The 72,089-nt window shown below is 46.2% G+C and overlaps 1 protein-coding gene, 1 long non-coding RNA gene and 1 pseudogene across 2 annotated transcripts; 2 read left to right on the forward strand and 1 right to left on the reverse strand.

The window, feature by feature from the left end:
• The first annotated feature begins 8,936 nt into the window (after positions 1–8,936).
• LOC123057004 (ethylene-responsive transcription factor WRI1-like) lies at positions 8,937–10,695 on the forward strand. The gene is made up of 4 exons (XM_044480189.1): positions 8,937–9,186; positions 9,463–9,554; positions 9,664–9,788; positions 10,107–10,695. Exons 1-4 carry the CDS (start codon positions 8,937–8,939, stop codon positions 10,693–10,695), a joined length of 1,056 nt encoding a protein of 351 aa, XP_044336124.1.
• Positions 10,696–26,810: 16,115 nt separating this feature from the next.
• LOC123057005 (uncharacterized) lies at positions 26,811–31,152 on the reverse strand (annotated as a pseudogene).
• Positions 31,153–31,257: 105 nt separating this feature from the next.
• Positions 31,258–34,202, forward strand: LOC123062385 (uncharacterized). Its single transcript, XR_006429650.1, has 2 exons — positions 31,258–31,673; positions 33,921–34,202. It is a non-coding gene; the product is annotated as an uncharacterized lncRNA (long non-coding RNA).
• Positions 34,203–72,089: the final 37,887 nt, after the last annotated feature.

Raw genomic sequence — 72,089 nt, forward strand, 5'->3', positions numbered from 1 at the left:
ACATGACTGAGACACGTCTCCGGTCAATAACCAATAGCGGAACCTGGATGCTCATATTGGCTCCCACATATTCTACGAAGATCTTTATCGGTTAGACCGCATAACAACATACGTTGTTCCCTTTGTCATCGGTATGTTACTTGCCCGAGATTCGATCGTCGGTATCTCAATACCTAGTTCAATCTCGTTACCGGCGAATCTCTTTACTCATTTCGTAATACATCATCCCATAACTAACTCATTAGTTGCAATGCTTGCAAGGCTTAAGTGATGTGCATTACCGAGTGGGCCTAGAGATACCTCTCCGACAATCGGAGTGACAAATCCTAATCTCGAAATACGCCAACTCAACAAGTACCTTCGGAGACACCTGTAGAGCACCTTTATAATCACCCAGTTACGTTGTGACGTTTGGTAGCACACAAAGTGTTCCTCTGGTAAACGGGAGTTGCATAATCTCATAGTCATAGGAACATGTATAAGTCATGAAGAAAGCAATGCAACATACTAAACGATCGAGTGCTAAGCTAACGGAATGGGTCAAGTCAATCACATCATTCTCCTAATGATGTGATCTCATTAATCAAATGACAACTCATGTGTATGGCTAGGAAACATAACCATCTTTGATCAACGAGCTAGTCAAGTAGAGGCATACTAGTGACACTCTGTTTGTCTATGTATTCACACAAGTATTATGTTTCCGGTTAATACAATTCTAGCATGAATAATAAACATTTATCATGATATTAGGAAATAAACAATAACTTTATTATTGCCTCTACGACATATTTCCTTCACCCCTATGCTTCACCGATGAAGTAATGGAACAACAGTTCCTAGAAGGGTTCAAACCCGTCAACATTGAATCATACGATGGTACGACAGATCTCGCAGTATGGATCGAAGACTTTCTTCTCCATATCCACATGGCATGTGGTGATGATCTCCATGCCATCAAATACCTCCCACTCAAATTAAAGGGACCAGCTCGACACTGGCTAAACAGCCTCCCAGAGAACTCTATCGGCAGTTGGGAAGACTTGGAGGATGCCTTTAGAGACAACTTACAAGGGACCTATGCCCGGCCTCCAGACATCGATGACCTTAGTCACATAGTCCAGCAACCCGGAGAGTCAGCCCGGAAACTCTGGACTAGGTTCTTAATTAAAAAGAACCAAATTGTGGATTGTCCAGACGCCGAAGCCCTCGCGGCCTTTAAACACATCATCCGAGATGAGTGGCTCGCCCGACACCTCGGCCAAGAAAAGCCAAAGTCCATGGCAACCCTCACCGCACTCATGACCCACTTTTGTGCGGGAGAAGATAGCTAGTTGGCTCGTATAGAAGCAATAGCACCAGCGACCCCGGCACGTCCGAAGCCAGAGACGGCAATGACAAGCCACGACGCAACAAGCACAAGCGTCAAAGCAACAACCAAGATACCGAGGACACGACGGTCAAGGACGGATTCAGTGGCTCTAAACCCGGTCAGCGTAAGAGGCCATTTAAAGGAAATAGAGATGGTCCATCTAGTCTGGACAGAATACTTGATCGGCCTTGCCAGATTCATGGCACCCCCGATAAGCCTGCCAATCATACCAACAGAAATTGTTGGGTCTTTAAACAGGCCGACAAGCTCAACGCCGAACACAAGGGGAAAGGGCCGCCCAACAAGGACGACGATGAAGAGCCTCGCCTATAGAACACAGGGGGACAGGAGATATTTCCCCCCGAGGTCAAAACAGTGAACATGATCTATGTCACCCATATCCCCAAGTGGGAGCGCAAGCGCGCGTTAAGGGACGTCTATGCTTTAGAGCCAGTCGCCCCGAAATTTAATCCATTGTCAGCCTGCCCAATCACTTTCGATCGTAGAGACCATCCAACCAGTATCCGTCATGGGGGTTCGGCTGCATTGGTCCTTGATCCAATTATTGATGGATTCCACCTCACACGAGTCCTTATGGATGGCGGTAGCAGTCTCAATCTGCTTTATCAGGACACCGTCCGTAAAATGGGCATTGATCTATCAAGAATCAAGCCCACTAAAACCACCTTTAAAGGGGTAATACCCGGCGTAGAGGCCTGTTGCACAGGATCCATAACGCTGAAAGTCGTATTTGGCTCACCGGATAACTTCCGAAGCGAAGACCTGATCTTCAACATCGTCTCGTTCCATAGTGTCTATCACGCACTACTCGGACAGACCGCTTTCGCCCGTTTCAATGCAGTCCCGCACTATGCTTATCTCAAGCTTAAGATGCCTGGAACACGTGGCGTTATAACAATCAATGGAAACATGGAACGCTCCCTCCGTACAGAGGAGCATACCGCGGCCCTCGCGAACGAGGTGCAGGGTTGCCTCGCTAAGCCAAAAACTACACCGGCAGTCAAGCCCCCGAATACTATTAAATGAGTCCGGTCTACCATGCAGAATGACAGTCCGGCTCATCTAGAGCTGGATTAGCAATTCGGCCTCCGCCAAAACCCCAGCCTAACAGCGGCATACGTACCGCGCGTACATAACTACGCGTTAAAAATACCATGGGCAAGGACGGGGGCATGCTAAACATAGGGTCCACGATACGGCTTGACCCTATCCGGACCTACATATTGCTCCACCTTCTTCTTCTTGTTTTTATTTTTTCAGGTTCTTTACAACTCACATCGATTTCTGGAGCTAACATGGGCCTCCTTCTAGGCCCCTTATGCATAATTAATTGTCGATCCTCTCAAAGGATCCTAAACCAAGGTGAAAAGCGGCGCAGACGTGCGGTAGAATGTCCAAAGGATCTTCTAGATCATCTTTTCAAATTTTGGACCTGTATACAGCTTTCCTTTGTCTCGGCATGTAAAATAGCCGTGATGCTTATTGCATCTTCTGTAAAAATATGTTTTGATGTACCAATCATATTGTAATGGAAACAGTTTCGCCCAGCCTTGTTTGGTATTGGCCTACTTTTTTTGTTTTCCCACATTACGTTCAAATCGGCATATACACGTTGGTACGACTTAAATCGCTAAGGGCTCTATTCAAGGCATATACATATCTTCAACAATAGAAAGTCCAAACACTCTCAAAGTACAGTTCGACGTCCTGAATACTGCATTATATGCATCGGCTCTGAATCACGTCTTTGGTCAATAGTTGGGTTGCCCGACTCCTTTGCTTGCTACCTTGCGTTCCATTTTTGGCTAAGGTAGTAAAGGGAGAACTACTGCGATTGTGTTTCCAGCTGGCCCGGTCAAGCACCTCAGTAGAGAAAGCCGAAAACTGACTGTCGTGATGTGGCGAGAGCTAGTCATCAACTCGGTGACTTATTAAAATCTTTAGCAATTTCTTCTGTATTACACGAAGGGCTGACCTTTTATTAGTCACGCGTTTTAAGGCACCTAAGTTTGATAGCCGCATACGCACCAGGGGCTATCTTACAACCCCATCTATTAAACTCCTATGGCTAAGTGAGAGTGGTAAAGCCACATAGTCCGATTGACTCGTTCACATCACTGACACCTCCTTTACGGACCAAGATGTTGGATCAAGTGTGGCTACATGCTACCCCGAACACCCCTGCAGTATCTATGTGGGGGCTGAAGCTGATGACTGGCAAACTCTCAAAGATAAAAACAGCTACACAGGAGAAACAACAATTTAAATATATTATAAAGCTCTGGTTTATACAAACATCTAGGCATTCAGACACATTCATTCAAACAAGATGTCCTTTGAACACTGGCCCTCTATTAAATGGGCGCCTTCCAGGACGTCTTCGAAATAGCGCTCGGGCGTACGATGGATCTTGTCTCCGGGCGGCCCTTCGATGGCCACGCTGGCGGCCTTCATCTTAGCCCAGTGCATCTTGACATGGGCAAAGGCCAGCCGCACACCTTTTATGCATGACGACCGCTTAACTGCATCAATTTAGGGCAGGGCGTCAATAAGTCACCGTACCAGGCCAAAATAGCTGCCTGGAACGGGTTCGGTTGGCCACAGCCGGACTATGATGTCCATCATAGCTGAGCCGGACATCCTATGCAGCTCGGCCCACTTCACCATTTGGGCATCCAACAGTGCGGGGTGCTCCTGTGTTACGAATTGGCTCCAGAATTGCTTCTCTGTCACATGCCCCTCTTGGCCTTGGAAGAGCCGCGCGGCGTCAGTAGCGCTCTCCGGAAGATCCCCAAAGATATCTAGGGCACCCCGCAGTTATGTAAGTAAAACATACGACTCATTGCAGAATCTACTCTGTAGAAGAAAGGGCTTACCGGCCGCTATTTGTCCGGCTTGCTTAATCTCCTCACGCGCCGCTTGGGATTCGGCCCGTGCCTCCTCGGCATCTTTAAGGGCCTCGGCAAGGTCGGTCTCCTGAGCTTTGCTCTTCTCTTCCAGAGACTTGTACTTGTCAGCGGCGTCTTTGAGCGCTTTCTCTACTTCGGCCACCCGCTCCTCGTACTGGGAGCGGATAGCCTGTTCGGCCTTCAAGTCCTCGGCCGCTTTGTCAGCGGCCGCGTTGTTCACCCTTGCCTGCTCCTAGGCCTGGGTAAGTTCACCCCTAAGGGCCTCAACTGTAGCTGCACTACCTGCAATTACGCACATAGCAACGCATGAGCTTTAACTCCAAAGGTACGGGCCCGAACGAAACATTTTAATAACATACTCTGCGCCTCATCAAAACCCTTATTGATGAGGACGAGATCCTCATCAGGCAGTCCCAGCTGACGTTTGAGTTCGGATACCTCAGCGGCCTGGGCGGTTACCGCTAATAGTGAAGCCTACATTTCAACATATGAAAGTACATTAGCTCCTGCAAAAGTGATTGATCCTATGTCTGCCTCCTTTTGATTAACAAAAGGGACGAACAAAGTCTCAGGGGCTACTATCTATATACAGGCATCTTTTCATAAGAAAAGCAGTCAGGAATATTACATTGCATACCTCGAAGCCTGTTAGCAGGCTAGCAAAGGCTTCTTTCAGTCCGTTCTTGGCTGACTGAACCTTTTCAACCACCACACCCATCAGGGTGCGGTGCTTCTCCATGATGGAAGCTAGGTGTAATGCCTCCATCAGTGTATATTCGGCGCCTCCGGACTAGCGGAGGTCGCCGCGGGAGTTAACACTCCCTCCTCCCCCAAGGAGGGTTGCTTATTCGGCTCCGGAGCCATTTGGGTTTCCGGAGTAATATCCGGCTGACGATCGGACTGGTCTAGACCCCCGCCGTCAGCCCTCAAGGGGATTGTTACCCCCATGTTTTCGGCGACTGAAGTGTCACCTTCTGGCGCCGTTTTTGTGGCTCCCGTACCGCCCCGTGCCCCGAAAAGGCCCTTCGGGACAACACCTCGGTGTAGTCCTTGGCAAGAGGTAGAGAGGCTCGCGAAAGTGACTCTCTCTCCATCATTCTTGGATCCAAGGAGTTCCCCTCCGATGATTGTTGGGGAAGATCACGGGTCGGCCTACGCCATTCAAAACGTCAATACCATACTCATCAAAACCGGACTTATGTGCGGCATCTTCTGATACTCACGATTCGGCAAGGGGCTTCGGCCTTGGGCGCCACTTGGGACGGCTTCGGCGTCTGAATCTGAGCCATCTGGGAGGTATAATTTCCCCCTTTTAGACACCCCTGCCTCAGGGTCTTCGGAGGCCGCCCTCTTCATCTTCCTCCTCTTCGGGGAAGGATTGCTTTCCTCCTCCTCCTCATCATCTCCATCTTCATCGGAGTAGTGAGTGTTGGTCTCTCCGGACACCACGTCCGGAGTACCTTTGCGGTAGGGGCCATCTTTGGCTCCCTTGTTCTTCTTCTGGACCTTTTTCTCCGGCGCTTGATAGGGCGCCGGGACCAGCATCTTCATTAAAAGAGGATTTGTTGGGTTTTCGGGCAATGGAGCTGGACACCTGATTCGCTCCACCTTCTTCGTCCAGCCCTGTGTTATAAGATGGAAATTCTCAGTCCGTCCCTCTTTTGGTTAATTGTCTGTGTTATGAAAAATAGCACTTACTAGGGAGGCTAGATGATTGTAGTCGAGGCCGATGTCTTCGAACGCCTCCGACCATGACTTTTGAGTCTTGAAAAGTAGTTTCCAGATCGCTTTATGCGTTGTGCCAAAGAATCGTGTCAGGATCCGTGGCCCTTTTGGATTGAACTCCCACATGCGGAGAGGCCGGCGTTGACAGGGAAGAGACTGGCGGATGAGCATCACCTGAATCACATCTGTGAGGCTAGTGTTTTTCTCTATGATATTCTTGATGCGCTTCTTCAGCGTCAACACCTCGTCAGATGATCCCCAATCCAGACCCTTGTTGGTCCAGGATGCGAGCCGTAGCGGGGGTCCGGATCTGAACGCAGGGGCGGCTGCCCATTTGGTGCCGCGGGGTTCGGTAATGTAAAACCACTCATGCTGCCATATATAGATAGTATCCACAAAGGCCCCTTTTGGCCAGATAACTTTGGGAAGTTTGCTTATCATGGCGCTGCCGCAGTCTGCGTGTCGCCCGTCGACCACCTTCGGCTTCACATTGAAAATTTTGAGCCATAAGCCGAAATATGGAGGGACGCGGAGGAATGCCTCGCACATGACGATAAACGCCGAGATGTGGAGAAAAGAATTCGGGGCCAGATCATGAAAGTCTAGCCCATAACAAAACATGAGACCCCAGACAAAGGGGTATAGGGGAAACCCTAGTCTGCAGAGAAAGTGAGGGAGGAATACGACCCTCTCATCAGGTTTAGGAGTGGAGATAACTTGCTCTTTGGCGGGAAGTCTATGCCTAGTCTCCGCTGTCAGATACCTCGCTTCCCGAAGCTCTTTGATGTCCTTCTCTGTCATGGAGGAGGCCATCCACTTTCCTTGCGAGCCGGATCCGGACATGATCGAAGTACTTGGCGGCGAGGGGAGAGCTTGGAAGTTGGGCGCTGGAGCTTGAGGATGGATGGGCTGAGGAGGTGGAAGGCATGGGGTAAAAAGGTGGATTCTTATCTTCTTATAAAGGGAGTGAATGTCGAGCGTCCCCCCACGAGCCTTAAAGCTCGCCTATCCCCAAGGCTTCGTGTAAACGACATGGTTGGGTTACCCAAAACTGTATTGATGAGAATTCTGCAATAAGGGGACACGATCTCTGCTTCGACAGGACGTGTCAATAAAAATTGCGTCTTGAAACGCGAAGTGGGAGGCTAAAAAATGGTTCGAAATAATAATAAGGACGAAACACAATGCCTCGCCGGAAAAGCTGTCAGAAAACACGACCTATTTTTTCAAGTATTTTGCCCTTGTGGTTCAGGGTTGTAACTATTATACAGAGCCGAATATAGTTCTTTTGGTCTACTACTCTTAAGTGTTCGGAGGAGTAACCTGCCTTGCAATGCCGAAGACAATCTGCGCGCCGGACACATCATCATTGAAGCCTGGTTCAGGGGCTACTGAGGGAGTCCTGGATTAGGGGGTCCCCGGGCGTCCGGGCTATGTGACATGGGCCGGACTGGTGGGTCGTGAAGATACAAGATAGAAGACTTCTCCCCGTGTCCGGATGGGACTCTCCTTGGTGTGGAAGGCAAGCTTAGTGTTCGGATATGAAGATTCCTTTCTCTGTAAACCGACTATGTACAACCCTAGGTCCCTCCGGTGTCTATATAAACCGGAGGGTTTAGTCCGTAGAGGCAACCATAATCATACATGCTAGACATCTAGGGTTTAGCCATTACGATCTCCAGGTAGATCAACTCTTGTAACCCCTATACTCATCAAAGTCAATCAAGCAGAACGTAAGGTTTTACCTCCATCAAGAGGGCCCAAATCTGGGTAAACATCATGTCCCATGCCTCCTGTTACCTTCGATCCTCAGACGCATAGTTCAATACCCCCTACCCAAGATCGGCCGGTTTTGACACCGACAGTGGACTCCAGCCCTTTCCGGCGAGAGGGCTTCATTTGAGATGTATATTTGATTTTCGTTAGGGTTTGTGTCCTCCCCAGGAAGACGAGACGGGGCGGCTCCCAGAACATGAAATATGATTCTCCCCACCTAGGCCTCGCCCCATTGGCGTGTCTAGCATCATCGAAGGGCATGTGGAGGCTGACGTATGTGGTCGGTGGTTGTCTTTGGTGGATACGTTCAAAACCGGGCTTCGTTCGTCTACCTTCATGTATTTCTATGGTTGAATTCTTCTGATGTACATTTCTCTTCATCGGGGACGGTTTCTGTTCTGCTTTCTCTGATTTATCCTTGATCACTCTCTAGTCTTCTCTTATCTTTCATGTGCTGACATTCTTCTTCTCTAACTACTCTGTTTGCAATCGATCTTCTGTTCGTCTGCCTCGACATTGGCGAACGGCGATACGCATCCATGCCTCGCCTCCATTAGGGCATGTTTGGTTTCAATAAGTCACCCGACTTATAAGTCAGGTGACTTAGAACTAGTGACTTATAAGTCACGCCTGTTTGGTTGTCACCTGACTTATAAGTCACCTGACACACCTTTTCACATCAATCAACATCATGCAGGTGGTGGGACCCACGCAAAAGGGGGTGACTTATAAGTTTTAAGTTGGGGTGGAGCAACTTATGACTTATAAGTTAGGGTGACTTATAAGTCGGGTCTGTTTGGCAAAATAAGTCATTTTTTTCACTTTTCGACTTATAAGTTGGTGACTTATTTGAAACCAAACAGGCTCTTAGTTTATCTGGGTGAGCTCAAGATCCCCTCGCTTCTTGGAAAAGCCCGCGTACTTTCCAACGCCCATGATTCACAAATTATTCTGCATGCTTCCAAAGGCCGGATTGCATTGCCCACGGTGGCCTTCCTCTGACTAATTTTCGAATTTCGAATTCCGCAACCACCTTCTTCCTTCTTCGAGGGGAAAGTGGGATAGTAGTAAAAGGAAAGGAAAAGCAGCAGCGCTTTGGTAAAGTGGAAAGCTCGTTTTATATCTTTGTCCCCATGAACGCGTCCAAAACAAATGCTCAAAAGCATCAGGCACTGTGGCACCACTTCCAAACTCTCCGCCAATGCTTTGCCAAAGCTGGAGTTGATCCCAACCTGAGCCCCTTGCACCACGATTTGCTACAACAATGGTGGATGCATGCGCGCAAGCAGGCTAGCTCTGAGGATAAGAAGGGCTTCGACGCGTTTGTCATGCTGATCTGCCAGACGCTATGGAAGCAAAGGAATGCTAGGGTGTTTCAGTCAGGTGCTATCTGTGATGAGCGCGCGACAGTGAACCTAATCTTTCAGGAACTACACCTCTGGAAGTTAGCGGGAGTGATAGGAGTCCAATGTTTTTGCGAGTAGTCCGCCTAGGATAGGGGAGTGGTCGGGTGGGATCGTCGGTTTGTGATGATCTACCATACAATCTCTTGTAAATATTTGTTCTCTCTTCTATAAAGCTAAGGTACGCCGTTGGCGTACTTTTTGAAAAAAAGTATACATGGGTTAAGATCATCCTTAATCCCGTGTTTCCTGGCAGGATGTTACAAGACAGAGGAGGAAGCAGCTCGCACCCATGATCTCGCGGCGCTCAAGTGCTGGGGTTCAGATTGCGGGCTCCTCAACTTCCCAGTAAGTTCAGAGATACTATCTGTCTCAGTGCTACTGCTACTGCTACTACTTCTCGGATTGCTGATTTTATTTAGAGTGGAACTTGATAATAAGGCTGTGATAAATGCAGGTGGACACGTACAGGCAGGAGCGCGAGAGGATGCAGCGGATGACACGGGAGGAGTACCTGGCGAGGCTGAGGCGCAACAGCAGTGGCTTCACAAGAGGCGTCTCCAAGTACAGGGGAGTTACAAGGTGTGTGTCTGCATCCTCTGACAGTCAGATTAGCAGCTGCATTTGCGGTGAAGTTTCAGGACAGAGCGTGCATTTTGACTGCATTGTTAGTAGTAAGCACTTCCAGTGATCTTACTCACTTATGACAACAAGTCAACAACTTATTGGCACCGCACGCATCACGCGAACGGCCGGTGGGAGGCGAGGATCGGTCACTCTGCCGACACGCAGTACTCCTACTTGGGAATTTTCGGTGTGTCCCTGAACTGGCAGTATACCTACATTACTGTACTACTAGCACTACATTTCTCTGATTTGTGCCTGTATCCTCTAACACAGCTTTCTGAAAGGTGTCTTGTGCTTTGGCATTTTCCCTCCAGATACCCAGGAGGAGGCGGCCAGGGCCTACGACCTCGCCGCGATACGAATCCGCGGCCCCGGCGCCGTCACCAACTTCGACGCCGACTGCTACGTGGACATCCCGCAGCCGCTCCCCTGCAAGCCCGAGCCGGACCCGGAGCCGGCCGCGGCCCGTCCATGCCCGCCGGCGCCACTGCCGCCGCCCAAGATCGAGCCCAAGGACGAGCCGGAGAACCACTTCGAGTTCGAGCGCGAGCCGCCGCCCGCCCCGGCGCTCCGCGACGACGCCGACCACGTGGACCGCGCCATCGCCGAGGTCCTGCAGGCGCTCTGCGTGGACCGCGCCGCCTTCGAGGCCAGGTACCCGCCCCGCCGCGCGCGCGTCGCCGCCCCCGCCGGCGCAGGGTGGCCAACGCCGTCGGGCTCGGACGACCTGCCGGTGCCGGGCGACGCGGGCTTCTTCGAGGACGACATCGAGAGCGTGCTCTTCGACGCGCCCGGCGACGCCGAAGTCCCGCGCGCCGCCACCGCCACGATCAGCTCGCTGGCGTCTGGCCGCTGGTGGTGACGGACGTCGGCGTGCCCCATGTTGGTGGTGCCGGTGCGTTGCACGTTCCGGCTGTGTAAGTACATGCCCATGGCTCGGGCTTGTAGTAGGCACTGGTGGTAACTCGTAAGGTCTGGTAAGCTTCTTTTGGGGTTGTACATATCTCTGGCCAAGGAGCATGCAAAGCGGTTGATTTTGGCCAAGGAGTATTAAGTGGAAGTGACGTCGTACGTGACGGTTTGTGCGTGCATCACCATAAGTTCACAACACTGCGAAAATTGCTTTTGGAGGCCTCCACTCACATTTTTCAAAATTCATATTTCTATGTTTCAAAAAAATATGAAAAAATACACATATACATAGAGGTATATATGCCCAGTTCTTTTGAGCAGATTATGGAGAATCTTGGTCTCGAAAATCCCGAGCGAAAAGAACTCGATTGAACTTCCAAAATCTCAACCGGATTCTCCAGAATCCTAGTGTAATCCCAAAATCTCAAAATACCTGGTTTCTCCACAATCTCAGGATTCTGGCAAGTCCCACCAAAGAAAACGTTTGGGTTTAATAGAGTAACCCTATTGCAGCTGGTTATTACGGCCAAACTGCCACCGAGCCAGCCACGGTCGATAACAGAGAACGAGCCCCTGTCGATGCCTGTTCGCATCGCTTACCTCCTCGCTTACCTCAAGTAGGGCCACTTGCTAGGGTTCCAGCACCGCCGCCGGCCCCGCCTCGCCGCCCCTGACCTCGCTGCCACCGTCCCGGTACTCGCCGCCGCTGGATTGGTCCTCGCCGCCGCCGGTACCTACTCCCGCCGCAACCCAGCCGTCCTCCGCGACCCTCTGCCCTCTGCCGCAGTGGGGACAACAGGAAGGCGCCGCCGCGCCCCTCTGCACCGGCTGCCCACGGCGCCTCCGTCCCGCAGCCGCAGCCGAAGTGCCCATCTGCAGCTGGACGGCGACCACTCCTTCGCTTCGAGGCAAAAACTGCCGGCTGTCTCCCATGCAGCCACCATATGCCATCCTATCTCTCTGAACTCTCTGTTCTTCTTCTTCTTTTAGCTAAATTGGATAGATTGACAAATTTGTTGCAAAGATGGATGAATGGATGTATCAATTTGATAAATGGATGTTGCTAGATAGATTTTTGAAAGTGCGTTATATCGACTAGAGGGGGGGTGAATAGGCGATTTTTATGAAAGTCTTCAAAACATGGAAGTTTCGAAGACAAACGATAGAAATAAACCTATTACCATGCAGCGGAAGTTAGACCACACTAGGTAAACCATAGTCATGTATTCAATGAAGTGAAAGCACAATGACTAATAGCAGCTAGGTAGTAAGGATCAGGCAGGAAGATATTAAGAAGCCAAACAGATCACACAGTCACTCAATGAAGACAAAAGATAGTGCAAACATACAATGACTTCACACAGAGTAACAGTAAGTAAAGAAAAGGGAAGGATGAAACCAGTGACTCGTTGAAGACAATGATTTGTTGGACCAGTTCCAGTTGCTGTGACAACTGTACGTCTGGTTAGGGCGGCTAGGTATTTAAACCAAAGGACACACAGTCCCGGACACCCAGTCCTGAACACGCAGCTCAGGACACCCAGTCCTCACCATATTCCCCTTGAGCTAAGGTCACACAGGCCTCTCCCAATCATTCTAGTAAGTCTTCAAGGTAGACTCCCAAACCTTCACAGACTTCGTTCACCGGCAATCCACAATGTCTCCTGGATGCTCAGAACGCGACGCCTAACCGGCTGGAGGATGCACAGTCCTCAAGTGTAATAAGTCTTCAGATCACTCAGACAAGAAGACTTAAGTGATGCCTAATTCTCTTTGGCTCTGGGTGGTTAGGGCTTTATCCTCGCAAGGAATTCTCTCTCAAAGGCTTCGAGGTGGGTTGCTCTCAAACGACAAAAGCCGTACTCTGAATCTGAGCAGCCAACCGTTTATGGTTGTAGGGGGTGGGCTATTTATAGCCACTAGGCAACCCGACCTGATTTGTCCGAAATGACCCTGGGTCACTAAGGAACTGACACGTGTTCCAACGGTCAGATTTCAAACTCACATGGCAACTTTACTTGGGCTACAAGCAAAGCTGACTTGTCCGACTCTGGACAAGATTTGCTCTCATAGTCTTCACTTGAAGACATAGGTTTTTGTTTAAGCATCACTTCAGTCATTCTGACTGGTTCTATTGGACCCCACTTAACAGTACGGTGGTTCCTATGACTCCCAACTCATAACAGGCTCCCTGACCCACGGAATAAAGATAGATTTCCTTGCTTGCGAGAGGCTTGGTAATTACAGTTACCAATGGTAAGGATTGGCACGTGAACTTTCCTTTTTATCGAGCTCGAAAAAGCAATGGGTGGGTTGGCTGAAGAAAAAGAACTACGAAGGATCTAAGTCTTCGAGCTCCATAGGCTTCATGCGGTGTCTTCTCTTGTCATAGTCTTCAATGTGAATATCTTCATATACCACCTTTGACATCAATGTCTTCATACATTTTTAGGGGTCATCTCTGGTGGGAAAACCGAATCAATGAGGGACTTCTACCTGTGTTATCCTGCAATTCTCACAAGCACATTAGTCCCTCAACTAGGTTTGCCGTCAATACTCCAAAACCAACTAGGGGTGGCACTAGATGCACTTACAATCTCCCCCTTTTTGGTGATTGATGACAAACTAGTTGAAGTTTTCAACGGGGAATATAATATGTGAAATTGTAATGGATAAGGAATTGTCTTCATAAGTTGCAAGGGCTCCCCCTGAAGATGTGTATATAAGTAATTTGCTTTTGGAATGCAAATGCACATGGCAGGTTGTGCTTGTGGAGATCCACTTCAACTTATGATGACGATCCGCTATGCATGTGAAAGTATGTGAAGATAATGACATGCATAATGGAAAAATTGACGTCTGCAAAATGATCTAAGTGCGGAATTTATCATCGCAACACAAGGTAGCAAATGAAGGGGAGCCTTGGCGCAGTGGTAAAGCTGCTGTCTTGTGACCATGAGGTCACGGGTTCAAGTCCTGGAAACAGCCTCTTGCAGAAATGTAGGGAAAGGCTGCGTACAATAGACCCAAAGTGGTCGGACCCTTCCCCAGACCCTGCGCAAGCGGGAGCTACATGCACTGGGGCTGCCCCCTTTAACACAAGGTAGCAAATAGGTAGCAGACGACCATCAAGTTTAAGTGTTACAACTCAAAGAACCAAATGTTTCAAAACGAGAGTTGTAAGCACGAAGCAAAATATAAAACACCCGCCCATATGGACCCGCTTGAAGACTATCAAACTCATATGATTCTTCCCCTTTTGTCAGTAAGGACCAAAAAGGTTTGAAGACATAAAGCCTCTATTCGTTCCCATGAGGAGTAGATGAAGCAGCAGGGTCGTTGGTGGTGTTTGGCGGTGCAGACGAACTTGGAGCAGTGTCGACGTGTGCTGAAGGAGGTGGCGATAAAGTAGCATCGTCTTCATCCTCGATCACTCTGGCATTCACAATTACAGCAGAGGAAGAGAACTCAGAGTTTTCAAGTGATGGAGTTCGTCGCAGCACTACCCTTCGAGGAGGTGTGGAGTGAAACTTGAAGCGCTCAGTGAAGCCATCCTCTTGAAGATCATCTTCAGAACACAGCAGTGTCAGCCCTTTCCATGTGCGTTGAGAGGTTTCATGAGCAATAAAGGCGTTCTTGGTGGCAAGATTGCGAATGCGATTAACATCCACCAAGAGGCTTTGCATTTGACGCTTTAGCCAGTCATGATGCCTATCCTGTTTCTGATGAAGGGCCACCAGAAGCTCTCGGTCATTGAGAACACGAGTGCGCTTCTTGGGTCGTTGAGCAATGGTGCTACCAGTGGCTTCAGTGAGAGCAGGATGCGGTGCACGTGTAGTGCTAGCCAAAGGATACACACGAGTTACTGCTTCAACGCCTTCAACATTCTAAGAAAAACTTTGATGCTCTGCATTCTGAAGACTTAGAGGTTCCTTGGCAGGCTCAGAATATATGTCAATAGACATATCCACATCAGGCAAAAAGATCCGATGATTGCGGGCAGATGGCTGATATGAGATAGCAGAGTGAAGTTTGATCAGCCGCATCACCCAAGGGGCGTAGAACTTCAAACCAAACATATCAGAGCCAGATGCAGCAAGTTGGCGAATGAAGAAATCCTGTGTATTGAAGCATTTTCCATGAAGAATATAGAAGACCAAAGTCTTCATTGCACCTTCCAGCTTGGCATGGGGAGAATGTCCTTTGATTGGCCAGAGAGTTCGCCTTATGATATGATAAATGGTCCTTGGCAGATACTCAAGGTCTTCAACAAAGAACTCCGTGGGATAAGCAGCATCTTGGGGCAATGGCTTCATCATACTGAGCATCTGACTCATATTGGGTTCAGTCTTCTGAAAGATGCTCTCAACAACTTCACTATGAAGCTGACAACCATGCTCATAGAGATTGCCAGGAGTGGGCAAGCCAATGAGCTCAATGATGTCAAAGGCTTTGGCTTCGTGATGAACGTTTCTTGTCATCCACTCCAGGACCCAAGTCTTCGGATCTCTGTTATACCTGCGGATGTGAAGTGTGGAATAGAATTGGAGCAGCAACTCTTCATTCCAATGCTCTTGGTCAGTGGCGAACGGCAGCAGCCCAACTTCTTTGAAGCAATCCAGAGCTTCTTCCAGACAGGGCAGACCAGCTATGGCTTCAATGTCAAGGCGCTTGTGTGGGAAGATGCGACCTTGGTTGTAAAGAATGCATGAGTAATAGCTTCACTGCTGATAGCTCCAGAACCGATCAGATGATATTCTTTCCCTTGAGTAGGGGTTCCTGGAGCTATTGAAGAATGTGTTGTCTGCTCTGAAGCCATTGATATTGAAGGAGCCAAGTGCTGATGCAGGACCTGGGAACTTGGGCAATCTTGGGATTGGCTTCTGGACATGAGGACTGTGCTCAACATGATAGTCGAATTGGGGACCGGCAGCAGACGCAGGAATAGAAGCAGCGGGATCAGTGGCTTCGCTGACTTCTGGTGCTGTTGGGGGTGAGGGCTCCACATTAGCTTCAGCCATGACAACATCAATGGCTTCAGTGGTGTTGGTGGTGGCAGCCTCAAAATTTTCAACCTCCACTTGACGAGCTGGAGGGTCGGTCACGATCACGTTCTCCTCGAGAACTGCTTCTTGGCGGGGCAGGGGAGTAGCAGCTTGTGGGACTTCTTCTTCTTCAGCGGCTGATGCAACCAGATTGTCTTCAGCAGTTTTATCTTCAGATGCAGAGACTTGAGGCCTTGGACCTTTGCGAAGCCTACGCAACGCGGGCGACACCTGTGGAGTTGGTGTTGGCTGGGCCTCAAAGTCTTCTTCCTCTTGTGGGCGATCCACCCATGAAGCATCCTGTGCAATTGGCGTCAGTGACGACCAATGCTGATGAGTTTGCTGTGCGTTAGCACAGGCGATGATACCTATTGGTGCTCTAGCTGAGGAAGGGCTGCATTATCTTCAACATGGTCATGGTGACCAATGTCTTCAGCTTCATGAGCCTTTGTGAAAGCAGGCTCATGGACAGTCAATTGACGTTCTTGTGGATCAGCATCGGGGTGAACCATGGAAATGGGTTCAACAATCAAGGGCTCTGTGGGAGCAGCCCGTTCCTTCTTGGTCTTTCTTTTCTTCTTGGCGGGGGCACTAGCAGAGGCTTCAGAATGTTTTCTCTTCCTTGCTTTAGCCTCAGCAGTCCTGGTCTTCTTCAGTTCTAAAGCGGTTGACCTGGCCTTTGGCTTCGGGCTAGTCATGCTAGTTGGGAAGACAATGGGATCTGCTTCCTGCCTTGGTGCTTCAGGTTCAGCCATAGCGGGCTTCTTCTTCTTCTTAGCAGCCATCCTGGGGTCGATGCCAAGACGCCCAAGGGCCTTGCGCTTCTCAGCCTCATTGTAGGCTTGCACACACCTATCAACCAGGACTTTCATGCGCTCACGTGAACCCTGAGCTTCTGCACGTTTCTTTAGAAAGGCTTCTTTAAACTCGTGCAGCATAATTTTGAAGTTCTTCACGTCTTGCACACTGAGCTTGGCCATATGCTTCTTGAACTGAGATTTCTCATAGTCAATTTTCTGCTTTAGTTCAACAACGCGCTGGGCGATGGCTAACTCTGAAGCAATGGCGCCATGGAAGGCGACACTGAGGCCAATGGGTAGTTGGAGATCTTCGAAGCTGATGTTTGGCGTGTCAAACCACTCATCAATGAAGTTGTGGATGATTGATACATCAAAGAGCGGCAGATCATTGAAGATTTCTGCTTCTTCTTTGCTCTTGATGAGTTGCTCAAGAGCGTCATCTGCAAGATCTTCATCACTTGATAGATCAATGGCATCATTGCGCAGAATGGCAGCAGCAGTTAGCTCTTGGCCGGTGTGTGTCAGAGGCATCTTGACCTTCTGGGGCTTGGAGACGCATGACAAATCTTCAGACTGCACACTGTCTTCAGGAGGTGCAGTTGCCAGTGGCTTTGCCCTTGAGATTTTTGGTGAAGGGGCAGGCTTTGAAGCTTTGGGCTTCTTTAACTTCTTTGTCTTCGGCGCTGTAGGCGCTTCATCTGATTCAGCGTCAGCTGCAGGCTCATTCACGGCTGTCCCTTGAACCAAGATATGGGTGATGAGACCTGCAAGGTTGTAGAAAGGACCGACGACATTGGGTTCTGCATCGCGTGTGCCGTCAGCCCTTGGAGCAGAAGGACCAGGGTTGAAGTCTAATCCCAAAGACTTCTTGTTCTGCTTCGCTGAGTTTTTGGCAAACTGGAAGTTGCGCTTGAACAGATTGTCGTCACGACACCATAGTAGTGACGATGGATGTGCATCTGCAGGTTGTGGCCCACGGACCATGCAGGGATAGAAGCCTTGTTCAGTGGCTTCTTCTCTGGACCTGGGTTGAAGATTCTTGTATAGGATATCTCCCCACGGTCTCTTGATGGCATTTTTCTCAGCATATTCCTGGGTCACAAATCGGTATTTGAACCATTGTTCTACTCATTATCTTTGAATCCATTGGATTCGGGTCTTGCGCTGATCGTAATCCTCTTCAGGATCTGTCTTGTAAAGCTCTGAGAGGTCATCAGCCAAATCTCTTGATGTTCCCCCACGATGCTGTCTGCCACCCTTCCTTACTGATTTCTCTGCAGCCATGAACTTCAAACTGAAAGGCTTCAAAACGTTCAAAGGCTTCAAAGATTTTCGCTTGCTGGACAAATAGGAACTGGCTTCGGGAGAATTTATATGATGTTGTAAGAATTCTGCAAATGAATGCAGACTATGAGAACCAAGGGATTCTCCCACGGACATGTACCTGTGACAGCATTAAGGTGCGAGGGAAGGGGAAGAGGTCATATGCATTCTTAGAAGATTTTGAAGATAAATCAGTTTAGAAGACATTGACCTCATCGTGCGAAGACATTCACTCATAGATAAGGAGTTGGTTCAGATTTGTACGAATCCAGAGATCAATACAAGTGAGGAATCTAACTACTTTGTGAAGCATAAGTGAATATACTAGGCATGTTATGAGATGCAGTATGAAAGAGATACAACTTGTGTGAATAGAAACTTCTTGTGGTAGAAAGTGACAAAGCCATAGGATCAAAGGGGGCTATAAAAAGAAGTTTTATTTACCACACTAGGAACTGCTAGACGGAGTGGAAGAGGAGGCCGAGCAGTTCGATCTTCCATGCCCTAACTTGGCGACGGAGGACACCTACGGCGAAGGCGGAGAGGACGATGTCCGCGGTCGGCGTGAAGACGGCGTCGGAGAGGTTGCGGCAGTGAAGCGCTTCGTCGCCGGCGTCGTCGAGGGCTAGCGGTGGCGCTAGGGTTCGTGCGAGAGTGGAAGAAGAGATAATGACCGCTATGAAGGGTGTATTTATAGGTACAGGGGCGGCACTGCGTTATTACACAGGTGCCCCTGGCGATTCACATCTGAGGAACACATGGCCATCATGCAGTATATTGGGGTTTGTTCCATGTCCCACGCATGCCTGGATTGTCGGGTGGTCGTTCCTACTTCTCCGGGTTTCATGTGGAGGAATGAGCATTGAAAACGGACTTAATGTTTGTCTCTGTATCTTCTGCTGACAAGGACGCAGAGAAGACATTCGACAGTTTCAATAGAATGCATATGATTTGGAGAGATAGAGTTTGAGATAGAAAGCACAGAGAAGTTAGGGTCTGATCACATTCACTTAGATCAAAAGATTCAACAAGAAGACATAGCTATAAGTGAATGCTGTAGAGGACAGAACACTAGTATATATATATAATCAACATAGTGAAGATAATCATGAAAACATGTTGAGATTGAAACCAAACCAAATGTGAAGACATAGCAAGGTAACGCCATGAGTGAAACACTTCAAATAGAACATCTGGTGGTGGCGTTACCCACCGTATAGGAAGTATTAGACCCAGACACGACGCATAATTATCGTAGCGCTCCGAAGTCAAATTCCACATTAATGAATTCACACTTAGAATGTATGTCTTCATTGATTGAAGATATACTTTACTCCGTGTGTTGCACATCTAAGTCATCAATATGCATAAGGGTTAGGATGTGTGCCTGATCACAGGACATTTGAGGATTCCAGGATATTTTAGCTCACACCGTAACTTGCAAAATCTCTTCTCATCCAAGGGCTTGGTGAAGATATCTGCCAATTGCTCTTCAGTGTTGACGTGTATGATATCAATATCTTCCTTCACAACATGATCTCTGAGAAAGTGATGACGAATTTCAATGTGCTTTGTCTTCGAGTGCTGAACAGGGTTGTTGGCAATCTTGATGGCGCTTTCGTTGTCGCAGTAGAGTGGCACTTGCTTCAGATGAATGCCATAGTCCTTGAGGGTTTGCTTCATCCACAGAAGCTGAGCGCAGCAAGATCCAGCAGCAATGTATTCAGATTCAGCAGTGGAGAGAGATACACAATTTTTCTTCTTTGAAGACCAACATACAAGTGATCATCCCAGAAAATGACATGTGCCTGATGTAGACTTGCAATCCACCTTGTCACCAGCATAATCAGTATCCGAGAATCCAACCAGATCAAACTCTGAGCCCTTTGGATACCATAATCCTAGAGTTGGGGTGTGAGCCAAATATCGAAGAATTCGCTTCACAGCTAAGTGATGCGACTCCTTTGGTGCCGCTTGAAATCGAGCACACATGCAAACACTAAGCATAATATCTGGCCTAGATGCACATAGATAAAGCAAAGAACCAATCATGGAGCGGTATACCTTTTGATCGAACTCTTTACCATTGTCGTCAGGACCCAGATGATGCTTGGCTGGCATTGGCGTCGTGAACCCTTTGCAGTCTTGCATACCGAACTTCTTAAGGCAATCTTTGAGATACTTCTCTTGAGATATGAAGATGCCATTGCGTTGCTGTCGTATTTGAAGACCGAGAAAGAACTTCAGCTCTCCCATCATGGACATCTGATATTGCTCTTGCATCATATATCCAAACTCTTCACTGTACTTCTGATTGGTGCAGCCGAAGATAATGTCATCCACATATATTTGGCACACAAACAGTTCACCATCATATGTCTTCGTGAAGAGAGTGGGGTCGAGGGAACCAGGTATGAAGCCTTTGGTCTTCAGGAAGTATTTGAGTGTGTCATACCAGGCCCGAGGGGCTTGTTTGAGGCCATACAGTGCCTTGTTGAGCTTGTATACCATATCAGGATGTTTTGGATCTTCAAAGCCAGGTGGTTGTGCAACATACACTTCTTCTTCAATCTTGCCATTGAGAAAGGCTCTCTTCACATCCATTTGATAAAGAAGTATGTTGTGATGATTTGCATAGGCCAGCAGTATGCGTATGGCTTCAAGTCTAGCCACAGGAGCAAATGTTTCATCGAAGTCAATGCCTTCCACTTGAGTATATCCTTGAGCAACGAGACGAGCTTTGTTTCTGACAACTTGACCATGCTCATCTTGCTTGTTGCGGTATATCCATTTTGTGCCTATTATGTTGTGCTTCCGAGGATCAGGACGCTTAACCAGTTCCCATACATTATTCAGCTCAAACTGTTGAAGCTCTTCTTGCATAGCTTGAATCCATTCAGGTTCCATGAAGGCTTCTTCCACTTTCTTGGGTTCTGTTATTGAGACGAATGCGAAGTGCCCACAGAAATTTGCCAGCTGAGTTGCCCTTGATCGAGTGAGCGGACCAGGTGCATTGATGCTGTTAATTATTCTCTCAATCTGCACTTCATTGGCAACACGAGGATGTACAGGGCGAAGATTTTGCTCTTGCTGATCATTGTCGTTGTTGGAGGGATTGTCTTCAGGTTGAGCATTGTCTTCAGGTTGATCTGGTGCGGAGATGATGAGTTCCTCTTCAGGATGAGCTTCAGAAGGTATGATTTCTCCAGTTCCCATTAGCTTGATTGATTCACTGGATGGAACTTCATCTAGCACATTTGGCAGGTGCTCTCTTTGTGAACCGTTAGTCTCATCAAACCGCACATCCACTGTTTCAACCACTTTATAATGAAAGAGGTTGAAGACTCTGTAGGAGTGCGAATCCTTTCCATATCCAAGCATAAAACCCTCATGTGCTTTTGGGGCAAACTTTGAAGTGTGATGTGGGTCCTTGATCCAGCACCTTGCGCCAAATACTCTGAAGTAACTGACATTTGGCTTCTTGCCAGTCATGTGATTTGTACACCCACTATCAATAATCCATTCTGTAGACGCTGGTGTCGTACCCTATAGTGCAGTTAGGGGGATAGGCTTCATGAAGAGAGTTGTGAAGCAAAAGCATTTGACGAACCAGTGGGTTATGAAAGCTTAGATCCAGATTAGGACTGATAGGGAGAGTAGCAAGCGATTCAGGAACGAAGTACATAGTAAGACCATTCGGGCATTTGATCTTGCGCCCTACAAGATGTTTAAGGTCCCCAGCGATAGCGTCAGAAGATTTTGGTTTTCTGCTGGAGACCTTTCCCTGCAAAAGAGAGTTAAGCCTTCTTAACCACCCACATCTTCAAGGGTGGCTTAGAAGCGATAAGTCTAAATGCAGCGTCTGAAAACTTTGGCTTTGGGGCTCTACCAAAAAGTCTTGCAGGTGGACAATAATACTCATAAGAATAAGCAGAATAGTTTTTGGTCTTATGAACATGGTGGTTCGATGAACCGCGCTCATATTCATAGGCCTGAGTATGGTTTCCCTGCAAAACATTTGCATTAGTGCGACTCAGGTGAGTCCTCTGTCTGTATGAAGCCTTTGGGCCATATGAAGCCTGTGGTCTGGGGTTTGTCTTCTTCATCTGTGGTGTCATGATGACATTCACAGGAAGATTTTCCAAACACCTTTTGGGCACCTAGATCTTCTTCATAGGCGGTCCATTCCTGCAGTTAGTACCAATGTACCTGGCAAACACTTCACCATTCTGATTCTTGAATAGTTTATAGTTTGCATCAAAGGATTCATCAATGACAATGGGGTTAGCACAAGTGAAGCCAGATAGACTGGATGGATCTGCTGAAGGTTCCTTTGCAGCAACCCATGTGGTTTTGGGATACTGCTCGGGTTTCCAGTAAGAGCCATCAGCATTCATTTTCCTTATGAACCCAACACCCTATTTTCTCGGGTTTCGGTTCAGAATCTTCCTTTTGAGGACATCACATAGTGTCTGATGCCCTTTAAGACTTTTGTACATCCCTGTTTCAAGCAATGTCTTCAACCTAGCATTCTCATCAGCAATCGCAGTGGTATCCTCAGTAGAGGGGTTAGTTACCACATCAACAGTTGAAGATATTGCAACAGTAGCAGCAGTAGAACATTCAGCAACAGAAGTAGCATTATCACGCTCAATGCATTTAAGACATGGTGGTTCAAATCCTTCCTGAGCGGAACTGATCTATTCGGCGCAAAGTGACTCGTTTTCCTTTTGAAGATCTTCATGAGCCGCTCTCAATTTCTCAAGATCTTGCTTCCTTTGAAGATAATCATAGGAAAGCTTTTCATGAGTTGTTGAGAGCGTTTCATGACGACTTTCAAGTTCCTCATACTTAACGTGAAGATTTTTTATGTCTTCAATTAAGGACTCAGATCGAGTCATTTTAGCACCCAATAGATCATCGCTTTTGTCTAACAGTTTTTGAATATATTCCATGTCTTTCTGTTATTCAGTTGCAATTTTAGCAAGTGTTTTGTAGCTGGGTCTTGAATCACAATCAGAGTCATCGTCACTGGATGTTTCATAGTGAGTAGTGCGTGTGTTTACCTTGGCACCGTGTGCCATGAAGCAGTAGGTAGGAGCAGAGTCGTCCTTGTCATTTGCATCAGCGTCGGTGGTGAAGTCATTGTCTTCAGTGTTGAAGATGGACTTGGCAACGTATGCTGTAGCCAGACTTGCAATGCCAGAATCGGACTCCTCCTCAGCTTCCACCTCCGCCTCCTCAGAAGCGGACTCCTCCTCTGAATCCATTTCCTTGCCAACAAACGCACGTGCCTTGCCATATGAGCTCTTCTTGTGTGATGAAGACTTTGAGGAAGACTTGGAAGAGGACTTTGAGTATTTCTTCTTCTTCTTGTCGTCAAAGTCATATTCCTTGCTCTTCTTCTTCTTTCTGTTCTCATTGTCCCACTGCGGACACTCAGAGATGAAGTGGCCAGTTTTCTTGCACTTGTGACATGTTTTCTTCTTGTAGTCATGAGCAGAAGCTTCATCATTCTTTGAGCTTGATCGTGAAGACTTTCTAAAGCCTTTCTTCTTGGTGAATCTTTGGAACTTCTTTACAAGCATAGCAAGTTCCTTTCCAATGTCTTCAGGATCGTCAGAACTGCTGTCAGATTCTTCTTCAGATGAGGAGACAGCTTTTGCCTTCAGGGCACGAGTTCGCCCATAGTTTGGACCGTAGATATCTCTTTTCTCAGACAGCTGAAACTCATGTGTGTTGAGCCTCTCAAGTATGTCGGACGGATCGAGTGTCTTGAAATCAGGCCATTCTTGAATCATCAGGTCTAGGGTGTCAAACGAACTGTCAAGTGATCTCAGTAGTGTCTTGACGACTTCATGCTTGGTGATCTCAGTGGTGCCGAGGGCTTGAAGCTCATTTGTGATGTCAGTGAGTCGGTCAAATGTGAGCTGGACATTCTCATTGTCTTTTCGCTTGAAGCGGTTGAAGAGGTTGCGAAGAACGCTGATTCTCTGATCTCTCTGGGTTGAGACGCCTTCGTTGACCTTGGAGAGCCAGTCCCAGACCAGCTTAGATGTTTCCAAAGCGCTCACACGGCCATACTGTCCTTTGGTCAGATGATCACAGATAATGTTCTTGGCAGTAGAGTCCAGTTGAACGAACTTCTTGACATCAGCAGCAGTGACACCTTCTCCAGCCTTGGGAACGCCGTTCTTGACGACATACCATAGGTCGACGTCAATGGCTTCAAGATGCATGCGCATCTTATTCTTCCAGTAGGGATATTCAGTTCCATCGAAGACGGGGCACGCAGCGGAGACCTTAATTATCCCTGCAGTCGACATAGCTAAAACTCCAGGTGGTTAAACCGAATCACACAAAACAAGGGAGCACCTTGCTCTGATACCAATTGAAAGTGCGTTATATCGACTAGAGGGGGGATGAATAGGCGATTTTTATGAAAGTCTTCAAAACATGGAAGTTTCGAAGACAAACGATAGAAATAAACCTATTACCATGCAACGGAAGTTAGACTACACTAGGTAAACCATATTCATGTATTCAATGAAGTGAAAGCACAATGACTAATAGCAGCTAGGTAGTAAGGATCAGGCAGGAAGATATTAAGAAGCCAAACAGATCACACAGTCACTCAGTGAAGACAAAAGATAGTGCAAACATACAATGACTTCACACAGAGTAACAGTAAGTAAAGAAAAGGGAAGGATGAAACCAGTGACTTGTTGAAGACAATGATTTGTTGGACCAGTTCCAGTTGCTGTGACAACTGTACGTCTGGTTAGGGCGGCTAGGTATTTAAACCAAAGGACACACAGTTCCGGACACCCAGTCCTGAACACGCAGCTCAGGACACCCAGTCCTCACCGTATTCCCCTTGAGCTAAGGTCACACAGACCTCGCCCAATCACTCTGGTAAGTCTTCAAGGTAGACTCCCAAACCTTCACAGACTTCGTTCACCGGCAATCCACAATGTCTCTTGGATACTCAGAACGCGACGCCTAACCGGCTGGAGGATGCACAGTCCTCAAGTGTAATAAGTCTTCAGATCACTCAGACAAGAAGACTTAAGTGATGCCTAATTCTCTTTGGCTCTGGGTGGTTAGGGCTTTATCCTCGCAAGGAATTCTCTCTCAAAGGCTTCGAGGTGGGTTGCTCTCAAACGACAAAAGCCGTACTCTGAATCTGAGCAGCCAACCGTTTATGGTTGTAGGAGGTGGGCTATTTATAGCCACTAGGCAACCCGACCTGATTTGTCCGAAATGACCCTGGGTCACTAAGGAACTGACACATGTTCCAACGGTCAGATTTCAAACTCACATGGCAACTTTACTTGGGCTACAAGCAAAGCTGACTTGTCCGACTCTGGACAAGATTTGCTCTCATAGTCTTCACTCGAAGACATAGGTTTTTGTTTAAGCATCACTTCAGTCATTCTGACTGGTTCTCTTGGACCCCACTTAACAGTATGGTGGTTCCTATGACTCAACACAAAAGAAAAAGAACTACGAAGGATCTAAGTCTTCGAGCTCCATAGGCTTCATGCGGTGTCTTCTCTTGTCATAGTCTTCAATGTGAATATCTTCATATACCACCTTTGACATCAATGTCTTCATACATTTTTAGGGGTCATCTCTGGTGGGAAAACTGAATCAATGAGGGACTTCTACCTGTGTTATCCTGCAATTCTCACAAGCACATTAGTCCCTCAACTAGGTTTGTCGTCAATACTCCAAAACCAACTAGGGGTGGCACTAGATGCACTTACAATTTTTTTCTGTCAATGCTACTGTCTACTGGTGCTATAGGTACTGTAAATATTTGCTACTGCATGAATGATGTTGTTAAATGCTAACATGAGAACCTTAAATGGTAATGGTAGATCCTGTTTGAAACAACGAAGTGTTAACAATTCATCAAATGATTTCTCTCGAAGGGTGATACAGACATTTCAGCACACAACTCTTTTAGAATCTCAAACTACAATCTCAGAAAAGAACTCGGTGTTAGATTCTGGGGGAAGTAGATTCTAGGAGAATTTTCCAGAATCTCGATTCTGCAAAATCCTGTGCGAAAAGAACTGGGCCATAATGTACATGTGTTTAATTTTCAGAGTGAACTACACCGAAATGAGGGCTTTGAAAAAAAAGAAATTTAAGGCTTTTCAATGCATGATACCATTCATCTTCAAAGTCCATAAATTTGTCTGTTTTTGCATAGGTCGCATTTTTAGCCATGCTTAGAGCACATAAAGAAAATATTATCTGCTTCTCACCGAAACAAAACAGGGAAGACACATAACAATACTCAGTTTCAGCACAATTTTCTTTTGAAAGATCCAGCAAGACACTGGCTTTGATATTGATAGATGGATAGCAATATATACATGCTCGGATGCACAAGGCATTGAGTAAGGAGAGAAAGAATAGATAAAGAAAAACAAGAACCCACCTAGGTGGATACTCTCAGGGTGGATCCCCAAGGGGGTGCTGCAAGCATTTAGCTCCGGCTAAACACCAAGACTCTAATGATCTTCTGATGGAGGCGATGACATCGTTTACGCTGTTGATCTTCCCCTAAAACAGTCTTCAATTACTCTCCAACCAAATCTCCCATACAGTCAGGATGGGCGGCAACCAACGTCGATGTGATGATCCCATCCCACAGACTTGTTGCACTGCACACAGTGGCCCAAGATCGTGGATTCAGAGTTTCACAACCTGCCCAGCGTCCTACCCAACGCCAAATTGCCTTAGTAATCGGACATTGCCAAAACAGCTACATCGATGATGCATATGCAAGTAGAGATAGTAAGTAGACATCCATCCAGTGCCAAGTAGATATGTACTCAAGATCAAATAATGAAACAAAATTTCGAATTTGAAACAAGACAACTTCATGGCATAGCCGACCAAGTCACCTTTAGCGAGATAGAGGCATGCTCAAGCGGTATTTGTCGATGCGCAAATCCATGGAGGTTTGCTTTGAAGCGACAATGACGTTCATCGTATTTAGAACCTTCCTGGCCTACCTTGAGCTTCAAATGCATCCAACTATCCATCTCTACGGCAATCACATATCTTCTTGTTATGACACATGACTCACCAATAATATCACACAGGAGCTCGATTCCCTGATATGACCCACATACGAACCGAGAGATAAATTGAATCCACTCTGCACTTCTGATACGATAAGATCTATTGTGGCCTCCACTGCATTGACAACGAGTGCTAAAGTGATGTCAACTGCACCACAATCGCCATTAATCCGACTCATGAATTGATAAAGACCGAACCTCGAGGCGAGATCCGATCCGTTGTTGCGGCCCGACCTTTCACGGCACTCCACCTTCAGCAGCAGTAGCCTCTCACCCGCGCACGCGATATGCACGAAATAGAGGTTTTGAACCTTACGGCCCAACACGAGAAAATCAATCTCGACGATGATACTCACGCACAAAAATAATTTCTACAAAGAAATCGCAACACAGAGGTTTTTTAAAGATCCCTCTAAAACTTGATACGGGTGTCTACCCTTGAAAACACATCGTGTCTATTTTATCAAATAACCTGCCCTTTACAATGACCGGACTGTGGCTATTTATACAAGCATAGCCGACTCGTACATTGTTTGTCCAACACGCTAACCAGACTCCTAATCCAAAGGGAAAACAATGACCTACCAAAACATAACGATGAACCTGATTAAATCTTAGGAAACAAAAACAAAAACAACTAGTACGACTTCTTCGGGTCTGCTTCCAGGTGGCCCCCAGCCGATGGTCTTCAAGGAAAGGTAGCTCCACGTACTGTTAGATCCAGATGCTGCATGGCCGTACTTCTCCTTGCATGGCAGGAATATAAATAAGAATCCTAGCTGCACCTTTTTCCTTTCAAACCAATGAACTGAAACTCTATCTCTCCAACTAGAATCCCACGTATACTCATCTATACGTACATCTTTGTTACTTGGATATGCATGGTTCAATGGTTGGAGGAAGTGCTGACGTCGCTCCTTTTCCTCAAGAAACAAATCAACATATTCAACAGCCAACGCCTTGGCTGTCTCGTCATCTTCACTTAACTGAAAATAATTAGGAGTGTAAATATTTCGCCTTTTTGATCCCACCACATTCTCAGCATCACTCATGTTTGTATCATCCTCTCCTCCTTGAATCAAAACCGTCCTCGGTTTTGGGTCATCTTTTTCAGCAATATTTCCATCTTCAGACTGAACGGTCACCACAAAAATTTCAGCAGCTTCAACCATCTTCTTCTTTGCTTCTTCCTGCTCTTTTATCTTATCTTGATGTTCTTTTCTCCATGCAATAAAACGCCCCTCGCCCATGGGCACGAGGTCACACTTCTTACCCTTCTTAATGGTATATTTGTGTGTTTGGCAATCATATGCAACATCATGCTCTTTGTACCATGGCTTGCCCAGCAACAAGTGACATGAAATCATCGGTACTGGAATCACGTCGCACAAAACCTCGCAAAAATAATTTCCTAACATAAATGGTACCTTGGTTTGGTGCGTGACAGTGAGCTCTTCATGACCCCAACGGAACAAGTACGATTGTGGACGTGGTGTCTTTGGTAGCGCCAGCTTCTCCACCATCTCGATGCTCGCCGCGTTGATCAAATTCATATGATCGATCGTCATGGCACATGATCTCTCTCTCACCACCACACGGGTGTGAAAAAGCCCGGCCCAGTGCCCTTCCTCCTCCAACTGAAATCCATAGCTTAATTTACTATATGATGATGCGCACGTCACCTTCTCCATAGTGTCGTGAACAACCTGATGCTCTGATACCACCTGATAAAGACCGAACCTCGAGGCGAGATCCGATCCGTTGTTGCGGCCCGACCTTTCATGACACTCCACCTTCAGCAGCAGTAGCCTCTCACCCGCGCACACGATATGCACGAAATAGAGGGTTTGAACCTTACGGCCCAGCACGAGAAAATCAATCTCGACGATGATACTCACGCGCAAAAATAATTTCTACAAAGAAATCGCAACACAGAGGTTTTCTAAAGATCCCTCTAAAACTTGATACGGGTGTCTACCCTTGAAAACACATCGTGTCTATTTTATCAAATAACTTGCCCTTTACAATGACCGGACTGTGGCTATTTATACAAGCATAGCCGACTCGTACATTGTTTGTCCAACACGCTAACCAGACTCCTAATCCAAAGGGAAAACAATGACCTACCAAAACATAACGACGAACTTGATTAAATCTTAGGAAACAAAAACAAAAACAACTAGTACGACTTCTTCGGGTCTGCTTCCAGGTGGCCCCCAGCCGATGGTCTTCAAGGAAAGGTAGCTCCACGTACTGTTAGATCCAGATGCTGCATGGCCGTACTTCTCCTTGCATGGCAGGAATATAAATAAGAATCCTAGCTGCACCTTTTTCCTTTCAAACCAATGAACTGAAACTCTATCTCTCCAACTAGAATCCCACGTATACTCATCTATACGTACATCTTTGTTACTTGGATATGCATGGTTCAATGGTTGGAGGAAGTGCTGACGTCGCTCCTTTTCCTCAAGAAACAAATCAACATATTCAACAGCCAACGCCTTGGCTGTCTCGTCATCTTCACTTAACTGAAAATAATTAGGAGTGTAAATATTTCGCCTTTTTGATCCCACCACATCCTCAGCATCACTCATGTTTGTATCATGAATGGATGAGAAGGTGTGGTTACTTCGCAGAAGTCTGTTGCACCATCAATTAATTGTAGATCATAGTCTTCTTGCTCCCCTTTCTTGATCCTTATGTCATACTCAACTAGAAGAGGGCTGGTCATTGTGATGCCCCTCTTAGGGCCAGTCATCTCAATGAGAGAACCCTACAAAACTATTATTAGTTGATAGTAGCTCATCATCAAAATTACTCCTCTTTCTAACCAATTGACAAAGAATCACAAACAAATGATAACACAGATTCTAAACTCGCCTACAAACATAAGTTGGTTGCACATAAAACTTAATGTTAGATAAATCATGCGAAGATAACCAACAATAAACTCGTCCAAGACACATGTATTTCTATGCAATAATTCATACTGATAAAATAACATTTCATTTAAAGTGAGGCTGTCATTACCAACACCTCAAATGTTCTGTGAAGATAACATTTCACTTATTGCAACAATGACGCAAAAAGGAATTTGTTGTTCAAGGGCTACGATATTTCTTGTGCTCAGATCCATGTGACAGAATTAAGCTTACACTGCCAAATGAAATGTATTTAAAATAACTGCATCTAGATAAAGATGCGCACCTGTCTCACCATAAGGGGATTGTCCCTGCTACGATTGACAATATAATTAAGCGATGAATCCAAATAATCCCGTGCTGCTATATATCCATACAATTGTACCGAACTTGCATTCATAGGAACGTTAGCCAATTTTAATGAAAAAATTTGCATCATGTCACATTCAAAATGCACACGACACCTTTTCTGGTCAGGAAAGCAATTAGCGGGGTCTGATATCTGCATTGGCTCCGATTGTGCTTCAGTCAAAAACTATATAATATTAGACAAATGCTTATCATAAATAGTATAATGATGATTTACAAGTACATACTCGTGTTAAGTTACAGTAAAATTTATCTAATAAAAATATTCATTTAAGAAGATAACAAGATAAATACACTAGTCAAATAAGTGAGGGGAATAAAACAATGCTTCAAACAAAAAGTATAACTTTTGGGGGCCAAGTTATACGAACAGGTTTACTAAGATCCAAGCTACACAAACACGTGGTAGAATTTTCATTTTATACATGACAAAGTGTTCTAAAAAAGATTTTACTTACTCGTGTACCTAATAGAACTTCTCAAATCTATTCATTATCTGCATATTTCCTAATATATATATATATATATATATATATATATATATATATATATATATGTACAATTGTATGAACACATAGGTTATGTGAAACTTATTCATCTGATTTCCAAAATTAGAGCATTTATTGCAAAGACCAAATAAAATACTCTACAAAATAAATAAATACAGATAATTTGGCCTAACTCTAACATTTACCGAAGATCAAGATGGTTCTAATACCAACAATAGTAATTGCATATAATTTTTATCTACAGTGTCAACCATAAGTTTTATTACGTCATGTTACGGGAGCGACTAGAATAGAAGAACAGCTTGTGATGCAAAAATAGAAAAAACGCATCTGGGCCATCGGATTGGAGATTCATGGCCCAGATTCTGAGGAAGCGATCTGCGCGCACAATTTGCAAAAAGCTCCCCCGCTGTAAGTAATTTGTTCCATATGTCCTCGTCGTTGAAACCCAGCCCGTACGCAGTTGCAGTGACCTAACCCCCTTCCCTGACCCCCAAGCGCGGCGGCGGCGGCCAGATCCCTCAACCAAGTTAGCCAAGTACGCGGGGCGGAGGTGATGTTCCACCTTTCCGATGGCTCTTGCCAGTTGTGTCGCCGGCGGCTCTGTTTGAGGCCGAGCAGATCTGATCTCGTGGAGTATTAAGATCCGCGTCGCAGTATGCTCATCGTTGCCTCCCGATCTCAGGCTCCGGCAGCGGCTGGTTAGTCGTTTCCTGTCAATCTCAGTACCTAGGATCATCTCGCATCCTCCTCCACCTCATCGGCTGCAAGCCGGAGGTGGGCTCCTCGGCTCCTTCCCAACCGGCCTGTGTGACGTGGTGCAAACATACAAGGCGTCACCACGGTGATTAATTCTTCTGGTAAACAAACAAATTGAGATGGGAGTATTAGCTAGTACATTTGTCCTTCATGGTTCCATCTCAATTTTATTAGCTAGTTGATTTATGCTGTATCTCTACATTATTTTCTTGTACTTGTTCATGTCATACTTGCTTACATGTGAATGATGCATTTTGGTAACTTTGGCCAATCAGGTCCAGTAACCTGGTGAATGATGTAGCACAGTCCAATTTGGCATTGTATTGGTTACAAAAAAGAATTACATTGTATAGCATCTGGCGGCCTTGGCTTTTGCTGGAGTGTGGATTTTTAACACCAACCGGAGCTCGTTCAGATGTGTATCTGAGCTCTGGGGAATTTAGTTGACACGTTCGGTCTTATATGCATAGTTTTTTTGTTCGTTTTTGAAATAACCAGTCACCCATTTCGGAGTTACTTATTATGTTCAAGGTGGGTGAAAACCTAAAAGAGTGAAGTGGTTTTATCCACAACAAAACTCTATTCTGCTCAAGATCACATCAGTTGTGAAGTTCACCAGTTAGTATTTGACATCAAGGTTTTTGCAAAGTTATTGTATATATATTTAATGGTATAGATCAAATTTACACTAATAGCTCAGTTCTTGAGCTTGCACTCACACACCGTCATCCAGAAGATAGCTAGTTACAACCAACACAGCAGAAGAGACTTTTATAAACACAGCTATTTCATTTCGTAGTCGTAGAGCAGAGACACTCGTAGACCACAGGCTGCAGGAATCTCGTCCATCGGCACATTGCTTGGTCTAGGATCCATCGCTCGGCCGCGAATGCATCTAGACGACCTTGTGGCGACTGGCCATGGAGGCGGCAGGCGCACGCACTGCCACCGGCGAGAGATCTTGCAATTTGATTGAAGTCTCTGCTATCACTAAAGCAAGTATGCATGTTCGTGATTTAGGATTAATTCTTCTTCCATGACATGGGCCTCTCTCTCATCTTGTTCACTTATATTTCCCACGGTGTTGTAGTTTCCTTGTTATAACAATTTATAATATAGTGCATGACATCACTAATTTGCATCCGCATGATAGTCATAAAAATCCCTTTCCTGTTTGCCGTTGCTACTTATGCTTTTAGATAGTCGTTGAAACCTGTAATTTTCTGTTCAAGCATTCATTCTGTGTGGTTACCCGATCAAATTTTTTTCCAAGCCAAGTATGTTTGCAAATAATGTTGCAAGATATTTCTCATATAACACGACCTAGTGGAGTACCCAAACAAACACTATTGAGCTCTTTTCAGTAAAAAAAAAGTACTATAGTGATGATGTTATGGTAAGTGTAGAAATGACTATTTTGCAGCGTATAGACTTGTTTATGCTTCACAATGTCAAGAATAGACATGTTACATGTTTATTATTATACTTGGTACATGGTTCACTTGTTTGTATTAGGGAGTGGCTCTGCTAATATTGTTCTTGTCGAACTCATGACCAGTTTTTGAGTGATTAAAATGTCCAGCAGCTTTGAGGGTTCAACACATGATTTTATCATAAGATATGCTCTTTTCTTATTTGTACATACGATAAGCTATTTGAAAATGGCAAGTTTTATAAAGGATGGATTTCTATTAGGACAATTATGTAAATAATTGTATTGCTTAATTCCGCGGGTTGTTACGAATCTCTAGAATGCACTAGAATTATTTTCCTGTACAAGATAAATAATATTTGTATAATTTGTTCATTATTGCTAAGTTAGGATTATCCACAAAATAGTTGGCTTGTCTGCCATTTCCAACATAGAAACATACTTTAGGTTGCCTTTTGCGATTAATGTCATATCTTCTCTATTTATCCTTCCTTGTAGTGTGTGCAGCACACAGTTAGATGGTGGTTGTTTATGTATATTTATTTGAACAGCTCATGATTAATTTTTTAAGTATGAATGTATGGCACATACATGGACTTGCGCTGAGGCTGGTCACAATGAGGAGGAACTTAGGAGTAACATCACACACTCCAATACAACTTTGCTTATGTGTCACATATTTAATGAAGAGAGAGGTGCTTGTGGTAACTAGCTAAGTTACCGAAACATCACACACTCCAAGAAACAATGAGTCTATAACCTAATAAATACATTGTTGCATGACACTACATAGATGTTCCTACCCACTGTGGAGATAGTAACATAGTCTAGGGAAGTGTGTAAGTTACTAGACTATGTTCTTGCCCATTGTGACCAGCCTAACTAAATCATATTTGCTACGTCTGAACTCTCCCAGGACAACAAGCTCGACGAACAAGAAGCACTGCATCTGGAGGCAACTGTTGTGTGCCGTCAAGATAGCAACGTTCATGCAGTTCTTAATGGCAATGCTTGTTGAGCGATGATTATTATAGTCCTTCAGACTTACCCTTGCCCGTCATGTACCAAAGTTGATGCAGTTTTCGCTAGCAATACTTGATCCTGTGATATGAGTGTCTTCTGTGTTATGCCTGGGATGTTACAGTTTGACATGTACTAAAAAATGCGGCGCTGATAGTCCAGTTTGACATGCACTCAAGTATTTGTTTCTGGAATGGTTCATTTTAACATTTATGCCATTTCTTGTGCCTGGTATGGTCCAGCTTACACGTACTCACATATTAGTGTGTGATGGTCATGTTCAAGTTTCTTGCATAATTAGTTTACATATGAAGGGAGGGAGCAGGAATGAGCGTTGTGAAGATATGGCATAGGTACTGCAGTATTTACTAAGAACAAAACGTTTGGACATGAAAAAAGTGGAGGTAGTTACTGCAAAAGTATCTTTTACATCTAACTAGTAGCAGGGGGGTTTTCATAAAATACACATTAAGTGGCCTAGGATCCCCCACTTGAATCTGTACCATCCACAATGGATCGCATGTTAAGTTCGAGCTAGGCGGTGATATCTTTTTTCACAAACAATAGCACGAACTCTCATTCTTTTACCATCAAATTGTGCGAAAAATATAAAGTAGACATATGCTCCCACTATTCTTATTTACCCTGCCTATTAGTTTTGTCCCAAGTCAAACTTTATAAACTTTTACGAAGTTTATAGAAAACAATATAAACATTTATAATAAAAAGATGTGATGTATTCAAAGATGAATCTAATGGTATTGTAGATGTCAATAACTTTTTCTATAAACTTGTCTAAGTTCATAGAGATTGTAGACTTCAAACAAAGCTAATACACAAAGCAAATAAATATGGAGGGAGTACTATTTACATGAGACCTATTCATTCACTGAGATAAAATATAATACTCAATAAAAACAAATATAAAATTGTGAATTTGCTGCAACTCCAACATTTGTTGAAAACCAATACAGTTATAATACAACATTAGTTATTACACATAGCTCAATTACTACATATACACTAATTATTACATTCGTTCTCCTAGTGATGATTGATCCCTAAAAAGGGCAGCCCCAGTGCATGTGTAGCCCCCGCTTGCGCAGGGTCTGGGGAAGGGTCCGACCACTTTGGATCTATTGTATGCAGCCTTTTCCTACATTTCTATAAGAGTCTGTTTCCAGGACTTGAACCACTGCGCCAAGGCTTCCCTTCTGATGATTAATCCCTAATGGAAGAAAAATTGTATAGGTTAACTGAGTGTATGTAGGTAGGAGTCTGAATCCTAAATGAGTTCCAAGTCAAATCACGCGCTAGGATTTCCCCTATTTGAAAAGGCAACCACGGCTGGTTTCGAGACAATCAATAAAGAAGTTCTAGTTCCTAATCTCTTGTTGTCTCCTCTACCCCGTTATCTCCCTCACAGTTGATTGCGCGACACCCGACAACTGGCGACTCATCGTTGAAAAGCACCCCTTGGGCATGGCATCAACCTTCAATCTAAGAATCGTAACAGTTTGGTATCAAATTCCATGGCCCACTGTTGGCTCGGCTGAGGATGCTTCTCAAGTAGGAGGCGACAACACCTACACAGATCATGGCAGAATATTGGATCATGCAGTAGCAGTCGCTCTGCAAGATCATCACGCCCCACTCCACCGTGGAGGCTTGACCACCACACCCTATCTGGTGATCCAAGCACCCGGCTTGTTGGGTTCACTGCCCTCTAGCAGCAACCTGACGACTCCCTCCACCACCATTGTAGCATCTACGGCCAACATACGCTCATATCATCTACCATGTCTCAACTAGCATACCTACAGTCCACCACGTTCCACACCACTACCACTACCACTACTCCAATCTATGCTCCAATTCACCCACAAACCTTACAATATCGTGCCCGCACTACCACCAATCGCATCACCTTAGCTTTTCTATACTCGCCTAGTCCACCATCATACAAGCACCCTCTCCACTAGCAGCCACCACGATAATTATACCAGCCTCCAAACCATATTTGTTCTCCGTTAAATCAAGGTGGTTATAATGCGAACAATAATTACTAACAATAGAACATACTATTTATTAGCAATTAGTACTCACACGCAAATCTGATCACTAACCATACATTTATCTAATAGAGCTAATCAACCAAAAGCAAAAACAAAAAGTATGGATTTATTTGACAAATTAAAAAGATGTTTATAAAAACAGCACTAACAAGTAAATAAGCAGGTAAACATATAATATTTACATGAGACATTTTAAATCATTTGATTAACTGTGAATTATAAACAATAAATAATAATACAAAATATAGTAGTATGTCGAACTATATAAAGTTTTATGATTTTGCCCAAAGAAAAACCAAGATGGTTATGATGACAACACTAAGTATTACGTACACAACTAAGCATATTTGATTTAGCTAGTCCTTTTTCCTTAAGAAATTAGCAATTAATGGTCTCAAACAAAAATGTTATAATTGACCATGCATCTTTTATTTGATATATAGCTAGTATGTTTCCCTTTATGTGACAAATATAATACTATATAAAAATAAAAATAAATTTATGAACTTGCCAACTCCAAGACTAGTTGAAACTCAAGATGATTATTGTAACACTAATTATCACATATACAACTAAACATAATCCTTTATTGACAGCCTTTTCCCCTTACAATGTAAGCAAGTGGTGCTCACACATAAATCTTATCACTGGTCATTCATCCTTTATGTGTTTGCGTTAATTGACTAACTTACCATTAAAAGATATTGGAGTTCCAGGAAAACAACATAATAACTAAAGAGAGAAGTCCATATTTCTACTCTGATAGCAACTCAATATTAATAGTTTAACACCCATCACATGGACATAATTACCACTCATAGTGATTACTAATTATAGCGAACAAGAGTTGTGTCCAAACTATAATCATGCATTGTCAATCACCAGATTTCTACATAGATATTTAAGATATGAATCCTGCGTGCAGATCGACCTCCTGCTGAGCAATTTCAGTACAACAATCAAAATATACATTGCATATTAAAAAAAACAGCCACAAACTTTTAAAGGATTAATCATATAAATTATCAAATATGAGCAATACAAGGAAGAGATTTGCATCACTTACTCTCACCACAGTTTTTGACGCGAAATAAGTCGAGTTTCTATATAGACCCATCGCGATGGCTACTATTTGTAAAGATGAAGGCTGATGGTACATTGAGCTGCTTGGTTTCCCTGCTCGTTTCTGCTCCATCCTTCCCTTTGATGATGCCAACTTGTTCGCCCAGAGGATTACTGGAGGTGCAGAAAAAAGCATTGCCATAAGGGAGTTGGCTGGGCCCAACCGGCTTACCCCGTTCCATTCGGCCATGCATTGCAATATTCCTTTGCCATCAGGAAGGATTCGTAAGCAGATCTATCATCAAAGAGCAATATTAGAATCCGATTCAGATAGGATACAGACACGCTATCACGCAGGATAGAAATGTAAATATAATCACACCGGTTATAACTCTAGCTCAACAGAAATATAATTCCCCACTACTAAGAAAAAGATATAAATTCCAATAAGACTTGGCCGAATACGATTCAAGCGCTCAAAATTCAACTTTGGTGTCAATAGAAATCATATAAACGCACCGGGAGCTACGGTACAGATTCCGCCGTGAGTGGAGCATCTCGTTGCGCAAGTTCGGGGAGGCAAGGCAGAGCGGAGTTGAGGCGAGATGAACAGATGGTACGGGAGGGGAGGCCGAGAGGCGGCGTGGTCGAGACTTTGGAGATGAATGAGCGAGGCGGCGTGGTTGAGACCCGGCTACTTGGGGCATGGAAACTGGCGTCCGATCCGAAATCTGCGGTCCAGATCAAGTCATGTTCGGCCCACCAGATTGCATTATGATCTTTAGCAGAAAAACACCGTTTGTATACATTCTTTCTCGTAACCGGTACCAGCCCGAAGCCCCAAATCTGTCCCGAGCTTATACAGCCCGCATGAGCTAGGTTAGCGCGGCGGCGTGCGGTGCTCAGCGTGCCGGTCCAGGCGATGGCGGTGTGGTGGTGAGCTCCTCAAGCGCGGCTGGTAGTAGTAGTAGGCGACTCCCGTCCACTCTTTTTTTTTCTCCAGTGAGAACCCGTCCACTATTTCCGCTGAGATCCAGAGGTGACTTCGATTAGGCAAATAGGTTATGCTCCCACGAATTTGTATTCTTGTTTTCTGTTATAAGCTATTTGCTCGATCTAGATCTACTGGTTTTCCCTTCTAAGTATACTCTGCAGTGGATCATGGACTAGTAAACCAGGTGGAAGTTGTAGTCATGTTTACAAGCATTTCTGCCAAAGCACGCGTTACGTGCATGTAATCCAAATACAGGGAAGTGACAATGCACACGCCTCTAGGGAACCTGGTCCTGAGAGCATCTACCGCCGGACTTGGCAAATGCGGCCCCTCAAACAACGTGTCCGGATGTGTTTGTGGGCATTGATCGGACACGCCTCATATGTTTGCATCCACCCCTGTGTTCTCATATCCGAAACCTCAAACCCATGCAACCCATGCAACATTACATATCTATACCTACTATTGAAGGGAATAGGTATTCTTGGTTTAGTTTAGTCCTTTACATTTGGTTTACACACGTTAAGCGATCTGGGCCAGTTACGTTTGGTTTACACACGTTAAGCGATCTGGGCCAGTTACTTGTATGTTGATGGGCCTTTTATGGACTTTCATAGAGAGACCACGAAAAATAATTGGGTCAAAATAAATCAACATTGTGGAAATTGAACACAAGACCTCCTGTCTATCTCTTAGATATAACAACCAAAGACTTATGCACCTTCCATATTTACTAATCCCAACTCACTCTAAATATACAAGTGGCAGTCATCATGTTTATTTATTTTGTTTGCGAGAAAAAGGAGTTGATATTAAAACGGCCAAATTACTGAAAGGTCCACACAGAAAAGGAAATTACAACCAAGCCCATCTGCAACCCGACTACGCCGACGCCGTGGACGAGCCGGTGACGCGTCGTTCGCCGCTGCTCGCTGACGCCTTGGATCGAAGCAGCCCCCGGGCGAAACGGGAAGTCTCCGATCAACGGTCCCTGAGGACCTACACCCATGGCCGTCGTCATCATCGCACCGCTCAACATCGCCTTCCTTCTCCAGATCTTCAACCGCCGGAATCTCCATCCCTCGATCTCCGGCACGGGGGAACCGTGCACGGCCTCTCCACCGAGCAGCGAGCACGAAGAAAGGAGCTGGTCCACCGCGGAGCTCCACCGGAACTTCGTCGTCGAAGGGGAGACCAACACCTACAAAAAGTCGATCCAGTCGCACCGCCGCCTCCACGACGCCACCGGCTGGCTCCCTAGGCACTCCTACACTATGTACATGCTGCAAATCAGGCCTCCCCCGTCCTCCCACCGCCGGAGCGTCCGGCGGAGGGCGAGGGAGCCGCCGATTCAGCAACGGCGAGGTGGAGAGCCCGGGTTCGCACAAATTGCCCTTCGTTCCTGTAGATGGGGAAGGGTGAGGTCCAAGGCTCATGTTTAGGAAGAGCTAATTAAGCAAATGAGCTAATAAAGAAAGGATTACGGGCTTAAATATAATATTTTAAATGAATATGGCTAATTAAAGAAAAGATTATGGGTAAATCGGTGGAATAACTATTAGAAAGATTGTGGTCTTAATAAATTCTACATGAAGGATATGAGGTAAAAAGGTAGGATAATTAAAAGAAAGGATCTATAGGCCTTAATGTGTTGGGGCTACTAAATTAGAAAAGGAAGGATTTGATTCCCGACTAAAACGGGTGAGGACTTCATGGTAATTAATGAAAGGATCATACTTAAATGCCATTAAAAAGGATTGTATTTAAATGAAATTAGTGGGACACATTACGCCCCGCAAAGAAAATATGAACACGACTAAATTGCGACGTATGATGCATTGCGACATGTTCTTCATAATAAATCCGATGCTGTGGGATATTATGCTTGTGCAAAACATCAATTTTCCCCGTTGCAACGCACGGGCATATGTGCTAGTAACTATAAACATGATCAACTAGCCGGATCATCATTGCATCGCCGGACAAAAGCACATAATTCATTGAAAGTTCAACGGTGGACAGTGCAAATTCACACTTACAAATAGTTACAACATAGATAAAACATAAATAAAAAGGGGAAGGGTGAAGGAAATCACCATTTCCTCGCCGGCCCCTTCCCCTTCCAGTCGCCGGCGCAGCTGTGCCCCTCCTACTTATAGGTGTCGTCGTGTGGAGGTGTGTCATCGTTGGAGTTGAAGGTAGAGCCGTTCGTCAGGTCAGAGTCTGAGCTGCACCTTTTGTCCAAAAGCCTACGGAGCAGGCAGTCCTACTCCTTCGCATGGCAGACCGCCTTCGCCTTCGCCACCGCCTCCTTGTTTGCCTCGCGCTCCGACAATTCAATGGCGAGTCGAAGCGCATTGGCATTCTTGCAGCAGAGGCTCCACACATCCGTCTCGCCGTCGTGAGAGAGAGGCGGAGGACAAACGCGAGGAGCGTGACATCGGGATCGACCGGCGCGCTAGGGATGGACCGACGCGCGGACAGTGCCTCCCCCGCCGCTGCCCTCTCCCTTGCTGCCGTCGCTCGTGCCTCGGGCTCGGGTGTCCTCGTGCGCGCTAGCCCAAGCACGAGCACGAGGACCCAACGGTGGTCGAGTACCACTTCTGGAGCAGGGGGTGGCGCTGGGCGGCGTACTTGAAGGAGTGGAGTGGAGTGGCTGGAGCTGTGCGCCGGGCGGGACAGACCGGCGACATTGCTGACGCTGTGTCGACGGGCATCGGGCGCTGATGAAGTAGATTCACTGCTACCAGATCCGCCTTGTTGGTCGAACTGCGCATCGCCGTCGGAGCCGGATTCCCCACCGAAGGCAGCGTTGCTGCGGTCACCGGCCGTCGAATGGGCTCGGAGGGGATCGAAAGAGGAGTGGACGTAGAGGGGACTAAACCGGAGTTCGGATTGACTGCAGTCTAGGGTTTTTCGGATGGGGATATTTGTGGGGCACGCATGGGCCAAGCTGGGTTAAGCCGACGTGACGGACGCGCCCGAACCGCTTCATATCTGCTCCATATTTAGGCTGGATATGAGGGACGCTCGACAGCCCAGACATTTGAGAACGGTTTAAGGCACTTGACCGGATTGTTTTTTCACGACCTTCAGTGACCTGGTCGTCCATCCGGACGTTTGAAAATGGTTTGGGTGCTCTAAGCGAACCACCTTGTCCTCTGTCCGATCAACCACTGCAAGGGCACGTTTGACTGGAAAGCTCAAACAGTCAATCCAAATACCGGGGAGTGGCAAAGGTACAGCTTTTCTGCATCCTGGATTCCTACTCCCAGTAATCCTGCCGACGAGAAGAACTGAAGATTACAGTTTGGTTGCCGCTCTCATCAGCGGACACATTTTTCAAGAAAGATACGTGAGGGTAGAGCCTTCGGTTGTAAGCAAGAATGATAGCGTGCGGTTGGAGGCGCTCTTGTTTATTCAGTTGGTTGCTCTCCTGTCCCAAGTCACTCTGAAACATTCTGAATCGCCAACGCACGGAGCCAACTGTATCGAGATACTGTGCATCCTTAGAAGAGTACAGTAGTAGATAAATATGGAGAATGGAAGAAGGCACGAGCATGCTTGAGCATGAAGTAGCTTCTTGTTAAAACTTCTATGACTCGTCCGTGTTGCGAGCTGCCACTGGTTATATCTATGCACTATTTTCCAGGAACTATATGATAACCCACACATTGCTGGTTGTATCTAAAAAAGTAAAATAAATTGAAAAAAACTAATATTTTTGGGCAACAAATATTGATGTGTGTTTCACATGTTTGTAAATTTTCGTGATGAAAGCGTATTCATGAATGTGTGAAAAAAAGTCAATGATCCAAAATGCTTTAAAATTTTGTCTTTTTGAAGCATTGATTTTCTTTTAGACCTCCACGAATGCGATTCCATCACGAAAATTTGCAAGCATGTGAAACACACATCAATGTCTATTGACCAAAAAAATCAGAATTTTTTTAATTCTTTCCATATTTTATGATTTTACTGTTCATCGAGCTTACTTGAGCTCGAGCTAAGAAACTTCATGTCCAGGAAGGCTGAGGTTTTTTAACACAAATATATGAAGAATGCACTATCCATTGATAACATCAGACGTGTGACGCCGCCCCCAACTTAAAAAGATGTTCTTGAAAAACATAGTAAGGCCGAACACATCGAACAGTCAGTTGTCCCTCACATCGTCGTCATCACCATGCCCAGAGGGAGGATGAAGGGGACCAGAGCAGCCATCGAGTTTCCCTAGTTGACCTATAGATAGAACCTCATTGTAATCGCTAGAGTATCCTCTCGCCACGTACAAAAGGATTTGACGGGATAAAGCACATTGGCAGAGGCAGTGCCTCGATCCATGCTGATGACCAGACACATGCTGTCGGCCAGAACCCGGAACCTCCTCCCCCTCACCCCAAACCTCTCCTACCCCATCCCCAAGAAGGCGGTTGTGGGAACAACCAAGATCAAAAACATTGTCATCGTTGGTGGGTGAGGGGACACCGACCGACCACAAGGGGGACAAACCACCATGTCGCGACATCGACCTGACACTAAACAACTCTCACAGACCCCTCGCTGCCGCCAAGAACACGATAAAAGGGAGTTGGAGCCCAAGAGAATTTATTTGATCACCACCATCCACAAACTTTTGACAAAATTGGAAGGATTGGTGTGGGTGAATTTACGGGTTCTCATTCACTGACACAATAGTAAAATCAACGTTTCCTAATGTTTGAGGATATGATCAAGTTTTGATTTTCTTAAGAAACACAATAAAGATGCAAATTACTTGCATACACACATGTACACCGTATCTCTATGAGCACCGGCGAGAGGTTGAGCTTGCGAATTTGAGACTGGCTGAGCCATCACAGACATCTTGCAATCGACAGGAATCGTCTCGCACCAAAGAACCTAAAATAAATCAAGAAAAATGTGAGCTTCCATGTCAAATCTATTACTTGAATATGAGTAAGTTGATTTCACCATAAAAAATCTGACCATATAAGTTATGCTCAATTCAGTGTTGCCATACGCCCTCAATGCCAAGCGCAGCTAAGACCTAATCAATCGATAAAACTTTCAAAAAATGTTTGAATTGTATAGTATAAAAAGAAGATTCAGTTATATATGAATCATTGCTCTTGTACCAAACCAACAGGCTTACGTGTGTCAAGACTGTTCTCATAGCGTTGGCAATTTATCACATGCTGTCATTGCATCTCCCCTTGTTGGTTTTCAGATCTATCACAAAGATTTACCGCAGCTTCTTCTGTACAAGCTCGGAAGAAGTGAAAGTAGGGCACTCATTGTGGCCTGGGAAAATATTTGTAAACCCACTAAACTAGGAGGATTAGGTGTTCATCCACTAGATTTTCTCAACAACACATTGCAAATGTGTTGGTTATTGTTTCAAATGACAGGGCCTGTGAGTGCATGGTCTGGCCTCTCGCTGCTATCTTGGATGAGGACACACAATTACTTCTCGCGCCTACCAAGTGCTTGGTTGGAAAAGGAAATCGGGTGAGCTTCTTGTTGGAAATACTAGATGAGATACCTAATAACCCACAAGTATAGGGGATCTATCGTAGTACTTTCGATAAGTAAGAGTGTCGAACCCAACGAGGAGCAGAAGGAAATGATAAGCAATTTTCAGTAAGGTATTCTTTGCAAACACTGAAATTATCGGTAATAGATAGTTTTGTGATAAGGTAATTTGTAACGGGTAACAAGTAATAAAAGTAAATAAGGTGCAGCAAGATGGCCCAATCCTTTTTGTAGCAAAGGACAAGCCTGGACAAACTCTTATATAAAGGAAAACGCTCCCGAGGACACATGGGAATTATCGTCAAGCTAGTTTTCATCACGTTTATATGATTCACGTTTGGTACTTTGATAATTTGATATGTGGGTGGACCGGTGCTTGGGTACTGCCCTTCCTTGGACAAGCATCCCACTCATGATTAACCCCTGTTGCAAGCATCCGCAACTACAAAAGAAGTATTAAGGTAAACCTAACCATAGCATGAAACATATGGATCCAAATCAGCCCCTTACGAAGCAACTCATAAACTAGGGTTTAAACTTCTGTCACTCTAGCAACCCATCATCTACTTATTACTCCCCAATGCCTTCCTCTAGGCCCAAACAATGGTGAAGTGTCATGCAGTCGACGTTCACATGACACCACTAGAGGAAAGTCAACATACATCTCATCAAAATATCGAACGAATACCAAATTCACATGACTACTTATAGCAAGACTTCTCTCATGTCCTCAGGAAGAAAAGTAACTACTCAGAAATCATATTCATGTTCATAATCAGAGAGATATTAATATGCATAAAGGATCTGAACATATGATCTTCCACCGAATAAACCAATTAGCATCAACTACAAGGAGTAATCAACACTACTAGCAACCCACAGGTACCAATCTGAGGCTTTGGGACAAAGATTGGATACAAGAGATGAACTAGGGTTTGAGATGAGATGGTGCTGGTGAAGATGTTGATGGAGATTGACCCCCTCCCGATGAGAGGATCGATGGTGATGATGATGGTGATGATTTCCCCCTCCCAGAGGGAAGTTTTCCCGGCAGAACAGCTCCGCCAGAGCCCTAGATTGGTTCCGCCAAGGTTCCGCCTCGTGGCGGCGGAGTTTCGTCCCGAGAGCTAGCTTATGATTTTTTTCCTGGACAAAAGACTCCATATAGCCAAAGATGGGCGTCAGAGGGCTGCCAGGGGGCCCATGAGGCAGGGGCACGCCCACGGGGGTAGGGCGCGCCCCCACCCTCGTGGATGGTGGGTGGCCCCCCTCTGGTACTTCTTTCGCCCAATTTTTTTATATATTCTGAAACTTGCTCCCGTGAAGTTTCAGGACTTTTAGAGTTGTGCAGAATAGGTCTCCAATATTTGCTCCTTTTCCATCCCAGAATTCCAGCTGCCGGCATTATCCCTCTTCATGTAAACCTTGTAAAATAAGAGAGTATAGGCATAAGTATTGTGACATAATGTATAATAAGAGCCCATAATGTAATAAATATCGATATAAAATCATGATGCAAAATGGATGTATCAACCCCCCCAAGCTTAGACCTCACTTGTCCTCAAGCGAAAGCCGATATCGAAAAATATGTCCACATGTTTAGAGATAGAGGTGTCGATAAAATAAAATACGGACATGAGGGCATCATGATCATTCTTATAACAGCAACATAAATATATATTGTCATATGATTTCTTATACTAAATTAACAATTCAATCACAATTTCAAGTATGAATCAGAAACTTCATTGAGAACCAACAAACTATAATCTTAGTCATTGAAGCAATTGCAATTTATCATAACATTGAAAGAGTCAATATAAGAGCTTTTCAGCAAGTCCACATAGTCAACCATCATTTAGTCTTTCACAATTGCTAACACTCACGCAATATTTATGGTTATGAAATTTTAGTCGGACACAGAGAAAGATAGGAGCTTATAGTTTTGCCTCCCAACCTTTTACCTCAAGGGTAATGTCAACAATAATAGTTCATGAAAACTCACATCCAATTAGCTATATATATATATATATATATATATATATATATATATATATATATCAGGATCTTTTCAACATATTATGCTTGCCAAAGGATAAAATGTAAAAGGAAAGGTGAAGATCACCGTGACTCTTGCATGAAGTATAAGACAAGAATAAAAGATAGGCGCTTCGCAGAGGGAAGCAGAGGTTGTCATGTGCTTTTATGGTTGGATGCACAAAATCTTAATGCAAAAGTACGTCACTTTATATTGCCACTTGTGATATGGACCTTTATTATGCAGTCCGTCGCTTTTATTTCTTCCACATCACAAGATCGTATAAATCTTATTTTCTCCACACTAATAAATCATACATATTTAGAGAGCAATTTTTATTGCTTGCAACAATGACAACTTACTTGAAGGATCTTCCTCAATTCATAGGTCGATATTGTGGACTCTCATGGCAAAACTGGGTTTAAGGATATTTGGAAGCACAAATAGTATCTCTACTTGGTGCAAAGAATTTGCTAGCATGAGAGGGAAAGGCAAGCTCAACATGTTGGATGATCCATGACAATATAATTTATTTCAGATGTAAGAAAACATAACCCATTATGTTGTCTTCCTTGTCCAATGTCAACTCTTTAGCATGTCATATTTTAATGAGTGCTCACAATCATAAAAAATGTTCAAGATAGTATATTTATATGTGAAAACCTCTCTTTCTTTATTACTTCCTATTAATTGCAACGATGACCAAAACTATATTCGTCAACTCTCAACAACTTTTATTCATCATACTCTTTATATGTGAAGTCATTACTCTCCATAAGATCCATATGATCTCTTTATTTCTTTTTATTCTTTCTCTTTTATTTTATTCCCTCAAGATCATAGTAAGATAATCAAGCCCTTGACTCAACACTAATATTTATTATATATAGCTCACGGACTCGGTTACATAGAAGGATCATAAAGCAAAACTCAAAAGTAGATCATACTAAAACTTTATTCTACTAGATCAAGACATTACCAAAAGGATTGAACTAAGAAAAACGGTAAAGATAAAAGTGTGATGGTGATACATTACCGGGGCACTCCCCCAAGCTTGGCGATTGCCAAGGGGAGTGCCCATACTCATGTGTTTATGTCCCCTTCTTCGGAGGTGGTGATGATGGAGTTGTTGATGGCGTGTGCTTCTTCCTTAATTTGCGCTTGAGGATAGAATTTTGCTCCCTTAGGTCATTGATCTCCTGCTCTGTGACGCCCCCGATTCAATCGTACACTAATCATACATGCAAACGTGTACGATCAAGATCAGGGACCCACTGGAAGATATCACAACACAACTCTACAAATAAAATAATTCATACAAGCATCATATTACAAGCCAGGGGCCTCGAGGGCTCGAATACAAGAGCTCGATCATAGACGAGTCAGCGGAAGCAATAATATATGAGTACATACATAATTTAAACAAGTTTTGCTTAAGAAGGCTAGCACAAACTAGGATACAAATCGAAAGAGGCGCGGACCTCCTGCCTGGGACCCTCCTAAACTACTCCGGGTCGTCGTCAGCGGGCTGCACGTAGTAGTAGGCACCTCCCGAGTAGTAGTAGTAGTAGTAGTCATCGACGGTGGCGTCTGGCTCCTGGGCTCCATCGTCTGGTCGCAGCAATCGGGTATAGAAAGGGGGGAAAGAGGGAGCAAAGCAACTGTGAGTACTCATCCAAAGTACTCGCAAGCAAGGAGCTACACTACATATGTATGCATTGGTATCAAATGGCAAAAGGGGTAACATATGTGGGCTGAACTGCAGAATGCCGGAATAAGAGGGGGATAGCTAGTCCTTTCGAAGACTACGCTTCTGGCCACCTCCATCTTGCAGCATGTAGAAGAGAGTAGATGGTAAGTTCACCAAGTAGCATCGCATATCATAATCCTAACCGATGATCCTCCCCTCGTCGCCCTGTGAGAGAGCGACCACCGGTTGTATCTGGCACTTGGAAGGGTGTGTTTTATTAAGTATCCGGTTCTAGTTGTCATAAGGTCAAGGTACAACTCCAAGTCGTCCTATTACTGAAGGTCATGGCTATTCAAATAGATTAACTTCCCTGCAGGGGTGCACCACATTTCCCAACACGCTCGATCCCTTTTGTCCGGACACACTTGTCGGGGTCATGCCCGGCCTCGGAAGATCAACACGTCGCAGCCCTACCTAGGCACAACAGAGAGGTCAGCACGCCGGTCTAAATCCTATGGCGCAGGGGTCTGCCCCCATCGCCCATTGCACACCTGCACGTTGCGTACGCGGCCGGTGAGTAGACCTAGCCTCCCTTATACAAGAGCAGGCGTTCCAGTCCAACCCGACGTGCACCGCTCAGTCGCTGATGTCATGAAGGCTTAGGCTGATACCGCGACGTCGAGTGCCCATAACTGTCCCCGCGTAGTTGGTTAGTGCCTATAGGCTAGTAGCCAGACTCAGATCAAATACCAAGATCTCGTTAAGCGTGTTATCTATCCGCGAACGTCGACCAGGGCCAGGCCCACCTCTCTCCTAGGTGGTCTCAACCTGCCCTGTCGCTCCGCCACAAAGTAACAGTCGGGGGCCGTCGGGAACCGAGGCCCACCTCTACCGGGATGGAGCCACCTGCCCCCTCAGCCCCCAACTCCGAACAGTATCATAAGTAATGTAACAGTATAAAGTATATAGCATATGCCTGTGATCACCTCCCGAAGTGATCATGTCCCAGTAGTATAGCATGGCAGACTGTCAGGACCCCGACTCGATGTCACATCGATCTAGCTGGTAACACCTCATATCACTTTGCGGCCTCACGCACGGTATCCCCACGGGTGTCGTCTTACCTTTTCCGCGGGACCGTTTGCGCCTTTTGGCTCACGTATATGATAGTGTCGCTAGCATCCATATGATAAAGAGCCCGGGCTGACATGACTAGTCGTAAACCCAAAGTGGCACAGACTTACAGGGACAGGCATCCATGACCCAGCTTCGAACGTGTCGGTCATCAGCAAGTGGGTCCGGGCTGTAGCACTGGGCTAGCAGGACTCCGGTAAACCGGGCTGTAGCGGGCTAACAGGACTCCGGTACTCAAAGCGTGACATTTCCCCGAAGGGACAGACACAGGAACGAAGAAGGACACATGCCGGCCAGCCTAAGTGTTCCAGAGCAGTAGCAAGCTACCATGGCTCAGCGGTAACACTAGGAGACATTTCCCGGTAAGAGAGGCTACTAAAGATAAACAACTAGATAGTCAGATCCCACACATACCAAGCATTTCAATCATACACACAATATGCTCGATATGTGCAAATACAACGAAGCATCACAACATGACTCTATGACACAAGTACTTTATTTAAGGCTCAGGGAGCCATACATAACATACACAAAGGTACGGGTCTCACGACCCAACATACAAGTCATACAATCATACAAACCAGCAGCGGAAGTAACTTGTCTGAGTACAGACAACTAGTAAAATAAAAGAGGCTTGGAAAGCCTAGCTATACTACGTGGTTCTTCACAAGCTCAGGGTCACCACCTGGGTCTTTAGCCTACTCGTTGATGTCAACGTCTACATAGAACCCATCAGAAGGGGTTGCAGCGTCTTCTGTAAAAATGTAGATTATAGCAACATGAGTACAAAGGTACTCAGCAAGACTTACATCAGATCCTACATACATGCATAGTATCAAGAAGGGTTGGTGGAGTTATTGCAGCAAGCCAGCTTTGACTCTTGGCTAGGCTATCCTACGATACTCCAACTTGAAATGGTTTTGCGCACACGAGTCCACTATTCACCACTTCAATACACTACCGAGGATCCACCTCCGTCTTCCTACGGAAGAGCCATCCTCGGCACTCACACTTATCTTGAGGCTTTTAGTAGTTTCCATTTACTTGTCTATGAACTGTATAGGCAACCAAGTAGTCCTTTACCGCGGACGCGGCTATTCGAATAGATTATGATAACCCTGCAGGGGTGTACTTCGTCATACATGTTTCCACCACTTAGCGTCTGCACACGACATGTGCTCGGCAGACTTCAAGCGAAAGCCGACGTGGGTGTAGACCACGACCTACCTAAACACTTAAGCCTCTAGTCCAGGTTTATCGCCTATTCAGGTTCCATCCGCAGGGAGTCCGGCCGAGGTTTCCCATACGGCCCCGAACGATGTGAACAGGGTTCCCGAGATACCTAACGGGTATTCGGTACACCCGGCCACGTACCTACCGCATCACAGCCCACCCCTACGGTCAGCGCTGTCCACGGCCTCCAGTAGGCTACAAACACCAGAAACTACTTGCAACTCCTGGACAGAGAGCTAGGGTGAATAAGAAGTCGAGCGGGGTCATATTTCAGGGCCCAATGTATGGTAGTAGCTGATTCTTAAATCACACATACAGATCTCAGTGCTTAAGGTCGGCTTCAATGAAACAACCCACCATGTACTCCTACATGGCCTCTCATCGATACCTTTACCAAATCGTGTTCACCACACCACTCTCATTACCAACATAATCATTTCACTCCAGCCCATCACCCCGATGAACCAGACCTGACACGACTCTAAGCATAGCAGGCATAGCAAGGTAGGAACAACACATACATATGGCTCAATCAACTCCTACACATGCTAGTGGGTTTCATCTAGTTACTGTGGCAATGACAGGTCATGCAGAGGAAATGGGTTCAACTACCGTAGCACACAGCAGTTTGAATCGCGTTGTCTTAATGCAGTAAAAGAGAGCAGGAGCGAGAACATGGGACTGTATCGATATGATCAAATGGTTGGTTGCTTGCCTGATGGTTCGATGCACGGATACGGTTCTTCGTTAGGGTAATCACGGTACTCCTCGGGAACAGATCCTGTCGCAAAGGACATCGATACACAAGCATCACCAAACAATGTGCAACAATATGATGCATGCATGAAACATGGCAATATGAGTGTGTTGGGCTAATGCAACTAAAACCAGAAGTGTTTGAACAAATTTGAATCAAGGATTCAAATTTCAAATTCAAATATGGCCTTTTAAAGTGCCTTTTCTTGTTCTGCTTAAAACATCAATTTAACTTGTTTGATCATGCATGAAAATAGTACAGATGGATAGATTGGATTTTTCTGATCATTTTTCATATATAATTTGTCCAATTTGGAGTTACAGAATAAAAGTTATGAATTTTTGAAGTTTAAATAATATTCTGGAATTTCCTGATTTAATTTAAATCCAGAAATTCAATTACTGCGTCAGCCTGACGTCAGTGTGACGTCAGCAGGTCAACGGAACAGGTCTGGGTCAAACCTGACAGTGGGTCCCGCATGTCAGGGTGATTATTTTAATTAAAACTTAATTAAAACTAATCCTGTTTAATTAACAGGGCTGGGCCCCATCTGTCATTGACTCAGGGGAGTCAACCAGGGCCCACCCGTGGTCAAAGTCAAAGTCGGCTGCCGGCGTTTAGTCGCCGGCGAGCCCGACGCGGCGGCGGAAGTGGTTTTGGTCGTTTCGGCCACCAAATGGACCGCGGAGGCCACCGGAGTGGAGCTGAGGACAACCCGCAGCTCTTGGCGGAGCCCGTTGGGGTCGGGGTGGCCGGAGTCGACGGCGGCGAGCTCGGCTGCGGCCGCCGGGGTTCGGTCGTGCACGGGAACGGTGCTGGAGCTCGAAGTCGAGCAAAGCGAGGCGCTAGGAATGCTCTACGGGGTCTTGCGAACTCGTTGGACTCGCCGGGGTGACCAAATGGTCACCGGAGCTGCGTCGACGGCGAGCTCGGCGACGGCGGAGGTTCGGCCGTGGTGGGGAGGAGGCTACGGTGAGGGAACGAGGGGAAGGAGAGGGGGAAACGGTGGCGTAGCTCACCGCGGTTGCAGTGGGCGTCGAAGCGGGCTCGGGGACGCGCTGGAGACGGCGAATTCGACGGCGACGGTGGTCGGAGCCCGAAGAGGGGAACGGCGACGTGGCGGCGATGCAGGGCTTCCGGGGAGCTGTGGAGCGGTGGGGAGGAAGAGGGAGTCGAGGCGGAGCTCCTGAGCTGGTCGGGGGAGCGAGGGGTGGTCGGAGACAGCGGCTAAGGCGAACGGCGGCGATGGTGGTGTTCGGCCGGGCGAGAGAGAGAGCGAGGGAGAGGAGGGGAGAGCCGGGGAGAGTGAGAGAGAGCAGGGGGGGAGGCGTGGCGTCGTCCAGGGACACCGAGGCGAGGAGGGGAGGCAGGCAGGCAGGGAGAGAGGTGGCGTGGCGCGGTGGCCGTGCGCGCGCGCCAGCCACACTCCCCTTCCTCTGTCGGGACAAAGACGACAAAGGAGGGAGGTGGGCTGGGCCGGCTGCTGGCTGGGCCGGCCAGCTGGCTGGGCTGCACAGGGAGGAGCCCAGGTAAGCTTCTCCCTTTTAGTTTTTCTGTTTCTGTTTTTTATTTAATATATCTGCAACTTTGTTGAATTAAATAAAATACCTAGGCAACTCCAAGAATCACCAAACTATTCCTGGCCCATAGTTGGATTATTTCCAACATGAAACATTTTAGTTTGGAGATATTTGAGCATTTAAATATTTTATATTATTTTAAATGCCCAAATTCAAATACTTATGATTTAAATCAAAAACCCTAGGATGGCCTAGGAAAATGTGCACCACTTTTGGCAGAGGTTCTGAACCAAGGCAAAAATGATGGGCATTTTAGAAGGGCATTTCAGGTTCATTGAAAATTATTTTTAGTAACCCTAGTTGGTTTCAGAGGGGACTGGGGGTTCTGTCATCCCCATTTCAAGTTTCTGATGAAAGAGTAAACATGATGCAACACTCTAATGCATGACTAGCTAGGTTGTGACAACTCACCCCCACTCAAAAGAATCTCGTCCCGAGATTTGGGTTCCTCCGAGAAGAAGGCGGGATATTCAAGTCGAAGACGATCCTCCCTTTCCCAAGTTGCTTCATCCTCAGAATGGTGCGACCATTGAACCTTGAGAAACTTGATATTATGACGTCGCGTGGTACGTTCGGCCTGATCGAGGATACGAATGGGGTACTCTCGATATGTAAGATCATCTTGGAGATCAAGCGTTTCGTGGTCCACTCCACGGATAGGATCCGAGAAGCAACGCCTGAGTTGAGAAACGTGGAAGACATCGTGAACTCTGGAGAGGTGCGGAGGTAGTTCCAACTGGTAGGCAACTTCTCCTCGTTTGGCAAGAATGCGAAAAGGTCCAATGTAACGAGGAGCCAATTTGCCTTTGATACCGAAACGATGGGTTCCCTTCAAAGGGGTGACCCGAAGGTAAGCCTTCTCGTCAACCTCGAAAGTTTTCGGTCATATTGACTCTTTTGACGGGATTGGGCTGTTTTCAACTTTTCACGAACGATACGAACTTGTTCTTCTGCTTCCTGAATCATGTCCGGGCCAAAGAATTGTCTTTCCCCGGTCTCTGACCAGTTAAGGGGTGTTCGACATCGTCGTCCATAGAGAACTTCAAAAGGGGCTTTACCCAAGCTAGATTGATAGCTGTTGTTGTAAGCGAATTCGGCAAATGGAAGGCACTTCTCCCAGTCCATTCCGAATGAGATAACAGAGGCTCGAAGCATGTCTTCTAGAATTTGGTTGACGCGTTCCACTTGACCACTTGACTGAGGGTGGAAAGGCGGTGCTAAAGGAGAGACGAGTTCCCATAGCATTTTGGAAACTTTCCCAAAATCGAGAGGTGAAAAGACTTCCTCGATCCGAGTTAATTTCCAAAGGAACACCATGGAAGGGACACTATTCGGGAGATGTATAAGTCTGCCAGCTGGCTAGCGGTTATACTCTCACGAACAGGTAAGAAATGAGCTACTTTGGAAAGACGATCGACCACGACGAAAATAGCATTATTCCCTCTCTTGGTCCTGGGAAAACCGGTAATGAAATCCATACCAATTTTATCCCATTTCCATTCAGGAATAGCTAAGGGTTGAAGGGTGCCAGCAGGCCGTTGATGCTCTGCTTTTACACGGCGACAGACGTCGCAATTTGCAATATACTGAGCAATTTCTCTCTTCATCCTAGTCCACCAGAACCTCTGGCGTAGGTCCTGATACATCTTAGTGCTACCGGGATGAATAGTGAGAGGAGATTCATGGGCTTCCTTAAGGATCAGCTGCCGTAGATGCTGGTTCTTGGGAACCACTAGACGGTTCTCAAAGTACACAACACCATGATCATTTGTGGAGAAACAACTAGCACCTCCGACAGCAATGTTCTCTTTGATTTTAGATATTCCCTTATCTCGCTTTTGGGCAGCGATGATTTGATCCGTAAGAGTAGGTTTTGCTACCAAGGTGGAAAGAAAACCTTGAGGTACAATGTGAAGGTTAAGTTTCCGAAATTCCTCATGGAGAAGCGGTTGACTTTGTTGCAACATCAGATTGTTACAATAAGATTTACGACTTAACGCATCAGCCATGACGTTGGCTTTCCCTGGGGTGTAGGTTATTCCTAAGTCGAAGTCTGTGATCAATTCAACCCAACGTCTCTGCCTGAGATTCAAATCCGGTTGGGTGAAAATATACTTCAGACTTTGGTGATCAGTGAATATTTCGCAACGATTACTGAGGAGGTAATGTCGCCAGGTCTTAAGTGCATAGACTACGGCTGCAAGCTCTAGATCATGAGTAGGATAATTCTCCTCATGTGGGTGCAACTGCCGTGAAGCGTAAGCAATTACGTGTCGATCTTGCATGAGAATGCAACCTAGTCCTTGTCGCGAGGCGTCGCAGTAGATAACAAAGTCCTTGGAGAAGTCTGGCGGTACCAGTACGGGAGCAGAGGTCAGGCGTCTTTTCAGTTCCTGAAAGCTGTGCTCACATTGTGGAGTCCATTCGAACTTCTTATCTTTCTTGAGGAGTTCGGTTAGAGGTTTGGCAACCTTGGAGAAGTTCTCGACAAAGCGACGACAATAGCTCGCTAAGCCTAGAAAACTCCGAACTTGCTTGACCGATTCGGGTGGAGTCCAATCAAGGACGGCTTGAACTCGCTCAGGGTTAACAGCAATACCTTTACCAGATATTACATGACCCAGATAGGTCACTTCTGACAACCAGAATTCACATTTAGAGAATTTGGCATAAAGGCGATGCTCTCGAAGTTTCTTCAACACTAGCCTTAGATGTTCGGCATGTTCTTCCTCGTTCTTGGAGTAGATGAGTATATCATCGAGATAAACTACGACGAATTTATCCAAATACTCCATGAAGATTGAGTTCATTAACCGAGAAAAGGTGGCTGGAGCGTTGGTTAAACCGAAGGACATGACGGTGTACTCGTATTGGCCATAACGAGTAACAAAGGCCGTTTTAGGAATGTCCCCGTTTCTGATTTTGATTTGATGGTAGCCCAACCTCAAATCCATCTTGGAGAAGACTGAGGATCCAGCGAGCTGATCATACAGGTCGTTGATCCTGGGAAGTGGATATTTGTTCTTGATTGTGACCAAATTGACAGGTCGGTAATCTACAACCATCCGGTCCGTACCATCCTTCTTCTTGACGAATAGGACGGGGCAGGCCCACGGAGATGAGCTAGGTCGGATGAAACCCTTTTTCAAGGATTCATCGAGTTGTTTCTTAAGCTCAGCTAGTTCTAGGGGTGCCATCTTATAGGGTCTTCTAGCAATCGGAACGGTTCCTGGAATGAGGTCTATTACGAACTCAACATCCCTGTCAGGTGGAACACCTGGCAATTCCTCTGGAAAGACATCCGGGAAGTCACGGACTACCGGAACGTCCTCAAGGTCTGGCAAAGGGCTGGCGTTAAGAGAATATAATTGTCGCTTGGCTATTCGGGTCAAGACATTGACTATCTTCCCCGAAGGATGGGTGAGTTGAACAGTCCTAGAGAAGCAATCAATTTGGGCATGATGAGCTGACATCCAGTCCATACCCAAAATGATATTAATATCTGAAGATTTAAGGGCTATCAAAGACGCAAGGAAAACAAGTCTGTCGACTTGGATCTCATTTCCATAACTTACCCTAGAGGTCTGCCATCTAGACCCAGGGGTAGAGATTTCCATAGTGGATGGCATGTCACAGAATGCAACGTTATGCAAACGAGCATAATTTTCAGATATAAAGGAATGAGAGGCTCCTGTATCGAAAAGGACAGATGCCGGGTGGCAATTAACAAGAAGCGTACCGAGAACGACGTTGGGATCCTCTTGAGCTTCTTCGGCAGAGACACAGTTGACATGGCCACGTGAAGCGGTGACCGGTTTAGCATGAAACACTTTCCCTGTCGGCTTGCCACGGCCAACAGCTTTAGCAGATTGATTGGGGTTGGTCTGGGGACACTCACGCATATAGTGACCAGATTCCCCACACTTGAAACAAGTCACGGAACTGGTACGTGGAGGAGCATTATTGGTTGGACCCCCATAGGGCTTGGCTGGAGCAGACTGTTGTACAGGGCGAGGCGCCTGGAAAGATGGCCTCGGTGTGAACCTGGGTGGCAGGGCGGTGTTGGGTACCCACACGCGGCGCTTCTGAGGACCAGCACCGGATGAGGAACCCGTGTCACGTCCATGCTTGCGTGTTGCGTCATAGTCAGTCTGACCAGTTTCAGCACTGATGGCTTTGTTGACAAGTTTCGAAAAAGATGTGCACTCATGCAGACGGAGGTCGCGGCGAAGCTCAGGACTAAGGCCCTTACGGAACCTTGCTTGCTTCTTGGCGTCAGTAGAAACTTCCTCAGTTGCATATCGGGCGAGATTACCAAACTCTCTGCTATAGGCATCCACAGAAAGTCGGCCTTGGGTGAAACTGCAAAATTCTTCACGTTTACGGTCCATGAGACCCTCCGGAATGTGATGTTCACGGAAAGCCTCGCTGAATTCAGCCCAAGTTGTGACATGGCCCGCTGGGCGCATAGCTCCATAATTCTCCCACCATAGACTGGCGGGGCCTTCAAGATGATATGCAGCAAAGGTGACCTTGTCAGCCTCCGCTACCAGCGCGGAACGCAGTTTGTGAGAGATACTGCGAAGCCAGTCATCAGCGTCGAGAGGCTCGACGGAGTGGTGGAACGTGGGTGGATGCAATTTGATAAAATCACTGAGTGACACCACGTTAGCCCTCTGATGGTGTGCTGTATTCTGTTCAATACGCTCCAACAAACGGTTTGTCTCCCGCTTGTTTCTCTCAGCTTCCATCATCACCTCGGCTAGTGAAGGAGGATGAGGCAGATTTTCATTCCTGGCTTCACTGCCTTCGGCCTGCTCTTGGGAAGCAGGGTTAGCGCGCGTGTTGACCATCCTAGGTAGACAAGACAAAGATTTAGTCAGGATGGTAAAATTCCGACATAGGATACATAATGTAAGGAATAACTCGGAATGCAAGATGATCATCCGTATGACATGGTAGATACAGAAACTGCTTCTTTTATTCCATCGTCATACACACCATACAGGGTTTAGTACAAGACCAAACAAAGTACTATTACGGTGAAAAGAGGATTACATCTCATCGGAGGCATTCCAAGCTCCTATACATTATTTTTCTACACCCCCGGAAGGAGTACAAACTAGGTCATATCCCACGAGTCACGCAGGACGATAGACGACACAGCTAGTGCGAACTAGTGATACTGCTACTAACTCAGACCGATCCGTAGTAGTCCTCGTAGAAGTCACCTCCATAGCCTGGAAGTTCAACATGATCATCCGGAAATAGACGATCTCGCGGAGCTTGTGGACCATAGGGGCTAGGATGAGGTCGTGGACCAACAAACGGTGGCCTGCGGGGACCGCGAGGTGGGGTGATGCCTCCTACATCACGCCAAACCATCACGTCTGGCAGAGCAGATCTCACAGGATAGAGATCGCGCATATCTGAATATCCAGCTTGCACCGCCGGTGCGAACCGAGTCAAAGTGGCCCAGTGGTCAGCACGGGTATTGAAGAGCTCTAACCTCAAGGCCCGATTTTCACGGTCCTTATCCTCGAGCATCTCAGCAGTGGTGCGAGTCCGTGAATCCTCCTGAGTGGAGTCAGCGTAGATAGCCTGGAGATACCCTTGTGCTCCCGGAAGTGATCCTGGCATATACCGGAAGTCAGAGTCCCGAAATAGACCAGATCTGACTCGCATAATGGTCATCATAGAGTAGGCGGCATCCTGCACAGCCATCTCAATAGTAACCCCGAGTCCATAGGAGCAGTGAAGAGGCTCAGTGGATCCAGGATAAGATGGAAATATCCTGACAGTGCAGAGATACTGGCTTTGATTAAAATCTCGGAATTGCTCTTCGACCGTGTACTCGGGATACCAGCGGTATCCAGCCTCAGTCATTACCCTGACCAACTTAGCAGTATGGCCGGGTACATCTAGGCATCGAGTCAGGCGAACCACTTGATTGAGGTCGCGAGTGGCCATCTGAAAGCACAATTATAATGCAAAGGCATTAGAATTTCTAGCAAAATTTCGGCAGCATAACAGCTGTAAATGCTCAAAAAGGATATTGAGACATTTGACAAAGGATTTCGTACACACCCAACATCACCATATCAAAGTTCTGGAACCATTCTGGCAACATAATGTGGTAGTAGAACTGAACTAGGCTGGTAACCATCAAACTTATAAGGTACTACTGATTAGTAACTCGTGATCCTGATAGAGAGAACAGATCCTAATTCCTTAACCCCCGGTGGAAGAATAGACTGACTCAGATCAGAAAGTCATAAGGTATAAGGAGTAAAAAGAGCCTTACGTTCCAACCCACAAACAATTCCCCTACATATAACTAAAGAATTTCTAGACTCAACATCGACCAGTTTGGCTTGGAGAACCTACAGGCAGTCCGGCTCTGATGCCAACGCTGTCAGGACCCCGACTCGATGTCACATCGATCTAGCTGGTAACACCTCATATCACTTTGCGGCCTCACGCACGGTATCCCACGGGTGTCGTCTTACCTTTTCCCCGGGACCGTTTGCGCCTTTTGGCTCACGTATATGATAGTGTCGCTAGCATCCATATGATAAAGAGCCCGGGCTGACATGACTAGTCGTAAACCCAAAGTGGCACAGACTTACAGGGACAGGCATCCATGACCCAGCTTCGAACGTGTCGGTCATCAGCAAGTGGGTCCGGGCTGTAGCACTGGGCTAGCAGGACTCCGGTAAACCGGGCTGTAGCGGGCTAACAGGACTCCGGTACTCAAAGCGTGACATTTCCCCGAAGGGACAGACACAGGAACGAAGAAGGACACATGCCGGCCAGCCTAAGTGTTCCAGAGCAGTAGCAAGCTACCATGGCTCAGCGGTAACACTAGGAGACATTTCCCGGTAAGAGAGGCTACTAAAGATAAACAACTAGATAGTCAGATCCCACACATACCAAGCATTTCAATCATACACACAATATGCTCGATATGTGCAAATACAACGAAGCATCACAACATGACTCTATGACACAAGTACTTTATTTAAGGCTCAGGGAGCCATACAAAACATACACAAAGGTACGGGTCTCACGACCCAACATACAAGTCATACAATCATACAAACCAACAGCGGAAGTAACTTGTCTGAGTACAGACAACTAGTAAAATAAAAGAGGCTTGGAAAGCCTAGCTATACTACGTGGTTCTTCACAAGCTCAGGGTCACCACCTGGGTCTTTAGCCTACTCGTTGATGTCAACGTCTACATAGAACCCATCAGAAGGGGTTGCAGCGTCTTCTGTAAAAATGTAGATTATAGCAACATGAGTACAAAGGTACTCAGCAAGACTTACATCAGATCCTACATACATGCATAGTATCAAGAAGGGTTGGTGGAGTTATTGCAGCAAGCCAGCTTTGACTCTTGGCTAGGCTATCCTACGATACTCCAACTTGAAATGGTTTTGCGCACACGAGTCCACTATTCACCACTTCAATACACTACCGAGGATCCACCTCCGTCTTCCTACGGAAGAGCCATCCTCGGCACTCACACTTATCTTGAGGCTTTTAGTAGTTTCCATTTACTTGTCTATGAACTGTATAGGCAACCAAGTAGTCCTTTACCGCGGACGCGGCTATTCGAATAGATTATGATAACCCTGCAGGGGTGTACCTCGTCATACATGTTTCCACCACTTAGCGTCTGCACACGACATGTGCTCGGCAGACTTCAAGCGAAAGCCGACGTGGGTGTAGACGACGACCTACCTAAACACTTAAGCCTCTAGTCCAGGTTTATCGCCTATTCAGGTTCCATCCGCAGGGAGTCCGGCCGAGGTTTCCCATACGGCCCCGAACGATGTGAACAGGGTTCCCGAGATACCTAACGGGTATTCGGTACACCCGGCCACGTACCTACCGCATCACAGCCCACCCCTACGGTCAGCGCTGTCCACGGCCTCCAGTAGGCTACAAACACCAGAAACTACTTGCAACTCCTGGACAGAGAGCTAGGGTGAATAAGAAGTCGAGCGGGGTCATATTTCAGGGCCCAATGTATGGTAGTAGCTGATTCTTAAATCACACATACAGATCTCAGTGCTTAAGGTCGGCTTCAATGAAACAACCCACCATGTACTCCTACATGGCCTCTCATCGATACCTTTACCAAATCGTGTTCACCACACCACTCTCATTACCAACATAATCATTTCACTCCAGCCCATCACCCCGATGAACCAGACCTGACACGACTCTAAGCATAGCAGGCATAGCAAGGTAGGAACAACACATACATATGGCTCAATCAACTCCTACACATGCTAGTGGGTTTCATCTAGTTACTGTGGCAATGACAGGTCATGCAGAGGAAATGGGTTCAACTACCATAGCACACAGCAGTTTGAATCGCGTTGTCTTAATGCAGTAAAAGAGAGCAGGAGCGAGAACATGGGATTGTATCGATATGATCAAATGGTTGGTTGCTTGCCTGATGGTTCGATGCACGGATACGGTTCTTCGTTAGGGTAATCACGGTACTCCTCGGGAACAGATCCTGTCGCAAAGGACATTGATACACAAGCATCACCAAACAATGTGCAACAATATGATGCATGCATGAAACATGGCAATATGAGTGTGTTGGGCTAATGCAACTAAAACCAGAAGTGTTTGAACAAATTTGAATCAAGGATTCAAATTTCAAATTCAAATATGGCCTTTTAAAGTGCCTTTTCTTGTTCTGCTTAAAACATCAATTTAACTTGTTTGATCATGCATGAAAATAGTACAGATGGATAGATTGGATTTTTCTGATCATTTTTCATATATAATTTGTCCAATTTGGAGTTACAGAATAAAAGTTATGAATTTTTGAAGTTTAAATAATATTCTGGAATTTCCTGATTTAATTTAAATCTAGAAATTCAATTACTGCGTCAGCCTGACGTCAGTGTGACGTCAGCAGGTCAACGAAACAGGTCTGGGTCAAACCTGACAGTGGGTCCCGCATGTCAGGGTGATTATTTTAATTAAAACTTAATTAAAACTAATCCTGTTTAATTAACAGGGCTGGGCCCCATCTGTCATTGACTCAGGGGAGTCAACCAGGGCCCACCCGTGGTCAAAGTCAAAGTCGGCTGCCGGCGTTTAGTCGCCGGGGAGCCCGACGCGGCGGCGGAAGTGGTTTTGGTCGTTTCGGCCACCAAATGGACCGCGGAGGCCACCGGAGTGGAGCTGAGGACAACCCGCAGCTCTTGGCGGAGCCCGTTGGGGTCGGGGTGGCCGGAGTCGACGGCGGCGAGCTCGGCTGCGGCCGCCGGGGTTCGGTCGTGCACGGGAACGGTGCTGGAGCTCGAAGTCGAGCAAAGCGAGGCGCTAGGAATGCTCTACGGGGTCTTGCGAACTCGTTGGACTCGCCGGGGTGACCAAATGGTCACCGGAGCTGCGTCGACGGCGAGCTCGGCGACGGCGGAGGTTCGGCCGTGGTGGGGAGGAGGCTACGGTGAGGGAACGAGGGGAAGGAGAGGGGGAAACGGTGGCGTAGCTCACCGCGGTTGCAGTGGGCGTCGAAGCGGGCTCGGGGACGCGCTGGAGACGGCGAATTCGACGGCGACGGTGGTCGGAGCCCGAAGAGGGGAACGGCGACGTGGCGACGATGCAGGGCTTCCGGGGAGCTGTGGAGCGGTGGGGAGGAAGAGGGAGTCGAGGCGGAGCTCCTGAGCTAGTCGGGGGAGCGAGGGGTGGTCGGAGACAGCGGCTAAGGCGAACGGCAGCGACGGTGGTGTTCGGCCGGGCGAGAGAGAGAGCGAGGGAGAGGAGGGGAGAGCCGGGGGAGAGTGAGAGAGAGCAGGGGGGAGGCGTGGCGTCGTCCAGGGACACCGAGGCGAGGAGGGGAGGCAGGCAGGCAGGGAGAGAGGTGGCGTGGCGCGGTGGCCGTGCGCTCGCGCCGGCCACACTCCCCTTCCTCTGTCGGGACGAAGACGACAGAGGAGGGAGGTGGGCTGGGCCGGCTGCTGGCTGGGCCGGCCAGCTGGCTGGGCTGCACAGGGAGGAACCCAGGTAAGCTTCTCCCTTTTAGTTTTTCTGTTTCTGTTTTTTATTTAATATATCTGCAACTTTGTTGAATTAAATAAAATACCTAGGCAACTCCAAAAATCACCAAACTATTCCTGGCCCATAGTTGGATTATTTCCAACATGAAACATTTTAGTTTGGAGATATTTGAGCATTTAAATATTTTATATTATTTTAAATGCCCAAATTCAAATACTTATGATTTAAATCAAAAACCCTAGGATGGCCTAGGAAAATGTGCACCACTTTTGGCAGAGGTTCTGAACCAAGGCAAAAATGATGGGCATTTTAGAAGGGCATTTCAGGTTCATTGAAAATTATTTTTAGTAACCCTAGTTGGTTTCAGAGGGGACTGGGGGTTCTGTCATCCCCATTTCAAGTTTCTGATGAAAGAGTAAACATGATGCAACACTCTAATGCATGACTAGCTAGGTTGTGACACAGACGGACAAGAGTGTAGGGCCACTGATGGAACACTAGCATCCTATACTAAGCATTAGGATAGCAAGTAAAGGTAACAACAGTAGTAGCAAGGACAGGCTATGCATCAGAATAGGATTAACGGAAAGCAGTAACATGCTACACTACTCTAATGCAAGTAGTAGAGAGAAGAATAGGCGATATCTGGTGATCAAGGGGGGGGCTTGCCTGGTTGCTTTGGCAAGAGAGAGGGGTCGTCAACACCGTAGTCGTACTGGGTAGCAGCGGCGTCGGTCTCGGTGTCTAGCGAGAGAAGAGGGGGAAGAAACAATAAATATAATGCAAACAAATGCATGATGATGCATGACATGACAAAGCGTGATGCTAGGTGTGCCCTAACGCGGCATGAGGTGGTACCGGTGAAGGGGGGAAACATTCGGGAAATTACCCCCGGTGTTTCGCGTTTTCGGACAAACGAAACAGAGGGGGAAAGTTGCGTGTTCGCTATGCTAGGGACGTGTGACGGACGAACAGGCTGCGTATCCGCATTCGTCTCGTCGTTCCGAGCAACTTTCATGTACAAAGTTTTTCCATCCGAGCTACAGTTTATTTTATATTGATTATAAAGATTTAAATCAATTTTAGCATTTAATTAATTAATTTAATTCAACATTATCCAGAACAGTGTTTGCTGGCGTCATCATGATGTCAGCATGACGTCAACAGTCAACATGGGGTTGACTGGGTCAAACTGACGTGTGGCCCCACATGTCATTGTCTGTTTAGCCTAATTAGGGTTTAACTAATCTAATTACTGTTTAGTTAATTAGCACTAGTTAATTAGGTTAATTAAACATTAATTAATTAAGTTAATTTAATTAATTAATTAAGTTAATTAATATATTTTTATCATTTATTATTTATATTTTTAACTCTTTTTTTATTAAACGTTCTAGAGCCGGGCCCCACTTGTCATAGACCAGGGCCATGGTGGGCGTTGGGCGCGGGCATAGCCCGAACGGCGCGTGCCCGAGAGGGCAGACCCGGGCACGGTCGTGCGCTTGGCCGGCATGGGCGACGGCCGCGAGCGCCGGTAGTAGGGGCGGACCCGAGCAGGACCGCGAGGCCGCAGCGTGCGTTGTCGGCAGCGAGCGCCACGGCGCAGGCGGGCGCACGGCGCAGCGAAGTCGCGCCGGAGCAGGGAGGCGTGGTCGGCGGCCGGTCTTGCAGGCCACGGTGGCAGCGGCTAGGTGTGCGTAGCGAGGGCAGCGCCAGCAGTAGCAGAACGGCAGGGAGCAACGGGCGGGGCTGACAAGGCTGCGATGGGCGTGCACGTGAGGGCGCAGTGGTGTGCACAGGCGGCAGAACAACGGCGGCTGTGGCGGGCCGAGTGCGGGAGAAGCGGCAGGCATGGGTGCGGGGCTGCGCAAGTGGCGCTAGGCTGCCGGGGGGGTTGGCCGGGTGCGGCAAGGGTGGCAGTTGGCGCGCGCACACGCGGCGGGGTAGGGGGCCGCGGCCACGATGCGGTGGGCACGGCCGTGAGCGCGTGCGTGTGCGGAGAGCGCTGACCGCGACGACGGGGACGAGTGAAAGAGGGAGAGGCCGGGGGCCTCACCGCGGGGCCGTAGGGTTCGGGGCAGCGGGCTCGGGGAGGAGGACGCAGACGGCGAGGCGGCGGGGAGGACGCGTGACGGCGACGTTGGCGGGTTCGGTGCGGGAGCGGTCATGGAGGAGGCGACGGCGGTGGGGCGTCGAGCGGCGCATTCGAGGGAGAGGGGACGGGGTCAATGGGCGACGCGGTCGTCGTGTCGAGGTCGAGCCCCTCCCCGATCCTGATGGGATCGAGAGGAGAGGGGGAGAGACGTGGGTGAGTGAGGCGAGTGGGGGATAGAGTTTCGGGTACGGGTTAAGGGGGGTGGGGGTGGTCGGGCCGGTTGGGTTGGCTGGTTGGGCCAAGGCCCAGTTGGGCGAGGGATGTTCTTCTCTTTCTATTTTAATTGGTTTTGTCCTTTCCTTTTATTTATTATCCGTTCTGTTTTATTAAATTTTTGTTTATATAAAATACAAAATAAGTAACTAAAATAGTATTGATAATTATGCCACTACCAGAACTAACTTGGCACCTTAAATAAAATAGTTTGTAAATGTTTATTATTTTAAAAGCATTTAAATAACTGTTGTTGCTACTGTTTTAATCACTTTAAAGTATTTAAGCATCTTAATAAAATGTGGTTTCTTCATCGTAATTACCTATGCATTATTTGGTACAACCCGAACATTCTTGTTTTAAATGTTTGAAAACTTTTATTGTTTGTTTGATTTTTAAATTGAACTCGAACCGGTTTCGAACTAACGCGAGATTAGCAACAGTAATCGATGTGACATGGCATCATTAGCAGAGGTTCACTCTATCTTAAGTACCGGGGCATCACAATTCTCCTCCACTACAAGAGATCTCGTCCCAAGATTTTAAGGGGTGGTGTAAGGGGGAAGATCTAGTTTACGAAATTCTAATGAATCTTCTCGGTCTTGGTTGCTCTTCTCGAAGAGGTCGATCCATTACGTTGATGTCTCCATTTCCCTACTTCATGTCATCATGATGAAGTCGGCATCCTTTCTTCGGAAATTCCATCGTACTTACGAATAGGTAAGGGGCAGCTTGACATCGATAGGATGTTATAAGTGGTAATCATCTGGGGGTTGTCCCGTGAATGAGCACATGACCATCTCTTGAGTTAAGCAAATAAAACACATCGAGAGCAAGGTAATAAGGTATAATATGAAGTTTTGAACGGATAGACAATCATTCGATGTCTGAGACAAGGTGTGAAAGGGGTCCAAAGCAACGAGAATAAGTATTACGTCTGATACCAGAATAGATTACTAGGAAGGTTACCCGTGTATTACCCACGAGGACACGCGCAAGGAGTATCTTTGGGAACAGGGGGTGTACAGGAGAGTCAGGTTTCGATCCTGTGGAACTATGGGTTATGGGCCCACCATGCGGTTAAAAGTAGGAAGGTCGGTGACATCTTGCACGATCATGTAAGCAAGGCATGTCAGAGGATAGTCTGTTGGTCATGTCGGCAACAACATCGGTACCAAGGGCGAGGGACGAAGAGAACCATTTTTCTGCTCGTTGGATGAGGCAGACCATTAGGCAAAGTTCTCGTCCATCGGTGGATACCGGAATGTCATCAACAATAGTAACATGTTCTTACTAACAGAGTTGTACACCGAAGGGCTTACAAAAACAGTGACTTATTACTAGTTAGATCATATAAATCACCAGAAAGGTTAAACAAAAGAATGGAAAGGAAAAGGTGATCATCAGATTAAACAGAACAATGGAAAGGAAAATGTGTTTAAACACATATTCCAGGGGGTATATCCTTTCCAAGGACAAGCAGAACATGATATCCATGACAAGTTATAACACAGAAATCCCTTTAGAAAAGGGGGAGAGAAATTTCATGACATTACCCATACAACGGTGTTTGGATAACTAATCGAGAAACATTTAGCATTGCGCTTTCAATGTTCTTATTGAAAATCGGAGTACCAGAGACATGCTTTGAGATAGCATTGACATGGTCTTCAAGCAAAGGTCAGACTTAGGTTACACAAATGATCCATCCGGAAAACTCATAGAATAAATCTTACAATTTCCTCAATGAAGAATGGATAACCCTGCTAAAAAGAAAACTATAACAATAGGTCCTCCGGCCAGGTGTGCTGGGCATGACATCATTTTACCGGGTCATATAAAGACCAATATTATGACTCTTGGAAAATGTTCCAACCATCATAGATGACCGAGATTCAGATCTAATTGGTGTCAAGATACGTCAGACTTAGGATGCCTGAGAAGAAAAGGTGCAATACAAATTGACGAGATGATAATGTAAGATTCTCGGGAAATGAACTATGGTAACGAGTTCCAAAACAAGAGTTCATCATTAAACCAAGGAGAGGATGAGGAGGTGGCTGATGGTCTCAGCGACATTTCTTCGAGATTTCCAACAAGAGGGATTTCCACAATTATGTGAACAACAAGATAACATTTGTCAGATAAAATGGTATAATGATGTATGCTCGTGGAAAACATACACCATTAACCATTGGTTGAAAGGTGCACCCGAAATATGGGTTGGGTTGCACGACCAACGTCAGAATGGCGATTGAGCAACCAACACACTAAATTGGAATTATTGTCCAATAACTCTGAAGTAATAGGGCTGCCAGAGATATTAAATTCGCACAACAGAGTTCACTCAACACGGGGGCCAAGAAAAGAATGGTGATGGCGGGGAGCATCACTGTATCATGAATTCTTAAGAGGTGGTGAAATTCTCACAACATTGATGACATAATAGATGGTAATGTTCCAAGGTAAAGAATAACAATTGCTAGATAGCAAGGAACTCAAGGTATAACACCAAACACGAACAAGTTTGGGTGGATCGGAAGGCAATAAAGTGGTCGATGATAACACAAATCATCGAGGGCAAGGATGATATTTATCATCATGAATTCAATTGATATCCTGGAAGAGCTCAAAATGTTGATGATGATCACGACTCAATTGTCGAGAGATTTGATGCAGGTGTAATCCATCGGCGATGACGTCAAGTCAAAGGAATGATGAAGCGAAAGGTTATTGAAACCAAGGATAGGACACATACCCGAAATCAAGGTTGGTTTTCAAGGCGCAAGGATATGACGAGGAAAATCGACGTTAGCTTAGCTCATCATCGAAAATTGTGCTCCAGGGAGAAGGACCAGGTGGCACAGTTAAAAGTTTACATGATAATGATATAGCCGATAAGGCTAGGAATGACTTGAAGGATTAATAAACTCGTAAGCAACGTAAATTACTTAAGAGTTATTGAATCATAGTGCGGAATCGATTCACTTATTGGTGTTCTCAAGTGACTAATAACTCAGAACCTGGGGGAATCTGAAATCGGTGAGAAGCAATACTAGATGAAGACTCACAGGAAGCAACATAGTTCTTGAGATACCAGAGGGTAATACTCGAGGAAGATCAAAAATAGAGGTTGTGGAGAAGTATCGATCAACAAATTACAAGTGCTTTAACTTGTCTGAGAAATGGAATCAAGGAGAAAATGTGGTCGGAACCACGATTGCAAAGGATCAATTCATCGATACCATATGATAGTATATTATTATTACAAGAAGCTTCCATGATAGGATCTACATTGTTTCCATGGGCATGAACACAAAGCCCAAGGTCGACTCCCACTTGTTCGACGCATAACCTTTCATTCACCTCTTGTATTTCGAAAATGACATTAGTTGTTGAAAGTTTTTACCTGGTGCAATACCAGATAAGTATGACCCGTGAAATCTTTCGGGTTCACATGGATTAGGGAAGGCGTAGGTTCAACCCATCTGTGCCTCTTAGGAACATATACCACAAAGTTCAGGAGCGAATAACTCAAGCTCGGGAGCAGAGCATGGTTGACAAAAGCAGGGGATACAATTTACCAAAGACATTAAGTATCCGATGAAAGGCTCACAAGTTGAATGAATATGAAGGGCGGTGTCGGACAAAATCCAACAAAGTATCTGATGTGAGTATCGGTACTCAACCAGAGGAAGAAAGAATGCAAGGAGATCATATTATAGAAACAACTGACTAACTCAAAGCTCAGAAGTAAAGGAATTATGAATTCCAAGACAAGGGATCAGAAGCAATGCTCTGATTAGGGATGGACAAGTAGAATAGCCTTAGGGGTACAATCGATGGCAGTTTGGTTGGTCGAGATCCAGCTCATGTTTAAAATGGCGTGTGAGCCGGAAGGATGAACTCTAGGATCTGAATGAGGATTATGAGCATTCGCAACATATCGAATCAGCAGACTCAAAATGATAGTGACAACGGATGCCAATAAGATTACTATACTTATGGGGTTAACCATAATGCAAGCAAGTAAGAACTTTAAGAGCAATAGGCTGTTTAGGATTTTTGGGAGAATGAATGGTATTTCGAAGACTTCTGTGAAATACAGGAATCATCTGGGGATGAGTGGATGCTGGATAAGTGCGGGATATTATCAATAGGGTTATTCAGGTGGCAAGGTACTACAAGACAGTGGTACAAGGGATTCTTAAAAGTCGAAGAGCAATTCGATGCATCTTGTAACAACAAGAGAAACTCAGAGTAATGGTATGAACAACAAGTGTATGCCGTTATCCATATGGATATATCAGTAGTAGGGAATTGAAAATGCAGAGGGCACAAGGGTCTCGGGAATGGTCGAAGAGTATCTTCAAAATCTTCTGGTGCAGTAGACAATCATCTGGAATGAGGGGCTCTCCGGGAGAAAGTATTATCGAGAACCTAAAGTTAGATTTAGTAAAATCGTTTAACCCGAATAGAAGAGATGTCAGAGTCCCAGAGTATAGGTCGAGGAATATAAGATCCTACTACCACCCAATGGCGACGTGGGCCCGTAAGCCGCACAGCCATGTTAGTAAAAGTTTTGCAATGACTAGACTCAACTTCGGCCAAGGAGTTTGGAAGGGGATTCCTATAGGCAGTCAGCTCTGATACCAACTTGTGACACCCCGATTCAATCGTACACTAATCATACACGCAAATGTGTACGATCAAGATCAGGGACTCACGGGAAGATATCACAACACAACTCTACAAATAAAATAAGTCATACAAGCATCATATTACAAGCCAGGGGCCTCGAGGGCTCGAATACAAGAGCTCGATCATAGACGAGTCAGCGGAAGCAACAATATCTGAGTATAGACATAATTTAAACAAGTTTGCCTTAAGAAGGCTAGCACAAACTGGGATACAGATCGAAAGAGGCGCAAACCTCCTGCCTAGGACCCTTCTAAACTACTCCGGGTCGTCGTCAGCGGGCTGCACGTAGTAGTAGGCACCTCCCGAGTAGTAGTAGTAGTCGTTGACGGTGGTGTCTGGCTCCTGGGCTCCATCGTCTGGTCGCAACAATTGGGTATAGAAAGGGGGAAAAGAGGGAGCAAAGCAACCGTGAGTACTCATCCAAAGTACTCGCAAGCAAGGAGCTACACTACATATGTATGCATTGGTATCAAATGGCAAAAGGGGTAACATATGTGGGCTGAACTGCAGAATGCCGGAATAAGAGGGGGATAGCTAGTCCTTTCGAAGACTACGCTTCTGGCCACCTCCATCTTGCAGCATGTAGAAGAGAGTAGATGGTAAGTTCACCAAGTAGCATCGCATAGCATAATCCTAACCGATGATCCTCCCCTTGTCGCCCTGTGAGAGAGCGACCACTGGTTGTATCTGGCACTTGGAAGGGTGTGTTTTATTAAGTATCCGGTTCTAGTTGTCATAAGGTCAAGGTACAACTCTGGGTCGTCCTTTTACCGAGGGACATGGCTATTCGAATAGATCAACTTCCCTGCAGGGGTGCACCACATTTCCCAACACGCTTGATCCCCTTTGTCCGGACACACTTTTCTGGGTCATGCCCGGCCTCGGAAGATCAACACGTCGCAACCCTACCTAGGGACAACAGAGAGGTCAGCACGCCGGTCTAAATCCTATGGCGCAGGGGTCTGGGCCCATCGCCCATTGCACACCTGCATGTTGCATACGCGGCCGGTGAGCAGACCTAGCCTCCCTTATACAAGAGCAGGCGTTCCAGTCCAACCCGATGCGCGCCGCTCAGTCGCTGACGTCACGAAGGCTTAGGCTGATACCACGACACCGAGTGCCCATAACTGTCCCCGCGTAGTTGGTTAGTGCGTATAGGCCAGTAGCCAGACTCAGATCAAATACCAAGATCTCGTTAAGTGTGTTATCTATCCGCGAACGCCGACCAGGGCCAGGACCACCTCTCTCCTAGGTGGTCTCAACCTACCCTGTCGCTCCGCCACAAAGTAACAGTCGGGGGCCGTCGGGAACCCAGGCCCACCTCTACCGGGATGGAGCCACCTGCCCCTTCAGCCCCCAACTCCGAACAGTATCATAAGTAATGTAACAATATAAAGTATATAGCATATGCCCGTGATCACCTCCCGAAGTGATCACGGCCCAGTAGTATGGCATGGCAGACGGACAAGAGTGTAGGGCCACTGATGGAACACTAGCATCCTATACTAAGCATTAGGATAGCAAGTAAAGGTAACAACAGTAGTAGCAAGGACAGGCTATGCATCAGAATAGGATTAACGGAAAGCAGTAACATGCTACACTACTCTAATGCAAGTAGTAGAGAGAAGAATAGGCGATATCTGGTGATCAAGGGGGGGGGGGCTTGCCTGGTTGCTTTGGCAAGAGAGAGGGGTCGTCAACACCGTAGTCGTACTGGGTAGCAGCGGCGTCGGTCTCGGTGTCTAGCGAGAGTAGAGGGGGAAGAAACAATAAATATAATGCAAACAAATGCATGATGATGCATGACATGACAAAGCGTGATGCTAGGTGTGCCCTAACGCGGCATGAGGTGGTACCGGTGAAGGGGGGAAACATTCGGGAAATTACCCCCGGTGTTTCGCGTTTTCGGACAAACGAAACAGAGGGGGAAAGTTGCGTGTTCGCTATGCTAGGGACGTGTGACGGACGAACAGGCTGCGTATCCGCATTTGCCTCGTCGTTCTGAGCAACTTTCATGTACAAAGTTTTCCCATCCGAGCTACGGTTTATTTCATATTGATTTTAAAAGATTTAAATCAATTTTAGCATTTATTTAATTAATTTAATTCAACATTATCCAGAACATTGTTTGCTGACGTCATCATGATGTTAGCATGACGTCAGCAGTCAACAGGGGGGTTGACTGGGTCAAACTCACGTGTGGGCCCCACATGTCATTGTCTGTTTAGCCTAACCAGGGTTTAACTAATCTAATTACTGTTTAGTTAATTAACACTAGTTAATTAGGTTAATTAAACATTAATTAATTTAATTTAGTTTAATTAATTAATTAAGTTAATTTGATTAATTAATTAATATATTTTTATCATTTATTATTTATATTTTAACTCTTTTTTTATTAAACGTTCTGGGGCCGGGCTCCATTTGTCATTGACCGGGCCATGGCGGGCGCTGGGCGCGGGCATAGCCCGAACGGTGCGTGCCCGAGAGGGCAGACCCGGGCGCGGTCGGGCGCTTGGCTGGCATGCGCGACGGTAATGAGCACCAGTGGTAGGGGCGGACCCGATGTCAGGACCCCGACTCGATGTCACATCGATCTAGCTGGTAACACCTCATATCACTTTGCAGCCTCACGCACGGTATCCCCACGGGTGTCGTCTTACCCTTTTCCCGGGACCGTTTGCGCCTTTTGGCTCACGTATATGATAGTGTCGCTAGCATCCATATGATAAAGAGCCCGGGCTGACATGACTAGTCGTAAACCCAAAGTGGCACAGACTTACAGGGACAGGCATCCATGACCCAGCTTCGAACGTGTCGGTCATCAGCAAGTGGGTCCGGGCTGTAGCACTGGGCTAGC

The sequence above is a fragment of the Triticum aestivum genome, chromosome 3A (genome assembly GCF_018294505.1).
Source record: "Triticum aestivum cultivar Chinese Spring chromosome 3A, IWGSC CS RefSeq v2.1, whole genome shotgun sequence".
Lineage (NCBI taxonomy): Eukaryota > Viridiplantae > Streptophyta > Magnoliopsida > Poales > Poaceae > Triticum > Triticum aestivum.

What these genes read in the sequence shown, in the direction of transcription:
- LOC123057004 (XM_044480189.1), top strand. Translation starts at nt 8,937, where the DNA reads ATGAACGCGTCCAAAACAAATGCTCAAAAGCATCAGGCACTGTGGCAC. An exon ending in GCGGGCTCCTCAACTTCCCA is followed by an intron (nt 9,555 to 9,663) that starts GTAAGTTCAGAG and finishes TGATAAATGCAG; the next exon opens with GTGGACACGTACAGGCAGGA. An exon ending in AAGTACAGGGGAGTTACAAG is followed by an intron (nt 9,789 to 10,106) that starts GTGTGTGTCTGC and finishes CCTCTAACACAG; the next exon opens with CTTTCTGAAAGGTGTCTTGT.